This window comes from Manihot esculenta, chromosome 11 (genome assembly GCF_001659605.2).
Source record: "Manihot esculenta cultivar AM560-2 chromosome 11, M.esculenta_v8, whole genome shotgun sequence".
Classification (NCBI taxonomy): Eukaryota; Viridiplantae; Streptophyta; class Magnoliopsida; order Malpighiales; family Euphorbiaceae; genus Manihot; species Manihot esculenta.
The window spans coordinates 14,158,588-14,230,676 of NC_035171.2; the positions used below are offsets into that span (position 1 = coordinate 14,158,588).

Consider the following 72,089-nt stretch of genomic DNA (forward strand, 5'->3'; position numbering starts at 1 on the left):
GAATATGTTGCATTGCATAATATGTTGTTGATGTGGATGAATGTTGAATGATCCATTAGCCCTCATATGTTATGACATGATGATATGATATGGAAGTCCAGGTGTGGCCTGCACTATGCCCCTGGCACTATGTAAGAGAAAGACCGGATGTGGCCTGCACTACGCCCCCGGCATCATGGACTATGTATGCTATGTTATGTATAAGAGAAAGACCAGTTGTGGCCTGCACTACGCCCCTGGCATGATTGGATTATGTGGAGGGCTAAATGGTGACAAGTTCATCCTTGATATGATTAGTTGTGATGTGATGCATTTCATGTTATCATATGTTTTAAATGCTTTACTATTCTGGTCACTGGGCTCTAGTAGCTCACCCCTCTCCCAAATTCCCCAGGTTTGCAGGTGCGGGTTAGACAGAGAAGTCAAGAAGAGTAATGAAGTCTTATGTATGTAATAGTTAGAAAGTGGACATGACAGATTGTATAATGATGTATGGATATGTAATGTAATGATATTGAGGTTAGAAGTGTGCTTGACCATAGTTTAATGTAATCCCTTTTGAAACATGATCTTAATATTATTGATGTCCATGTTTAGCCAACTCAACTCTTGTTATGCCACCCATTGGGGGCTTTGATGAGATCCCACAGAGGGATTAATGTTTAAGTTATGTTTATGTATAGTGCATGCACAGGTTGAGTTTGGTGTATGTTGAAAAGGAAAAGTTTTAATTTTTATGTATGTTGTTGATCATGTATGGAATTAATCAGGTTCACAGGATGTATGTTAGGCTTGTTACGGGTCCCGGCGGCCTTAAGTCGACCCGGATCCTAGCGCCGGTAGCGGTCCGATTTTCGGGTCGTTACAAAAACGGCGTATTATTTGATAGGATTATTAAGACTTAATAGTGGGTATATAGTTAAGTCAAAATTTTTTAAAATTGACTGTAATCCTGAATCGACCAAAAGGGATTCTATACATATTTCTTGAATATTCTATTATCGTGTCTCAAGTCTATATATTAGACGTTAATAGTTTTTTTGGAAATTATTGTTATCCATATAGTTTGTTTATGTTACTATGGATAATTTGATTTTAAATATTTCTTTTTTTTCATGAATTGTTAATTATTCATTATTTTTATATCATATTTTAAATTTCTTAAATTATAAGTAATTTAAGACATGAATCTTAATATAATTAATTATGATTAATTTTTATAATAAATTAGAATTTTAGACGATGATTGAAAATGTTGACTTATTTGCTGACACTAACTAATTCTAGGGATATGATTTGATTTGATTAGAATCCTTAACTATCTATGTAATTATTCTTTAATTGTTTGCTTCCTGTTTAGATATAATTTTTTATGTATAAATAGTCATACAAACCAATTGTAAAGAGTGAAATATAAGAATACTCTAAATTTTTCCAAAATTTTTCATGGTATTAGAGCATTTTCCTGATTTTATAGTTCAAATTCAATTTTTCCTCTTTAGGGTTTTGAAACCCTAGATCTACCTTTTTTGGTACTAACCCATCTAGGAGCCTTTCCTCCTCTCACTGTCGGCACCAGGAGAATCGTCGGACTGTCGCCGGCCAATTGCCCAAATCCGACAGTAGAAAAAAACTCGTGCGTGAGGCTCACGCGCCTCCCTTTCTCGGCGCATGACCCATCGCCTGATGCTGCTTTGCCACTCCAATCACTCCGGCGACAATTCCGACCATCTTTCCGCCCTTCCTGTGTTGCTATCTGGTCTTTTGGTAAATCAATTAGGCTCTCTTGTGTGTACAACCTTGGATACCTCCTATTCTTTCACGAATCTTTACCATAGCAGAAGGTAAAAGGGTCTCAATGGCAGAAGATAATGCTTCCTCTCTTAATAATATTCCATGGATTATCGATTCTGGTGCGAATAGACACATTACAGGCTCTTCTAAAGGCTTTCTCAATTATTTTCCTTCTCTAACCAAAGATAGTGTCAGAATTGTTGATGGCTCTTTTACTCCCATATCCGGAATATGTTATGTTATTTGCACATCAAACATTAAATTCTCATCTATCCTCCGTGTTCTCCACTTTCCTGTCAACCTTTTATCTGTCAGTGCTATAACCAATGCCCTTAACTTTAAAATTGAATTCTTTCATGATCATTGTGTTATTCAGGATCTTCGCACAGGGAAGAGGATTGGTAACGGTAGGCTACATGATGGCTTATGTTGGAGGGTGATCCAGGTTCTTCGATATCTCAAGTCTGTTTTGGAGAAAATAATGATGTCAATCAGGAAATAATACAGTGGCACAGGCGGTTAGTGCATCCATCATTTTCTGTTTTAGAAAAACTTTATCCTAATTTATTTGTTAGGACTCAGTTTGGTTCTCTATTTTGTGTTGCTTGTGAGTATGCTAAACATACTATAACATCCTATCCCTTGAGTCATAATAAAAGTCAAATTCCTTTTGCGACTATTCATTCTGATGTTTGGGGGCCTACTCAAACTGCCTTCTTATCTGGTAATCGATGGTTTGTCACCTTTATTGATTGTTGCACTCAAATGACTTGAGTCTATTTGATTAAAGCTAAAAGTGATGTCTTTTCTTATTTTCAATCCTTTCATAAAAGAGTTTGTACTCAATTTGATACTAAAATGAAAATTTTGAGAACTGACAATGGAAGAAAATACATGGATAGTAGCTTTTCTGCTTATTTGGAGAGTAATAGGATAGTACACCATACTAGTTGTCCTTATACTAGTGTTCAAAATGGCATTGCTGAGAGAAAAAATATGCATCTATTGGAAGTAGCTCGATCTCTTATGTTCACTATGAATCTACCCAAAGCATATTGGGGAGATGCAATCCTTGTATCTGCTTATCTTATCAATAGAATGCCTCTCAAGACCTTTGACTTTATGAGTCTTTTGGCGATTCTACAAGGAAAAATTCATGCATTGTTCCACAAAAAGTATTTGGGTGTGTTTGCTTTGTCCATACTAGGATGGCAGGAAAATTGGATCCCAATATCCTTAAATATGTGTTTGTTGAGTATTCTCTGACACAAAAGGGATAAAAGTATTATCACCCTCCTTCTAGGAAATATTTAGTCAGTATGGATGTTACCTTTCGAGAAACTGAACTATACTTCAGTACCACCGACTCACCTTTTTAAGGGGAGAATAATGAGCAAGAAGAGGTGATTTCGAATTCTATGATTCTGAATGATATGGTTCAACTAGAGAGTTTGAGTTCTAGTAGATAGAGGGAGATGTCCAATCAGGAAGAGAAAATTGGTCATTTGGACAAGCCAAATTTGAGAAGGTATTAGAGGAGAGACAAGGCAAAAGAAGCCATTATGCAGTCTACTCAGAGTCAAGAATCTTCTTCTAGTGAGTTACCTAGTCAAAAATCTTCTTCTGGTGAGTTACCCACAACTCTTGAATGCTCCAATGACTTAGATAAACCTATTGCACAAAAAAAGGAGTCAGATCTTGTACTAAACACTCTATTTCTAACTTTATTTTTTATAAATCCTTATCTCCTTCCTGTAGAGCCTTTGTCTTGCCTATTTTCTCTGTGTATATTCTACAGGATTGAAAGAAAGCGCTTGCAGAGCCTAAATGGAAGGAAGCAATGATTGAAGAGATGAAAGCATTGGCTAAAAATGAGACCTGAGAGCTTATCACTCTCCCACATGGAAAGAAGCTTATTGGCTGTAAATGAGTGTTCACAATGAAACACAAAATTGATAGCACAATTGAATAGTTTAAGACTAGATTGGTTGCTAAAGGATTCACCCAAACCTATGGAGTAGATTACCAAGAGACATTTGCCCCAGTTGCAAAAATGAACTCAATCAGAGAGTTCTGTTATCTTGCATAGCCAATTTGGATTAGGACTTGCAACAATTTGATGTGAAGAATGCTTTCCTTCATAGAGATTTAGAGGAAGAAGTGTTCATGGAAATTCCTACTGGATTTGCTGATGAGAAGATACAAGGAAAGGTGTGCAGGTTAAAAAAGGCTTTGTATTGGCTAAAATAATCTCTCAAAGCTTGGTATGATAGGTTTAGCAAAACCATGATGTCTTTTAGTTACCAACAAAGCAATGCTGATTATACTCTATTTATCAAACATTACAAGGGTAGGATCACCCTTCTTATTGTGTATATTGATGATATAGTGGTAACAGGTGATGACAAAGAGGAAATGGCTCAACTAAAGAGGTTGTTGGCTTAAGAATTTAAAATCAAAGATCTAGAAAAACTGCAATATTTTCTAGGTATCGAGGTGGCTAGATCAAAAAAAGAAATTTTCATCTCCCAAAAAAAGTACATTCTGGATCTTTTGAAAGAAACTGGTATGATGGGGTGTAAACCAGCAGAATCTCCCATTGAAAGTAATCACAAGTTGGAAGCAGGAACTGGTGAGCCTGTGGATATTGGAAGATACCAGAGATTAGTAGGAAGGTTGATTTATCTCTCACACACTCGACCGGATATAGTCTATGTTGTTAGCTTAGTCAGCCAATTCATGTATGACCTTCGCGAGACTCATATGCAGGTTGTACTTTGCATCTTGAGATACCTAAAGTCTGCATCAGGGAAAGGGCTTCTTTACTTCAAACATGGCCACCTCCGAGTTGAAGCTTTTACAGATCCAGATTGGGTAGGATCTCTCAATGACAGGAGATCCACCCCTAGGGTATCGGACCGTTACCCCTAGCTACTGCACAGTTGTGGGAGGAAACCTTGTCACCTAGAGGAGCAAAAAACAAAGTGTTGTTGCTCGGTAAAGTGCAGAAGTAGAATACAGAGCAATGATCCAAGGTGTGTGTAAACCCTTATAGTTGCAGAAGTTATTGAGCGAGTTGAGGTTGCTCGAGAGAGACAAGATAACTTTGTATTGTGACAATAAAGCTGCTATAAGTATAGCACAAAATCTAGTCCAGCATGACTGGATGAAGCACATTGAAATTGATCGGCACTTCATTAAAGAAAAATTAACAGGTGGTGTCTTGAGCCTAGTTCATGTGACTTCTACTGGGCAACTTGCGGATGTGTTTACTAAAGGGCTCAACATGAAGATCTATCATAATCTGATTTGCAAGTTGGGTATGTGCGACATTTTTGCACCAATTTGGGGGGGAGTGTTGACTTATTTGCTAACCCTAACTGATTCTACGGATATGATTTGATTTGATTAGGATCTTTAATTATCCTCTATAATTATTATTTAATTATTTGCTTCCTGTTTAGATATAATTCTTTATATATAAATAGTCATGTAAATCAATTGTAAAGATTAAGAGTGAAATACAAGAATACTCTAAATTTTTCAAAAATTCTTCAGAAAACATAGTGAACTTTTGACTTTACAACCTAATGTAAAATAATTATTAATATAATTTTTTTATTATTATTAAGGTTTAGTGTATGCATAAATTAAGACATTAACTCATGTGCATAAATATCCCTAATTTAGACTAAGAACAATATGTACTTCCAAATCTTTTTAGTTTATCTTAATAGGTGAGAAGCTAAATCAATATAACCATGAAATCTATAGTAAGAAAATCCAGTATGTGCTCAAGGATGAAATCTATAGTAAGAAAATCCAGTATGTGCTCAAGGAACTATAAGCTCTAAAATCTCTTAACTTAGTTATGAAAATACTAGAATAGGGCAACACGACCCAACATAGGCTAGACTGTGAGGCATATGATATTTGGAAGAAGTAATTCAAATGCTCACATCATTTTAGTGAGCAATATGCATGATATTGTTATGCTTGAGTTTACAAAGATATGATTTAACAACAGACATATGGTCTGCACCTGAAAGCGAGGTTTAATAGAATCTTGCTTGTCAATCTTATAACTTACACTATATAATTAGACACTTATAAAAAGAGCTCTCATCAAGATATAAGAATATGTCTTAAGATCATTAGTATAGTGAATGAGCTAAAAGATGTTCATCATATTTTGATTAACAAATAAAATATTCAAGCGACTGCATGTTCTTTGCCCAAACACCTAAGATCACATGAAAAATGATATTTACCCACAATGTCTATATTAAGTATATAGAAGATGTTATGCACTTCTTAAAGGTAGAGCAAGAACGTCTGCATTTAAATCTATTGAGCACAAAAGTGTATATAACTAGCTCTAATTCCTAATGAAGAAAGGAAAACTAGTAAAAATATCCAGGTGGTAAATAGCATGAAATAGAAAAAGTTAAGCCCAACAAGAAACAATAATAAAGGAAAGGGCAAAGGTCCTTTCGGTTAAAAGATGGAAAATATTGCTAAGGCCAAATGTTTTAACTGTATAGAATAGGATCAAAATACTTTCGTGGAATTTTGATAACTTCTTCTATGACTATGAGCAAGATGGATATTCGTTAGGAAATAACTCCAAAGTGGAGGTGAAGGATTTAAGCACCTGCGAGCTTGCTATATGTAGTAAGCAAATTCTATTCCTACATAATATTAATTTGTTCCATAAATTCAATGGAATTTATTATTTGTGCTGGTGTTGATTAATCTTTTTTTTTTTTTTAATTTTTCATGAACTAGGTGTAAACTTGTTTTAAGTGCAAGTTCTAGTGGTTCTAGATATTTCATGAATACTCATATTGGCTGGCTCTAGATATTTTATGAATACTCATATTGGCTTAGAAGTTATATGTAACTTCAAATAGTATTTTTTTTCTCTACATTACATCTTTTGATACGTCTATGAATGATATAAATACGTGATATGCTATGCTTGGTCATATAGGTTAAAAGATATACAACGATTAGTTAAAGTGAGCCTATCAAGTAATATTAACAAAGTAGATATATCCACTTATAAATATTGCCTAATTTGAAAATATCTATGAACAAGAGTTGAATTTCTATTGTGTTTAATCTATTCTAGTAAATGCGATTATATGTATGTTGGGCTAAACATAGGGTGCATCTATTTCGTAATTAAAGACTACTCTCTGTAAGGTTATATCTATTTGATATCTCATTAAATTGAGGCTTTAAGTTGCTTCATTAAATTTTTGAATTTAGTTGAAAATCAATTAGCAAGAAAAAGTAAAGATTTTAAGAACCAACCAAGGTACAAAATTTCTATGAGAGCAATTTAGAAATTGTGTAACATAAAGGAGAAATAAAACCCTATTAGGTTAGATCAATAATAAGATGAGCTAATTTTGTCAATCATCTATTAGAGTAATATATTATTAGTAATCACTATTGAACTTAACCTAATACCCACATAATCAATAACTTCCACTCCATATGAGTTATGGACTAAACACGAATTTATTTATGGACTTTAAAACCATAAGGGTTAAAATTGCTCACAAACTTTCATATAAATTTGGAGGACCAAGGGGAATAATATGTTCTTTCCAAGATATCTTTGAGAAGTTAAAAAGATATATATTCTTTAGTGAACAAGAGAATGAAAGTTTAACTGAGTTTGAATCATAGAGGATCACTGATCAAGGCAAAATTAGTCCCATCTTTCATGTTGTTATTAATGTTAATTTATACATTTTCTACCTAATTTTATGGTCTTTATCTTATTTTGCAGAAAATGGTGTAAAAGGAGGATTTGGTAAACAATGGCCTTAAAACTGTCCAAAAGAGAATAGAAGAGACCAAGCCTGGTTTGTCCAAGTCAGTTTGCCCAAACTAAGCTGCAGCTGAAAAAGGAGAAGGATGAAGAACAACACAGACTTGCTATTTGACTAGGTGTTTGCCCAAGCAACCTGGGCAAACAGACCCCGCGGAATAGAAGTAGAGTGACAGAAAGCACCAAAACAGACTGTTTGACCGGCTGTTTGACCAAACAAGTCGGGCAAACAGACCTTGCAACAGCAAACAGCAGAAACGCGGGAAACTTAAAATTCAAACCTTCAAGAAGTTTATCCTTCCCCAAACACGCGAAGACAACTCAGCAACTCTTCAAGACAGCTCAGCACCCTATCCCGCCTGTCAAGGAAGTCAAATCTCAAGAAGATTCAATTGCCTTCAAAGAATCCAACTCCAAATAGGAAAAGAACTCCATCAAATCAAGGAAACTTAGGGCTACACATACAGATATAAATAGAGAGCCAAACCAGCAAAGAAAAGAACATCATCTTCGGAAACCATATCGCCGCCCAACCGTCCCTTCTTCTTCTTCTTCTTGCTTTATTTCTTTTATTTTTATGTTAGTTTCATCCATAAGTGGTTGAAACCCTTGTTTCTAGTTGAAGACTAGGTGAAACTTCAGTTATTAATGTATTGTGAGATCTGAACTTATTATGTTCTTCTTTTATTTATCAATATTTATGCAATTTCATGCTTAATTCTATTATTGCTTTGTTGTTTAGATCAGGGCCTATTGATTCTTGATTGCAGGGTAATAATTTGTTAGTTTGAGTAGTTTTAAGTCCGTAATTGCTTGAATTATTCAAACAGAAGTAACTCTTGGTGTAAAAACCAAGGAGATTGCATAATCTAGCAAGATCATCATACGTTTGGGTAGCTAGAATTAGGTCTCTCTATTTCTTAATGTAATTGACAGTTGAATGAATCTAAAACCCTAAGGATGTTCCTTAGCAACTTGTTGATTAGTGATTAATTAGAGAATATTTCCTAGTTAATCTATGCTTAAGGAGGGATATGGTGGTGAGAAGCGTCTTTCACCCCCATAACTAATTTATTGAGTCAAATAAAAGAATATAAGTGTCAGTGATCAATCCCAACAACTGAAGTGGATCCAATTCTTCAACTAAACTTTTATCATTTAACGGGTGTCGAATCTGTAAATTTAAAATTTACTTCCCTTTTCTTGATAGATAAGAACTTGTAAATAGGGTAAATGAGTATCGATCCCATAGAGACCTTAATCCTGTTTAATTTAAATGACCAATTTGAAATAGAATAGTAGTTTAATACAAAAAGTGAGAAGAAGAGAATTTTTTGATGAGAGGGGTTTTGCCTTGGGCAAGCCAATAAAAATAAACTTAAAAGAAAAAAAAATAATGTAATTGAAAATTGAGAAACAAATAATTAATTAAAACTTTCAGCTGAAGGTAATCAAATTGAGATATTTTGCAGTTGATCATTGGTTAGAAAAAAATATTTCATATTATTATCTATTGTTTGGTTATAGTGGTCAAACACGCGAATCCCACCAATTCTTCCTTATGAATAAATTAATCTGCTTCGCGCTTAAATTAATTTCTAGTTAACTAACAATCCCAACACGCGTGTAGATTTAATTAGTCAACTGCATTAAGAGAGAAGGACCCAAAATTGATCAATAAAAACACGTGTTTTATTTAAATCAAATCTATTAATTTCTTAATATAAACTAATATATTAATTGCTACTTATTATTAACCCAATTAAACAATTACGGATTTAATTAGATTAATTAGCAATATGTTGTCATCCCAAGAGATTCAATGGGCCCCTTGAATTCTCAAGAAAACAACAATGGAGGTGGTGTTCCTCGAATTCAGAAATTAATGAAAAATAGAAATAAGATGAAGAGAATTAAAGTGTATAACCTCACAACTTGAACAAACCTCAATTTAATTTAACCTTCAACTGAAAAATAAATGTTTAGCCACTCATGACCATAATAAAATTATAACAACTAAGCAAAAGAAGAAGAAAAAGAAAAGAAGATGGAGAAGAAGGTGAGGGGCAGCAAGAGGAGAAATGAGAGTGAGAGGTAGAATATGATTCTCCAGGTTGAATGCTAGGAGCCTTTATATAGGCACAAAAAGATAAAATTTAAAATAAAATATATTATCCCTATCTCGTCTCTATCCTAATCTTATCTCTATCCTAATATGATTTTCATCATCATCTGATTGAGTTTGATTTAATTTGACTCCACTTGAAACTGATCTTATCCTTGCTTAGGTGGCAAAATCTATCTTATTTCCCCATCACCTCGGGTTACAAGTTTGGTCAAGGTTGTAGCCTCCCGATATAAAAAAGTCTTTAATTCAGCCTTTTTTTCTTCCTTTTCTCAATTTCTGCTCACAAACCTGTCCAAAATTAAATTCAAATTAAAATTAAATATTTATATCAAAATTACAGTAAAATCAAGGAATTAAATGAGGAAAAAATTGTGAGTTTTGCAACTCATCATCATTATTGAATTCTCTTTACTTTATTATTTGTTTTACGTTATAGCTTTTAATTCTAGTTTAGCTCAACAATCTCAAAACCCCCCCTTTTATTTTATTTTCAGTTTATTTAGTTGGTCTTGATAAGAAAAATAGGTAAGTATAAATTCTCTGTGGATTCGATCCTTTTACCACTATCTACAGTTGTAAAATTGTGGATAACCAAAAAGGTTATTTTTGACCGGTTTCAACAACCGCACAGTCAATCACATTTTTAGAATATATTTTTTTCTTTAAAGTATAAAGAGATAGGATAAGTGTTACCTCTAAATTAAACTCGTGACCAGACTACTTCCGTTATAGAAATTTTTTGACATACATACATCCAAGTGGAAGCAATATGGATACATATAAATATGGTCATTAGTTTCATAATTGCATCTTGAAGTGAGTGTAGTCATCGAATCTGGTCCGAGTGGAGTAACATGTATATTAATGAGTTAATAGATCAATCTCAGCTATGATAAATGTGTCATCTAAGAATTGCCGATTGTCATTTTGAGATTGAGGGGGAAGTACTTATTGTTACTCCTGATGGAGATGTATTTCTTAAACTCTTAAATCTCCAGCTAAGAAAAAAATGGATTAAAATAATGGAATAGAAAATGGAGACAATAGAGAGTTAGTCAATGTAGATTTGCAATTAGGATATAAAGCGATTAAGAATTATTGGATTCTCAAATTGAAGCGTAAGACTGACAATAATATCAAGAGATACAAACTCATTTGATAGCTACGAGGGTGCACACAATAGGAATGAAAGAATTATAATGAAGAATTTTTTTTTTGAACCTATTGTGAGGTTTACCTTGATAAGGTTTTTTTTAACTGTATTAGCTGCTAACTTAGATCTTAAATTACATCAAATGGATATGAAGACTATTTTTTCTCAAACAGAAAATTAAAATTTACATGAAACAGTCCAAGTTTCGTTGTAAATTGACAAGAATACGAAGTATGTAGATTTTAAAAATCATTCTAAGGCCTTAAACAGTCTTCCGGACTATAGTATATTAGATTTCATAATACCGTCAGGTTTTATGATTTCACTGTAATCAATGAGGATCATGGAAATATATGTAAAAGATCCAAGAATAGATTAGTGGTCTTATCATTGTATGTAGATGACATACTAATAACTAGAAACGATAGTGAGTATATCATAACCACTAAAGTTTGATTATCATCTTTTGAGATGAAAGGGATGAAGAAGTTGCATATAATCTTAGAGTCAAGATTCTAAGGGATCATTAAGAAATCTATTGTCTCTTTCCAAGAGCAATATATCATGAAAGTTTTATAGTGATTGAATATGTAAGATTTCAATCCTGCAGATACTCATTTTTCCAAAGAAAAAGTTTTGAACCATAGATTATGTCCTAAAACTCCAAAAGAGAGAGCTCAAATAAAAATGTTCTATAGAAGTGTGAGGTCAGGAGCCTAATGTATGCTATAAAGTGTACTAGACTTGATATATTCTATGCTATGAGTATAGTAAATCAATCTAACCCTAGGCGAGCATACTAGATATCGTGAATTGGATATAGAGATATCTTAAATGTATATTAGATTATTCATGATGTTATCAAAGAAATAGTCTACAAGTGGAAGACTATAGGGATGCAAAAAGAAGAGATTTAGATGGTCTAAATCTATTTCAAGATATATCTTCTTAAGAAGTAAGACGTTATAGTTTACTATACTAGGGATATAGATACACATAAAATGAAAATTTTTTTTACGTATGAAATTACTTTAGGTCTTCTAATGAAAACTAGTATAAAAGATGTTTTGTACAGATTTGTGAAGTCATTGAGTTAGCGTAGATGATAAGATAATGAGTTAATATATTTAAATCATTATTGCAATTGTGCAATTCATATATACTATTTTATGTCATGAAAATAATTATGAGAAGCATGTCAGACAGATAACAAATGCCTCCTCACACAGCATTGATTTTATTATCTAGTGAAATAATAAAATATAAGACAATTATAAGTTTTATTTTATCTGTGGATACTATTGAGAGCTCAAAAACTTATAATACGAGATGTCATCTCAAAGAAATTGAGAATAATAATGGAAGATCATTGTATTAAAATACATTGATCTTATGTATATAAGTCACATTATTCGTCTTAACAGTTAGATGGAGTTCTATTTTAAAATGAGTAGCTTAGAGAACGCAAATTTAAACATTAAATATGCTCAAATTATTATCTTAAATAGAGACATATGCTCCATTATGAATGGAAGAGATATCGTAGCATATGATTCATACCATATGTGCTCGTGACCAATGATGGGATTAGAAGCGTTGATCTTTGCTTATTAATGTGTGAGACCCTAAAGATTATAAGTAATCTTACTAATACCTTTAGGAATCTGATCTGTTACTTAAGTCTTAATTTACTGTTTGCTATCTTAGGCCATTATCAGATGATCATAGATGATGCATCTGAATGATATATCTGACGAGATATTCTTAGAAAAGCAAATTGAATTAAGCTTAAGAGTATTGAGATGTGAAGAAAATCATATGGAAGTATGACATTAGTTTTGTGTTCATGACCGGTCAATTATGTTTATCCGTGGATAAAATGTAATTATGAACATAAAATAAAATAATTGAGATTATATGGATATTTAATGTAATAAATGATTTAGGGTATTGCATACTGCAACTACTCTGAATTTCGTTATTCAAACGGTCATATTTCCCTAAGAGACATATAATATTTGAGCTCTCAAAGTATGCACGGATCACACCGTCTATTTGTTAAGTATGAAAATCGCAATATATATATCATCATACCCTATCATGTGTGAGTGCAAGATGAAAAAAATTATACAATCAAGAAGATAGAGCCAAAAATATAATGTCTGAAATAAAATTTTATATCTTATTTATAATAGTCTAATTTTAATTTATTTTATATAAATTAAAATATATATATTTTTTAATTTCAAATTTTATTTTGGCAGTTACATGGCACTGCTATGAGAGAGTACTCCCATTCTCTCACCCGATGTTAACCAAAAAAAAAAAAATTCTCTCTTAGCTCTCGAGAAAAAGAACGATCTCTGCCTTTCTTTTGAAGAAAATTTATTTGCTCTCTTATTTTCAAAAACTACCAATTATCAAAAACAATTTGATGGGAGAATAAAAAGTTTTATTCTCAATTTATTTTTTTTTTATTGAGCTATTTCTTATAGAGCTACCTCCTGAACATGTCGGGTGACCTCTTGTATTCATGTGAAATAAAATAGCGTCGATCGTAGAATCTAAGGATATCGAGGTACTTGGATACTTGTGGAATATACTACAATTTCAAATAACCCTTATACTGTGAATTATATATATATTTCATATAAAATACGTTATTATACATGGACTATATGATATATAATTTCGTAGAATATACGTTATTATGCATGAACTATATGATATAAAGTGAACTATAGTTTGTTATTTACTTTATTTCGATCCTGGAAAATCAGTTTTAAAAAAATATATTAATTAATCTCTTCATAATGAAGGTATTTTGTAGTTTTGTCCAACACTTAACGGCATAACTAATTAATAAATTTTTTAAAATCTCAGATAAATTTTCATATGTTTTTTTAAAATTGTATAATCAATTAATGAGTTTTCCATTAGGACTAAATAATAATTTTTAAAAAAAATATAATTATACTAAATTTGAATAGAAAAAAAATCCCTATATAAATATAAAATCACTACAAATCTCTATTATTAAATTTAAAAAAAAAATTAACCAAAAAAAAGTATTTAAAGATGACGAACAAAAGCTCTCATATGCATATACAAGGTATATCCTTAAAAAAAATTTTATATATAATTTTAATATCTTATCTAAATCATATATTTATTATTTATTTTATCAATCATTTTAAAAGTAAAATACCAGGACAAGACGTGGATATTTTAATTTCAATATTATATGAAATTAAATATGAGAGTTTAAAAAATATAAGTACTATTGTGTAAATTTTACTAAAGTTTAGTAACAAAAATTAACTCTTTCCTTTCCAACTGTTGTACACTTTAATTCATACATAATTAGAGAAATTGTTGTTACATCGCAAGAGATATCAATGCTAATGTAATAGCTCCTTCAATAGAGGATGATGCTCGTGAAACCCTGTTTAGTTTGGATTTTGGAAGTTTTAAAGCTCCTGGTTGGCCCAATTAGATCTTCTGGTATATCCTCATATGGAATGAGGTGAAAGTTGATACTGGCACAGCAGCAAGTGATTGAGAAGCAAGCTGGTCTTCAGAAAGAGAAAACAAGCCGAGTCTCCCCGCTTGAAGTCGCGCCATTTGAGCAGGAATCTTCTGCTCCGTCAATGAGTTTGCTTTGCTTTAAGCAAGTTACCGTCGATATCCTTTCCGATTGATTCATTCCTAGAAGCTAGCAGATGTCTGCAAACTTGTTGCCCTGGCTCACAAATTCAGTCGTATGTGGCTTTTATTCCGCACTCTAGATGTATATATTCAATCAATTAAAATATGAATATGATAATATTATGGTAAATCTTAATTATAAAAATATATTGATAGCTTATCATTGGTTGGGTGTTTATATTTTAATACGAGTATTATTAAATAGATGAGAATTGTTGGTATATATATAGGCAAAGGTAGGATAATTTATTAATGGGGCAGAAAAACACAGCATAGGCCTAAGGCCTCAAAGAATAATAGACTTGTATATGGTTAACGTTTTTCCAAAGAATTCGTGCAAGTCAAGCAAGGGAATACAACACCGATCAAAGGACAAGAAAATAAAAGAAAGAAATGATGCCGTTTTGCAATTTATGAATACAATGGCCTAGAAAGTTCCAATAGTTAGAAGAAGGATATAGTTGTACAATCAAGACTATTAGTTTGTTAGCTTTCACGTGGTTCCAATTTCTATATATAAACACAAGTCCCTTTCAATAAAGACTATCTCAATTTTTTCTTTCATTTTCCCATAACGCAGATATGATTTTTCATAGTATCAGAGTATTTTCTTTATAATTTCTCTTTCTCCCATTAACTCGCAATCTTGTTTGCCTTCAAGATTTAGCTAATCACTTCTTTTCGAGTAAACAATCTTCATTGCAATTCCTTGATTCAAGCCTAGCTTCAATTTTTTATTGAAAATGGCGGATACAATCAATCCTGAACTCCCAACCCATTCTAGCGAAAATAGCCAGACTCTCTCTAATAGAAAAGAAGACAAGATGCTTTGATTGCTAAACTCAGATCATCCAAATCTGATGTTAGTTAATTCACCTCTAACAGGAAATAATTACCTGACATGGAGCAAATTAATGGTTATTGCCCTAAAAGCAAAAGATAAATTAGGATTCATTAATGGCAAATGCAAAATGCCAAATCCAGAAGATACCAGCTATGAAGAATGGCAAGGATGGATAATAAGGTAATTTTCTGGATTTTGAATGCATTAACAAAAGATCTAGCCGATTCTTTTCTTTATGCAACTACTACACGTGAACTCTGGGAGGAAATTAAAGAAAGATTTGGTGACAGTAATGGACATTTGATATATTAATTAATAAAAAAAATTAGCAATATAAGTCAGGGAAATAACTCTCTTATGATATATTACAATAGAATGAAAAAGTTATGGGATGAATATGCATGTCTAGAGCCAATACCAGCCTGTGAATGTGTGTCGAAACTGTTTGTTGAAATAGACGTTAAGCATAAATTGATTCAGTTTCTGAAGAAACTATAATGAAAGCTATGACCATGTGAGAAATCAAATTCTCATTATGGAAACCCTTCCTAGTATCAACAAAGCCAACTCCATGATCTTGAGGATTGAAAGCAAAATGAAGCACACAATAATGGAGATGACTTTGGGAATATTGCGATGTTAGTAAGAAGAATAGAAGGCAATAGAAGCAATAAACAGCACTACAAGAAAAAGGAAAATAGAGTCTATACTTACCGCAAGGCCACTAGACACTTGAAAGAAATGTGCTTCAAATTAAATAGATATCCGGCATTGTTACTTTAATGCTTGTTGTGATAGAGACTTAAGTGCATGGGTTGTAGATACAAGTGCCACAACTCACATGTGCAATAATCCCTCTCTATTCTCTACATACAACCAACTCTCTAACCTTAGTCATGTTACACTACCTGATGGTACAGTTACTCAAGTAACTCAATCATAGCCCGTAATCCTTAGTCCTAAAATAATTTTGCATAATGTTGTTGTTTTACCCTCTTTTAAACACAATCTCCTGTCTATTAGTAAGTTAAAATAGACACACAAATTATCAGTTCAATTCTCCTATGAAAAATGCATTTTTGAGGACCTAGTGACTAAAGATTTGTTGGCTACTAGGACGATGCATATGGGGCTATACAGAATAAATAAACAGTCTCTACATTCTACAAATAATCAAGTCAAGCCCACTGCTGCTCAAGTAACACTGTCAACCACATCAAATCAATATGAACTATGGCATAGAATACTCGGGCATGTATCAAATAAGAAGTTGCAATATCTGAATGTATTAAATGGGAAAGACTGTCAATCATATGTTTGTGATGTATGTCCCAAAGCAAAACAACAAAGACTATGTTTCTCTAAGAGCAAAATAAGTACTAAAGAAGCTTTTGAAATGATTCATGTAGACTTGTAGGGTCCATATTCAGTACACTCTATCTCTAATTCAAAGTATGTGTTGACTGTAGTGGATGATTTTAATAGGGAAACATGGACTTACTTACTTTGTGATAAACTGGGTGTGTTTGGCCACAATCAAAGAGTTTATTGCTTTAGTCAATACACAGTTTGGAAAAAAAAGTGAAAGTGATCAAATCTGACAATGGCACTGAATTTGTGAATCAGAATTGCACAAACTAGTTCAAGGAAAGGGAAATCATACATCAAAGGTCAAGTCCTTGCTCTCCACAGCAAAATGGAATAGTAGAAAGAAAGTATAAACACCTACTATAAGTAGCAAGGGCTTTAATGTTCCAATCCTGCCTAGCAAAAAAATTCTAAGGGGAATGTATTCTTATAGCTACACACATCATCAATAATTAACAAGCTCTGTCTTGGACTGGATGACACCCTTTGAGAAACTACATGGCTCTAAACCCAAGTATGAACAACTCAAGGCCTTCACTTGTGTTTTGCCACAAATGCATTACCACAAAAGTTAAAATTTGAAGGGCTTTCAAATGTGTATTTGTTAACAATTGCAGCAATGGAGAGCAAGGGAAGAAAATGAAAAATTGAGGAAGAAGACTTCTCTATTGATCTGGTATTCTCTTACTTGAGAAGTTACAAAAGGAAGCTTTTATAGAAAGCTTTTACAAGTCAAAAGTGTCCATCTTAGCATCTAACCTTTCTAACATTAAAAAACATAATCCCATCAAATCTGGGATTCTGATTTCAGAAACAGAGTCTCTGATACAGCAGGTTCAACAGAAACCAGAATGCAATAACCAAAGGATAAAACTTAACAAAAATACAAAATATTTCTAACTAGTTTCCAACTACAATCTCAACTAGACTAACACTCCTCCTTGAGATTGTTTTTGGAAACACCAAGCAAGGATTTCATGAACTCAAGTTTTGCTCTTGGTAATGCTTTTGTAAAAATATCAGCCTGCTGCAAATTTGAAGTGCAATGGACCAGCTTGATTTCTCCATTCTTCTCAGCTTCTCTCAAAGCATGAAACTTCACATTAATGTGCTTGGTCCTACCATGATGAACTGGATTTTCAGCTATGGAAATAGCTGATTTGTTGTCCACAAAAATAGTTGTAGGTTCCTCTTCAGGTTGTTGCAAATCAAATAAAATTTTTCTTAACCAAATGGCTTGATTGGCAGTAGATGCAGCTGCAACATACTCTGCTTCTGCTGTGGATTGAGCAACAATATCTTGTTTCCTTGAATTCCAAGTGAAGGCTCCAGACCCAAAGGAAAAAACATAACCAGAGGTGCTTTTATAATCATCCAAGCAACCAGCCCAATCACTATCTGAATAGCCAATCAAAGTAGCATCCTCAACATTGGTATAATAAATACCATAGTTTGCAGTACCTTTCAAATACCTGAGGACCCTTTTAGCAACACCAAAATGCTTCTGACTTGGAGATTGCATGAATCTAGATAAAAGACTAGCTGAAAACATCAAATCAGGCCTTGTAGCAGTCAAATACAACAAGCTGCCAATTAGACTTCTGAAAGTAGAACCTTCTACTTTTGGTTCCCCATCATCTTTATGAAGCTTCTCATTCAGTACCAATGGAGTTGCAACTGATTTGCAATTCTCCATATTGAATTTCTTCAACATATCAAGAGCATATTTGTGCTGAGAGATGAATATTCCACTTTTAGATTGGTCGACTTCAATGCCAAGAAAATACTTCATCAAACCAAGATCTGACATTTCAAATTCATGCATAACCCTTTCTTTGAATCTTTGAATTTCCTCTAAGTTGTCTCTTGTTACCAATAAATCATCAACATACAAAGAAACAATAAGCAAACTCTTGCCTTTGGTGTGCTTCACATATAAAGTGGGCTCATTAGGACTTCTTTGAAAGCCTTGATCAAGTAAATGAGAATCCATTCTGCTGTACCAAGCTATTGGAGCTTGTTTTAACCCATACAAGGCTTTATTAAGCTTGTAGACATGATCTTTACAACCAGCAATTTCAAATCCTTCAGGCTGTTCAACAAAGATTTCTTCCTCCAAGTTGCCATTGAGGAATGCAGACTTGATATCCAAGTGAAAAATCTTCCATTTGTTTTGAGCAGCAAGTGCAATTAGCAATCTCACAGTATCATGCCTTGCAACAGGAGCAAATGTGTCTCCATAGTCAATACCAGGGACTTGAGCATATCCCTTAACAACTAGCCTTGCTTTGTACTTGAACACACTTCCATCAGGATTTAATTTAACTCTGTATACCCATTTAACTCCAATGACCCTCCTATTTTGAGGTCTAGGGGTAAGAATCCAAGTTTCATTCTTGTTAATCATCCCAATCTCCTCCTGCATTGCAGCTATCCATGCATCATTGGTTGAGGCTTCAACATAGTTTGAAGGTTCTGAAATAGCCAGGTTACAACTCTCATAAATCTCAGCAAGAGATTTGGTTCTTAGTGGAGGTGAATCAAAATCAGAATCTGTATCGAAATTAGAATCTGATTCTGGAACTGCAGGAACGGTTCTAGTTTGCTGCTGATCTGAACAACAATACTCAACTTGATTTGTTTTCCAATTCCAATAAGCATCTTCATCAATCTTCACATCCCTACACACAACCACCTTCTTGGCTTCAACTTTGTACACTCTATAACCCTTCGATTGAGCTGCATAACCCAAAAAGATACCAATTTCTGCCTTATCATCAAGCTTGCCTCTCTTTACTGCAGGAACATGGATGTAACAAGCGGAACCAAACACTTTCACATGTTTTGCTGATGGTTTTGAACCAAACCAAGCCTCCACAGGTGTCATTCCTTGCACTGACCTTGTAGGAAGCCTGTTGAGAAGATATACAGCTGTATGTACAGCTTCTGCCCAGAAATTCTTTGGTAATTTCTTCTCAATCATCATGCATCTAGCCATCTCCATTACTGTTCTATTCTTCCTCTCTGAGACACCATTTTGTTCAGGGGAATAACTAACTGAAAATTGATGCTTGATTCCCAAATCTTCACAGAATTTGTTAAACTCACCAGAAGTATACTCAGTACCGTTATCTGATCTCAAAGTTTTTAATTTGCAGCTACTTTGCCTTTCAACAAGAGCTTTAAATTTTTTAAATACTGAAAAAACTTGAGATTTGTTGGTGAGAAAATAAACCCAAGTCATCCTAGTCAAATCATCAATAAAGAGGATGAAATACAAGTTGTTACTCATGGAAGCTGTCCTCATTGGCCCACAAACATCAGTATGAACCAATTCCAGCTTTTCCTTGGCTCTCCATGTTGCATTATAGGGAAAAGATTGTCTATGAGACTTGCCAAGTTGGCAATTTCCACATACACTACCATCAAGAAAAATTTCAGGCATATCTCTAACCATTTCTTTATTTTGCATGTATTTGAGAGAATTCAAGTTGTAGTGGCCAAATCTTTTATGCCACAAATCAGATTCAGCATTTCTAGCAATATATGAGGTGTGTTGTTGAACTGAATTCCAATTTAAAGGAAAGCTATTACCCACCATATTTACTTTAACAATTTCAGCACCATGAGAGTAAAAAATGGAGCACACATTGTCTTTGAATGACAAGGAATAACCCTTCTTCATCATTTGAGCAACACTAAGCAAGTTTTGATCTAAACTAGGAATGAAAAGAACATCAGGAACTAGTTTGATACCTTGCTTAGTCTGAATATATACTGAACCCTTGCCTTGAGACTCCACAATTTCTCCATTTCCAAGCTTTACTTTGACCCTCACTGATTTATCAATAGAAGAGAACAAGCTTTCATCTCTTGCCATGTGACAAGTGCAACCACTATCCACAAGCCAAGTGTGTCTGCAACCGGTATTTGAGGAGTGTGTAACAGCAAAAATATGATCATCACATTGAGCTTGATCATCATGGTAATTAAGTTGTTGTGCAGGTTGCTGGTTATGATTTTGGTTTTGCCTATATTGCTTGAGTCTGCAATTTTTATCAACATGACCCAGCTTCTTGCAATAACCACATTGTGGTGGCTTAACTCCACTCTTTTGCCAGCAATCTTTCTCAAGATGGTTGGTTTTGTTGCAAGTAGGACAAGGTGGGAAATTTGCTCTTCTACCTCCCTTCCTTCTATTTGCATGTTGCTTGCCCTTGTTAAAAGAATTACTTGCAGCTTTCTTTACTTCTTCAACTAGCTTGCCCTTTTGCTTCACAAGAAAAGCTTCCTCTGAGGACTCCTCCATTCTGAATGTCCTCCTTTGCTCAAGAGCTTGTAGAGCATTAACCAACTCTGAAAGAGAAATGGTGCTCAAGTTTTTAGAATCTTCCAAAGAAGAGATCTTTGGCTCAAATCTCTCGGGTAGGCTTACAAGAACTTTCTCCACAACTCTTTTATCACTAAGCTCCTCTCCTAAAAGTCTAATTTTGTTGACAACAGAGAGTAATCTATCAGAATACTCCTTGACAGATTCAGAATCCTTCATTTTAAGGACTTCAAACTCTCTTCTCAAATTTAGAATCTGCATGCTTCTAGTTTTGTCACTTCCTTGGAACTCTTCCTTCAGCTTATCCCAAGCTTCTTTTGCTAATTCACAAGCCATGATTCTTGTGAAAATAACATCAGAAACAGCAGAATGAAGACAAGAGAGTGCCTTGAACTTCTTTGCACACTCTTCACTATGTTGCTTCATTTGAGCAACCGTAGCATTGTCTCTCAAAGGAGGTGGGTCTCTACCCGTTTCCACAACTTCCCATAGATCATAGGCCTTCAAATAAGCCTTCATCTTCACTGACCAGATGGGATAGTTTTCTCCTGAGAAAACAGGTGGTGGAGGAGCTGAATAGCTACTTGAAGCCATATTTTCACTCACAAGAATTTGATTTTGACCGCAACCTGGATTCAGGTTTCTAATGTAAATAAGTAGGAAGGTTTCCTTGCTAGTTTTCTCTCTTTTACAGGTCACACAAAGACCATAAAAAGCTCTGATACCACTGTTAACAATTGCAGCAATGGAGAGCAAGGGAAGAAAATGAAAAATTGAGGAAGAAGACTTCTCTATTGATCTGGTATTCCCTTACTTGAGAAGTTACAAAAGGAAGCTTTTATAGAAAGTTTTTACAAGTCAAAAGTGTCCATCTTAGCATCTAACCTTTCTAACATTAAAAAACATAATCCCATCAAATCTGGAATTCTGATTTTAGAAACAGAGTCTCTGATACAGCAGGTTCAACAGAAACCAGAATGCAATAACCAAAGGATAAAACTTAACAAAAATACAAAATATTTCTAACTAGTTTCCAACTACAATCTCAACTAGACTAACAGTATTCCTTTGGTATGTTCTAGGTGTAAAAGCATACAAGTTGTACGATATGGATAACAACAAGATGTTGATATCTAGAGATACTATTTTTCATGAAAACATATTCCCTTACAGATCTATAAAAAATCTACCGGCCCCCCATTCAATCCTGCCCAAACTAGTTAATGAGATTCCTCCCCCCACGCCAATACCACCAATTGTCACCCCAACACAACCTGAAAATAATACATCTTCTCCTACTTTTGATAATTCTAGTTTGAATGACTAAGAACCACAAGCTTCTATTTTACCAGTACAACCTATAAGGAAGAGCACTAGGGTTTCTGTCAAGCTAAGATGGCTGGAAGACTTTGCAGCAACCATTGCTTGCCCCATCAACAATAATGCATCCACCAGTACTGTCACAGATCTACCAGGTACCCCTTCTTACCCTTGCTTTATCTCTAAACCCTAATTTGCACCTCACTATTTAGAGTTTGTAGCAAATATATATAAATGAATCTAAATCCTATTATCAAGCAAAAAAAAAGATAGTAGGTGGATACAGGCTATGGAAGAAGAACTAAAGGCATTAGAACTAAATAATACTTGGATCTTAACCCCTCTGCCAAAAGAGAAGAAAGCCATCGCTTCTGAATAGGTATACAGGATCAAGTACAAACTGAATGGGAATGTTAAACTTAGATTAGTAACCAAAGGATTCAACCAACTACCAGGAGTTGACTACACAGACAATTTCTCTCCAGTGACTAAAATTGGACATTGTGAGAGTGTTCCTAGCAATAGCTACTGCCAAGAATTGGCCTATTCACTAGCTAGCTATCAATAATGCATATCTGCATGATCACATAGGGGAAGACCTCCACATGACACCACCTGAGGGTTACAATAAAGCACAACCTAGGCAAGTTGAGAAGCTAATCAAAAGTTTATACAGACTCAAGAAGGTAGGAAGAATGTGGAATAAGTAACTTACCCAGAGTTTACAGAAGTACAGCTTCACCCAGTCTGTCTTTGACCACTGTCAATTCATCAAATCAGGCAAGAAGCAATTTTTAGCACTCCTGGTATACATAGATGATGTACTAACCACTGGTGAAAGTGAAGCAGATATAGAAAATGTTAAAGCTTACCTTGACAAATTGTTCACCATCAAAGACCTAGGGTTTGTACGGTACTTCCTAGGCCTGGAAGTTGCTCGTTTTTCATCGGGTTTGTTCCTCAATCAAAGAAAATTGGTGTTAGATATTTTACAAGATACTAGTTATATAGAAGTCAAACCCTCTGAGTTTCCCCTACCCCAAGATTTAAAACTTGACAACAGTACCAGAGAACCACTTAAGGACCCAGAAAGCTACAGGAGATTGATATGTCGATTACTTTACTTCGGAATCACAAGACCGGACATCACATACGCAACCCAGCAATTAAGCCAGTACATGCAAGAGCCTCACCAACCACATTGGGATGCCGCTTTCCATGTTCTGAGATAGTTAAAAGGTTGACCAGCTTATGGATTGTTTTTCCCAGCTCAATCAGACTTCAAGCTAAGTGCTTTTTCTAACGCCATTTGGGCTGCATGTCCTACCACAAGAAAATCACTCACCTGCTTCTGTATATTTCTCGAACCTTCACTCATCTCTTGGAAAACAAAAAAAAAAAACACAGTCAGTCAAGCTGAATATCGCAGCATGGCACTTACGGTTTGCGAGCTATAATGGATCACTTATCTGTTACAGGAGTTTTAGATTTTCCCATCACTATCGATTTCGTTGTTTTGTGACAATTGCGCCGCCCAACATATGGCCGCAAATTCTAGTCTTCACGAAAAAAACAAAGCATGTGGAGATTGATTGCCATGTTATCCGAGATTCGCTCACAAAGGGTTTATTTCAACTGTGCATGTTCCTTCCCATCATCAGCTCGTCGACCTTTTCACAAAACCCATCGGATCGACGTAGTTTTAGTTCCTATTATCCAAGATGGAATTGCCTCAAATTAGGGCATCTGCATCTTGATGGGGGTGCAAGTGAAGCAAGGGAATAAGACATCGTTCAAAGCACAAGAAAAGAAAGAAATGATGTTGTTTTGTATTTATGAATATAATGGCCTAGAAAGTTCCAATAGTTAGAAGAAGGATACAACTATACAATCAATTCTGTTAGTTTGTTAGCTTTCATATGATTCCGATATCTATATATAAACACAAGTTCCTTTCAATAAAGATCATCTCAATTTTTTCTTTCCTTTTCCCATAAAGTAAGCAGTTATGATTTTCCAATTCGCAAGTTTGGAATTCCAACCGTTGAATTCTACACTGATTTGAGACATGGGTTATATGTCTCTTGTAAGAGTTTTAGGCACTCTTTCCAAATTTAACACCAACCAAGTATAAGCACCGTGCAACGAAAAGCACCATCAAAACCAACAGTCGCCGACCATTTTCTTTGAGCAGTGGCAACTCACAATAGCTCACAACTACAATGCCTCTTCAAGAGTGTCATCATTAGAATTAGAGGCCAGAGAAAACACAAGACATCTTTAGACCAAACCAAAACTTAGAACAATTGATACATAATAGAAAAAGGGAATCACTAGCTCAATGGGGGGAGAGATAGACCAAGATCTTTTTCGGAGGTGGGAGGGTGAAACTCACTCTTCGAGTGAGAAAGACCCAAGGTCGTCCTCTCCTCAGAAGGGGTAAGAAATAATCAACTAATGCAGCAAAAACTGAAGGAAAGCCTCTAAATGAAGAAGAGAAAATAAGAGAATTCTATCTAAAAGATTAGAGAAAGAGAAAGAGAGAAGTTTGTGTTAGTTGACAGAGGGCTAGATTTCCATATTTTTTAGATCTTTAACACGGGCCATATAGCAAAACGTTGCTGAAGATAACAAGTAATGCTGAAATTATTTTGGGTCAAATTAGTAAAAAATGCTTACATTTTCCTTTTGGGGATTTTTAGATAGCTGAGAGAGGGAACAAACCCTCATACTTGGATAGTATAGTCGTTTAGTATATAAAGGGGAGATCAGGTGCTGTATAGTCTTTGAATATGAGATTCGTCTAAATTGCAATGTTTTTTATTTAATAACTGAGGATAGGAGATGCAATATGCAGAATATTTAATCAATTATTTCTCAAAGTCATGGTGAATATAGTTGTTCAGGCCATTACTATTGGTCCAGTGAATTGTAAAGAGATGGGTGTGGCAATTTGATGGGAACAGTGTTTTTTTTAGAAAAATTTATTATTTAATTTTTATAATATGAAAAAATTGACTTAATTCTTTAATTTTAAAAAATATATTAAAACATTTTTTATATTTTAAAATATCTATTAATATTTTTATTAATTTTAACTGTTAAATATTTTACTATTTAATCTCTATAATTTTAAAAAAACTTATTAGTTAATATCTCATATTTTAAAAAAATTTACTAATTAATTTATTCATATAAAAAATATTTTAAAATTTTTTATAATATTTAATAATTAAAAATAATAAAAAAAACTAACTAATATATTTTTTAAAATTAAAAAATCATCATATGAGTTTTTTAATAATTATTATATTAATTTTTCTTAAATTTATTTAAAAGCAATTCAACTATACATAATATATGCACAAAATTAAATACAATAATTAATTAATAGACTATTCGTACTAAAAATTTTGACTTTTATGATATTTGCAATTTAATCCATCTTTTAATTTGAACACAATAAATTAATTTATAAAAATTTCTTAAATTTTTATTTAAATTTCAAATTGGTACTTAAGAGAGTGCAGACCATGCCAGCTAAAACTTATTATTATTTTATTATTATTTTCATATGCCCACTTGTCACATGGTTGGGCCTCTCTTCTCTTCTCCCTCTATCAAACCGATCCTCTCCTTGTCATCGCTGCTATCTTACCCGTCGTCTCCACTGCCTCGTCGTCATCACCGCTCGAGAAGAAGCCCGCGCTGCCGCTGCCATTGTTGTGGCCGCAAGGAAGCCGGCCTCGTCATCGCTGGGAAAGAGCGGCCTCGTCGTCATCGCGAAGGAGCTGGCCTCGTCGTCGTCGCGAAGGAGCCGGCCTCATCGTCGCCCCAAATTGAAACTCAGTTGAAGAGAGCTGCTTGGAGAGGTAAACTGAATGTGCACGAACCTTCATTTGCATGTTGAAAAGAGCTAAATCTCTCTTCATACGCTACGATGTCAAACACAAGTTGTTTTGAATAGAGCAGATGCTTGGAGTACCTGTAATTGAAGCCAAAAAAAAAAATTTACATGTGAGTTCCACTTATATCCATCGTTCTAACAATTCAATTATGTATGGAAACTTACCAACTAAAGTTGATTTGGTCAAGTATTTATCTGAATGGGTAATTTTCGGCTTCTTTGGTAGTACGAGATTTTTATCTCAGATAAAGAGAATCACTTCATGGGAGTTCAATTCGCATTCAGAAACTGTAGTTGCTATAACGATTAGTAATCCAGATATTGAACCAGCAGCCGCAAAAAGTGGAAGTAATATAGGACTCATGTGCTTTGATTTTTAGTTTGGGTTTCTTGTTATTTCATCACTAGAGAAAGAAAAGGAAAGAATAATAAAAAAAAAAGATCTTGTCTTTGAGACTGGATGATAATTTCAAAAATGGGATTGGATCCAAAAAATTTGTTCTTACAATGAACTGATTGTAGCCACCAATAATTTTTCAGATAATGAGAAGCTTAGTGAAGGAGGTTTTGATGTTGTCTACAGAGGTTTCTTGAAGGATCTCATTGCTATGTTGTTGTTAACGGAGTGTTAAGGGAGCCTAAACAAGGGATCAAAGAGTATAAGCAGCCAACCATTAGTTTAAAGAGAACATAAAGGGGAAAGTTGGAACCCTTGAAGGAGACGGTAGATTAGAACATTTTCCCCAATAAAAAAAAAAAAAAATTATAGGGTTAGAGTTTGGGAAAAGTATTAAAAGTTAACTATGATTAACTTTTTCTTTTTTTTTTTTTAATTTGTATGATGTCATGTGACTATGCAAAATAATAATAAATTAATTGACGTGGCACGCCACGTAAATGGAAACTCACTCTTTCAATTCTCATTAATTTGAAATCAGGATAAAATTTTAATAAATTTTTTAAAATTAATTTATTGTGTCAAAATTAAAAAGTGAAGATTAAATTATAAAATAATATAAACCTAAATTTTTTAGCGTTAATAGCCCTTAATTAATTATTAAACTCATTTTTATAATAGACTAACCTTATAATGAACACTAGAAACGTGTTGTTTTAATTCTGGTTCAAAGGCTGCAAAGAACTAGAACTGAACAGAATTTCAATATAGTTCCATTGGGCTCTTAGCTATTTTAATTTTGATTCGAATCATTCTTAGTCTTTTAGTTGTCATACGATTCTAATACAAGTTTTGATCCTTAAAATAACTTTGTACAAATGTTTTCACAAAAACATCATACTTGAATCACAGTTTTAAGTTTTAAAATTTAATATTAATTTATAATATGTTTATATCATACACGTTGATCTTATTTCTTAATTAGTTAAACATAAAGTAGCAGTATAAGCATATCATATAGTATACCTTCTACGTATTTCTGAATTATGTAATGTTTAATTATAATATGCACATAAAGAAACACTACTAAGGATGCATATACTTTAAAAGTGAGAATGAAATCCATGTACATGAGAGAGAGAGCCTTAGCTCCTTAGCACTCAAATAGTTCATAAATGATACGGCAAAGCCAAGACAGGCTTCGTGCCAGTAAGAATCACTGCAATGGAGTTTGGTCGAGTATATTTTCAATTTCTGATAACACCGACAGAATGAAGTAACATTTACATAAAATCAAAATTAAATTGAAGTACCACCGATAGAAAACCATTTTGGTGTATCTATATACATATATATAAACTACATGAATAATAATGTAACCAATTGTATCATAGATGGACAAAGCATTGATAGCACTTGCTACAAAATAGAAAATCTTATGTCATCTAAATGAGCAACGAATCTAAAATTTAAATGCAAAAATGATACTTGAAGAAAAACATAAATTTGGGGATGAAACTGTCAACTGTCATTTCAAAAAAAATGGCAATGCCAAGCCCATCTGTTCACCAATTGATTAGTATGTTCAAGGTTTTTGCCTAGAACCAAGAAAATGAAGCTAAGCAGAGAGCCATAGAAACAAGGAACTAATATTTGCTTAGATTCAAGGGGAAATGCTTCTTATGGAAGCGTATATTGTTTCTATACACATTGAAACAGATCACAGCATTCTGCTCCATTTTTACAGCCGAGGTTTGGAATGTACCCATTCCTTTTGGTAAAACTTTAATCACAATCTTATTTTACAGCCTCAAAGGAAGAGGACCAAAACAATATCATATACCTTTTAGACAATTACATACATCAAACTAATGAAAGAATTGCATCCGCTGTTGCATTCAATATTGCCAACAGGAGAACGTCGACAAGCCCTGAAATAAAAGGGAAAAGGAAAGCAAAAGAATATTTGTTAGTTAATCTATCTATAATAATATGGTCTAATTTGCAATAAAAATGTCATCCGCAATGAAGCCAGCAATGGTCCTCTGTCCCGGTGAATAGAATGAAAGAGGTGCAAAACTATATGCTTCTCAATTTTTTTTTTTTTTGGGGGGTGGGGGGTTCATTTTTTAAATTTTTTTCTCAAAAATGTCCTTGCCATGTCCAGTAAGTAAACAAAAGCAACGAGGAACTTATATGAATCCAGTCGGTTGACTTATCAGAACAGTAGATGTAGACAAACAGAAAACTATGATCAGGACCTCATTTTGATGAGCTGCAATGTCATGAAGCAAACGCAAAAAGCCTATCTGAAATCTTTGTGCGACAAATTGGACACTCGGAACAAGCTAGTGAACAAGATTTACACACTGCAAAAATAAAGCAATAGTAGTTAGAATAATAGATGATGGACATGTAGACAATTCATATATAAGAAACTTTAATGACTTACAACAAAAATGCCTGCAGGGAAGAAGAATGGCAGCTGTTGCTTGTTCAAAACATACTTTACACATATGTGAATTGGCATCTCCATTGCCTAGGTATTTCAACTCCTTTTCCTTCATCTCCTGCATTCGTGCCTGAAAGCAGAAATCAATTGTAGCCATTCCAAGTAATTCCTCCACACAACTAATCACATCAGGTCACATAAATGTATGATGCAATAAACAACCCTCAGTTAATACAACCCACAAATCTATTTCTAGTTCAGGTATTAGCAGTGCCAAATAAAAGGCAGAGAAGGATTGTCCAAATATTTAGAACACAAAATTAATCGTAAATTTATAAAAGATTGGTTTTTTTTTTTGGAAGCATAAAAGATTTATTATTTAGTAAATATTCTAAGCGGCAAACAATAAGTATATCACATCAAGTGATAGATTGGATCTTCCTTGCAACTAACTAAATGAACATGTTGCACAACCCAAAGGATTAACAAAGATGAACAAAAATTCAGCCTACACAATAATGCTACGAGAAAGAAAGTGCAAGTTAATTTATTTCTAAATTAAGGGCCAAGATAGGCAGAAAACTATACTGGCATGTATTACTAAAACAATTAAATACCATTTAATGGAAAATGCAGATTTGCATTTTCATTTGTTTCCCTTAAATTAGTAGAAAACATGACTTAAAACAATTCCTGTTTCTCAAACAGATCTTGAACTGCAATTTAAAAAAAAAATGAAGAAATGAAAATTAAGACGGCATATAAACATCCACATCATTTAGCATTACCTTCAACCGAACAACAAGGGGCTCCTCCTTGGGATTTTCATCAGGTGGTTTTGATGCATCTGAGACTTGTCTCTCCTTAAGGACAATATTTTGATCAACCTCATTAGTTTTTGGTTCACTTGCATTTCCATCACTGTGCCTCTCATCAGTACTCACATCAGGGGAAGATCCCCCCTCTTTCTTCAACTTAGCAACAAGGACCCACATGTTTGCTAAATCATTTTCCAGTGCCTCCTCCCTTCTCTTTGCCTCTTCAGCCCTTTTCCTGTATTCTTCTTCTATGAACTCCTTTTCTGCTAAGGCTGTCTCAAGAGCCGCCTCCCGCTGTTTCCTTGCTTGCAACTCCATCTTTAAATCTTCTGGACCAAAGCTCCAAGAGTCAAAGTCATCAGAGTGCATACTTGAAATTTCATTTCCTCTGCCATGTAACCGTCCCCTCCTTCCTGATCTCATGCCATCACTATACTTACGGTTAACACCATTAATATTTTGCATGCTAGTGCCTCTAGAGTGCATGGACTCTCGAGCAGCCAACAATTCCTTTTCTAATTTTGCATTCTGCAACGAGAGCTTGGTCACTTCACCAGCCAAGTTCTTCAGCTCAACTGCAGCAGCAGAGGCCAGTTCCTTTGCATAAGAAGCTTCTTCAGCCAGTTTTTGATTTTGCACCCGTAACCCACTATTCTCCTCAGAAAGCTGAACCTGTTCTATCTTGAGCTTTTCATTCTCAATTTCCTGCTCATATAACCAAATCTCTGTCAGTTGTTGAATCCCACATCGATTTGGTACTTTAGAACAAGATAATGTGTCCGATTTGGACACTCCTCCCTTGAACTAGCTTTTGAACTAACTTTTGGGTGAGTTAGACTTTGACCCAAATTTAATATGATATCAGTGTCTCCCCATCCAATGTTGGGCCTCCCTCAAATATTTAACGCTCCAGTTTATTCCTAGCCTAAGTGTGTGCTTATGTTTTCAACTTACTATTATTCTAATATATGTTGTCTATGTTTCAATGGCAGAATTTAGCATAAAAGCATTTAAGATTACCCAAAAGGATATATATACACACCATGCACAATACAATACTAAGCCTAGTCAACCTAGAAAAAGTTACAATATAAGCAATAACCTGTGACTGAACTTTTCTTTTCAATTCATCAACATATTCCCCAGGCACACCATGGTCAGCAGTAAGTGGTGTTTTATCATAAGAGAGTGAAGCCAACTGCTGCTCCAGGATCTTTATTTTTTCTTGCAATTCTTTGTTCTCAGAACACTGCCAAAAAGCAAGAATGAGGAATTAATAATTCACAGCAATCACAAAGTAACAAACCAGTGAAAGCAAGAAAAACTAAAAAGAAAGGCAGGATTGCCCCAAACTCATCAAGGTATTGAGCTTCAGCAAAACTAGACCGAGGAAAAAGAAGCCAAGTATAGAGAATGGTATTTTAACCTTAGTCTGCAGTTGTTCCTGAAGGACACGGTTGTCTGCTGACCTTAGCTGCATCAATTGGCAAAATCATTCAATTTAAATGATGCGCAAGCTAAAATGTGTTTTCAACCACAAAAGAAGCATGAGTTCAGTGAACATCAAAGTGGCATAGACCAACGTATCCATGATTTTGGGGCAAAGATCCAAGGAAATGATTACATGGGATGGCCAAGAGTTATGGATCAAAACCATGCAATACAAGAACCGTAGAAGTAGCTCTATCTTTTTCTCTCAACAAATGGCAGAGGAGATTCTAAAGATGAAAGATGTAAAGAAAGATAATTAAGCAGCTGCTTTACCTCCCAAGAAAGAGTATTAGCACCTAAAAAAAAAACATGTTAGTTAAAGCAACCATATTACTCTTTTCCCAGAGTTCCTAAATGCCAGCTCACATTCTAAATAATTATCATGGTACAACAATTTTAGAGCATAAACTAGTTGGACCAATTCAAGTACAACTATTAAACTAGTTGGACCAATTCACGTACAACTATTAATTCAATGTGCACCACACCAATCAATATCATGCTGCAAAGTACTCACCTCCAGCTCAAAAGACTTCTCATTACATTGGGTCATCAATCTCGTGACTGTCTGTTGTAACAGAAACACAATTAAATGATTTCAGCAATAATTTTTGAATAAGCAGATAATTAAATAAAATTAAAAACACTATAGAAAATCCAAATGAGCGAGAAAGAAAGTAATATTACCTGCTGCATATCAACCAGTGATGCATTGGAAATTGAAGCCTCACCACTCTCGATGATGCGCTGCTCTAAAACTCTCATTTGTCTCCTCTTCTCCTGAATCTCACGTTCCATGTTCTGGATCTGTAATTAAGAAAGGTATTCACTCATCATCATCAGAGCCTTGGGCTAGAGTTATACACTCTTGTGAATACAAAAAATATATAGCATTGTAGGAGAGGAACATTTACTTGCATTGACTCTGTAAACAGACGCAAGCAGTTGAGTATTCTGAAAAATGAGATGTACCTCATAGATTTTTTTTTTAAAGTATACAAGTTCTTTTTCTCAAATTAGGAGTAACATGAAAAAGTGGAATCAAAATGAACCACAAAGCCTGCTGCAATACATAAACTTCAACCAGAATATTTGACATTAAAAAAATAAGAATGCCATATGAACTGAAGTTGATAAAATTCATAATCTGCTTGTAGTCACAATAAGCCGGTATTCACATACACACGCGCGCGCACAACACAATCAAATAATAAAGTTGATACTCAAGAAAGAAGAGGTATACTTGAGTTTTTGAGCTATCAGGATCATTCACAGACTGCTCCACCAGACGCTTAAGGGTACTAGTACTGAATGCAATCTCTCCTGCAAGCATCTTTACCTGCTCAACAAGAAGGTCTATCTGATCTTGTGTCATTTGACCCTGCAACACAGTGTAAAAGTCACCTATATATTGTTTACTAGCATCAAATGAACATTGTCAGGAAGATCTGAATTTACATCATAAGTCATAAAATAGATCAACAAACTCTATTTGAAAGACACATCCATCAAATGAATGGTGTATGCTCAAGATTTTACTAGCAAAGGACTTGATTTTCCAGGTTTGAAAATTCAAGCTCACAAAATGGAATTGGTATTTTCATTTGTGAAAGGAGGTTTTTAATGAATACCCCAAGGAGAATTCATAATTAAACTAATAAGAAAGAAAACAAGGAGAAAATAGACCAAGGAAACTGAAGATGATATGAAAGTTTAACAAAATATTAACTAAATTCAGCAAGTATGGAGTCCAGTACTTAGATCAAAAAAGAAGAAAAGAAGAAAAAATGAAAGTAATGAAACTAAGGCCATCATGAGACCAAGTTAAACTTCATTTAATAAATGGGGAACCAAACTTCATTTGAATGTTTTCTTTGTCAAACTTGTTTCAAGCCATTTTTCTTTTCTAGACTTGATCAGCACTTGTTGATGCATCTCCCAAAATATTAGCATGAAGCCATCACTGTGAAAACTGCAACAGAATATTCTTTGTTGAGATTATTTCTGTAAATAGCCTAGATTTGTACTGATAATTAGGGATATGACTGTGTAATATGATTGGAATATGATTAGGTTGTAATTAGGGAATTAATTTATTTTCTTTCCTAGTATGTACTCTTGTAAGTAGTATATATACCCCAATTGGCTTGAGGGGAATAATCAAGTATTTTCTCTCAAATCTTCTACTCTCTTTTTCTTCTTATCATCAAAGTTTCATGGTATAAGAGCCAAAAAACTTGATTCACCTTTGAGTGGCAAATCTGTCACCTTACTTTGGTGACTTTCTAGAAATTAGTTAGTCTCATCACCCAGCCCATTTTCCACGCCGGCTTCCGATCTACTTTCTAGTGAAGCACCGCCTGCAGATCCGGCCACACGTGCCGCTCCAACCAACCCGTCTCTAGCCACGCACCGGCGCGTGCACCCTTTTCCGGCGACCGTTTCACTCCGGCGATTCTTCCTCCAGCCTCGTCCAGCGCTGGCAACTCCAACCCAACAGGTTCGGTTACCTATTCAACCTGCCTTCACACTCCATCCAGCCACACACAGACGCATGTACCATCTTCCGGCGACCTTTTCACGCCGCGACTCTTCCTCCAGCATCGTTCGGCGACAGCGACTCTAGCCCAGTAGGTCTGATCACTTACCCAACCCGTCTAACGTCGGATTTACTGTTCACAGGCGCAGATCCTTCTTTTTTGGCAAATTCAGATTCAGTCACCATGGCCCAATCAAATATTGCTTATTCTGATAATTCTTTTACTTATCTAACCAAGTCTTTACCCATTGGTTCATGAATCCTCGACTCTAGTGCTTCTGATCATATCTATGGTAATCCCTCTCTTTTCTCTACTCTTGTTTCACCTTCCACACCATCTAGAGTCACATTAGCTCTCTTTTCTCTACTCTTGTTTCACCTTCCACACCATCTAGAGTCACATTAGCTGTTCACAAACTCAAGTTAAAGGGATCGTTCTATCCCCTTGACTAATATTTTATTTACCCCTGACTGTCCATACAACCTAATCTCTATTAGCAAATTGACTAAAGATCTTCACTGTTCAGTCATCTTTACTACTGAATCTGTGGTTGTGCAGGACGGGAGTACTGGAAAGATGATTGGAGCAGGATATGAGTCACAAGGCTTGTACTATTTTTCCACTTCTAACTCTTCACTTGCTTTTGTGTCTTCCACCTCCGTTGAACTCATTCATAGTCGTTGGGGACATCTAAGTCTGAACAAATTACAAAAACTAGTTCCTAGCCTCTCTTCCTTGCCTTCTTTAGAATGTGAGTCTTATCAACTCGGGAAGCAAACTCGAACTTCTTTTCCCAAGCGAATCAATAATAGGGTCAGTTCTATGTTTGACATCGTTCATTCAGATATTTAGGATCCAAGTCGGGATAGTACAACTTTGGGATTTCATTATTTTGTTACCTTATGACTATTCTCGTTGCACTTGGCTTTTTCTGATAAAAAATCGTTCTGATTTGTTCCCTATTTTTCAAAAGTTTTATGGTGAAATCCATAATCAATTTGGTGTTCGCATTAAGATATTGCAAAGTGATAATGCAAGAGAATATTTGTCTTCCTCATTCACTCATTTTTTGTTTACTCAGGGTATTACTCACCAAACTTCTTGCTCTTATACCCCACAACAAAATGGAGTTGCCGAGCAGAAAAATCGGCATTTAATTGAAACAGCCCGTACTTTACTCCTACATCACAATGTTCCGTTGCGTTTTGGGGGGGAAGCTGTCCTCATCGCCTATTACTTAATTAACCGAATGTCTTCCTCTGTTTTGCAGCATCAAAATCCTCATTTTGTCCTATTTCCTAACCAGAATTCTACCCAGTTGTCTCTGCGTGTTTTCGGATGTATATGCTTTGTTCATGATCATACTCCTAGCAAAGACAAACTCCAATCCAAATCAGTTAAATGTGTCTTTCTCGGCTATTCACAGCTTCAAAAAGGTTGTAAATGCTATGATCCTACTACTAACAGATATTTTGTGTCTGAAGATGTCACCTATTTTGAAATCTCTCCTTACTTTTCTTCAGTCCAACACAAAACTTTTATCCCTAGCGCTTTGCCTGTACCTCCGACCCCTATTTCTTCTTTGCCGCAAGTGTGTCCATCTCCTACTCCTATGCCACCTCTTCAGATCTATACATGTCGGTCTCACCCATCTGCTAATATCAATGACATTTCTCTCCCTAATGCAGGTACTTCTAATAACTCACCTCCCGTTCCGTCATCACCTACTTCGGTCATGCCTTCAACAACAGTAGCTACTCCTCGTGAACTGGTTGAGGAAATGACTGCTCTGCATAACAATGGAACTTGGGAACTGGTATACTTACCACCTGGTAAGTCTACTGTTGGTTGTCGATGGGTTTACACAGTTAAGGTGGGACCTGATGGCAAAATTGATCGCCTTAAAACTCGCCTTGTAGCTAAAGGTTACACACAAATTTTTGGGCTTGATTACAGTGATACTTTTTCTCTTGTAGCCAAAATAGCTTCTGTTCGCCTCCTTATCTCATTGGCTACAATTAATCACTGGACCCTGCATCAACTGAACATTAAAAGTACCTTTCTTCATGGAGAGCTCGCTGAAGAAGTTTATATGGAGTAACCTCTAGGGTTTGTTGCTCAAGGAGAGTCAAGCTTAGTATGTCGTCTTCGACGCTTTTTGTATGGGCTAAAACAGTCTCCAAGAGCATGGTTTGGACGATTTAGCACTGTAGTTCAACAGTTTGGAATGTCACAAAGTAATTATGATCTTTCCGTATTTTTTCGATATAATGGTGTAATAGATGCATGTACTTGGTGGTCTATATTGATGATATTATCATTACAGGAAATGATCATGATGGAATCTCTCAACTTAAGCAATATTTGTTCAGTTATTTTCAAACTAAAGATCCGGAAAAATTGAAATATTTCTTGGGAATTGAAGTGGCACAGTCTAAAACAAGTATTGCAATTTCTCAAAGGAAATATGCTTTGGATATATTGGAAGAAACAGGCATGTTAGACCGTAGACATGTGGACACTCCCATGGATCCAAATGTTAAGCTTGTTCCTGAACAAGAGGAGCCACTTAAAGATCTACTAGATACAGAAGATTAGTCGGCAAGCTCAACTATCTTACTATCACACGATCAGATATTTCTTTTGTTGTAAGTATGGTTAGTCAATTTCTTCAAACTCCATACAGTAGTCACTGGGATGCAGTCGTTCGCATTCTTAGATATATCAAAGGAGCTCCAGGACAAGGTCTACTCTATTAGGACAACGGTCATTCACAAATTTTTAGCTATTCTGATGCAGATTGGACAAGTTCCCCTTCAAATAGACGATCTACTTCAGGATTTTGTATTATGATTGGAGGGAATCTCATATCCTGGAAAAGTAAAAAACAGAGTGTGGTTGTAAAATCAAGTGCAGAAGCAGAATATCAAGCTATGGCTTTAGCAACATGCAAACTCATCTGGTTGAAACAACTCCTTCAGGGAAAGTTGATATGTGATAATCAAACTGCCCTCTATATTGCATCAAATCCAATTTTTCATGAGAGGAAGAAGCATATAGAGATAGATTGCCATTTTATTAGGCAAAAGATTGAGTTCAGATGCATTTCTACTAGCTTTGTCAACTCAAATGATCAGCTAGCTGATATTTTCACAAAATCACTTCAAGGACCACAAATCGAGTATATTTGTAACAAGTTTGGAGCATATGATATGTACGCTCCAGCTTGAGGGGGGGAGTGTTGAGATTATTTCTGTAAATAGCCTAGATTTGTACTGATAATTAGGGATATGATTGTGTGGTATGATTGGAATATGATTAGGCTATAATTAGGAGATTAATTTATTTTCTTACCTAGTATGTATTATTATAAGTAGTATATATACCCCAATTGGCTTGAGGGGAATAATCAAGTATTTTCTCTCAAATCTTCTGCTCTCTTTTTCTTCTTTTCATCAAAGTTTCATTCTTTATAATTAAATGCTATAAAAATAAGTGATAAGATAACTGAGAGAACATACTGCCGGTAGTTTTGAAACACTTATAAGTTCACCCGCTTGACTTGATTCAGTAATTGAACTGCTGCAAACAGGTGAGAGTTCTTCACTCCACTTGCTGGAAGATCTCCTGTGTTTACATTCACGAGATGAATCTGACCGAATCACAGAAGCAGAGGATGAAGAGTCCTTCATATTCTCATTTTCTAGTAGTAAAGCACCATCCCTCAAAACATCCAGATTCTGGCCCAAAAAAAGAAAACAAAGAGTAAAATATCATATAGTTATCTCCAAAATAAAACAATAATCTAAAACATATATCAAGTGAGAGGAAAACTGTTTTATCATAGAAGGCAAAATTTTCAAGGAAAAAAAAAGTCATAACTAGTAGTAAAACAAATTAATGGAAAATTACAAGGAGAAAATGGCAAAAAAAAAATCTGCAGGCATGTCATTGAGTTTCTTTAAGCAACCAAACATTTACGATACTCAAATATATCATGAAAACAACAAAACTAAATGCAATTTACACTTTTCGTATTCATTAACAGCGAAGGCAAGCACCAACAAAATCATGGACATGTAATCAGAACAAAACCACACTAGTGAGTTTAAAGCAGCAACATCATTCACATTTATATCCAGATCTCTTCATATGCATCGAGTTGCAAATATTCACATGCTTTTATTAGAATAAGTGAAAAATAACTCACATCATCCTCTCCAACAGAGTGACTACGCTGATGACTAGGACCATCACTCATTAATCCAGGAATTGAATCCTTTGTAGAAACAAGTATAAGCTTGGTTAGCCTTTGGATTCGACTCATGAGAGCAGCTTTAGCTTCCTCTTCTTCCTCCAATCTTGATTGCATCTTCACTTGACCTTCTTCCAGCTATCCAAAGAATAAAGAGGACAAAGTGTGAAAAAAAAAAAAAAAAAAAAGAAGAAGAACCTTATATAGAAATTAGAAAAGAAAAAGGGAAATTTAGCATTTAGTCCCTTGGTTTAGTAAAACTATCTACTTAGTTCCTCTATTTTCAAACACAATAAATAGTCAGTCTTTCAAAATTATTAAATACTTAATCCTTCCATCTATTAAAACTATATGCATGAAATTACTAAAAATTGCTGTTATTTCTGATTAAAATCTATTAAAAACATAATTTATTTAGCCCCTGTAATTAAAAGGAGAAGCTAAATAATTTACGGTCTGAAAAGACAAAGTCTATTTAGCACTTTTTTTAAAATAGAGGCTCTAAATAATTAGTTGCACTAACCCACAAGAACTAAATAATAATTCTTTTCAAAGAAAAACAAGATAAAGAATATTCATAGATGAGACATCAAAAGGAAAAGAATCGAAAAACCTGTTGCCTTAAGCTCAAAATCTCCTCATGATTAACAGCAACAATCATCCCCTTCTTCAATTGATCAAGTTCCAACTTGAGAGTTGAGATTTCTCTTTGATACTTCTTAATCAGAGATTTCTCATCAATAATCTGGGTGCAATTGCCAAAACCAATATTAATATTAGCTTAGGCATTAACTGATATATATTGACATTAACATATCACATTTCTTCAAGATTATAGCATACCTTATTACGAGAGGCATAGATTTCAACTCTCTTTGCCCTACTAGCAAACTTCAATGTATTATGTGTTTCCTCCATATTACTAGATGCAGGAGTGACTGTACAAATAAGCTGCAAGAATTTATACAAAAGTCTATCTTAATTCATGAGAACATGATAAATGCAAATGCAATCCAAGTAGAAGGGGTGCAAGCATTGCTCTCTTAACTCATATTTGTTGTAAACATTAAATACATTATATATTTTCTTTAGCAAAAAAAATGCTGCATTAGTGATTGTGCATTGATAACACAAAGTTTGTTGCATCTCTAACTTACAGAAACATGTCCATGCCCACTCAACGAAGATTGCAGAAGACGAGTAAGTTTCGAATCTCGATAAGGAACATGGGATGCCTTCCCTTCACTCAACTTTCCAATCACCTTCATAACAAAATCAAACAGCCAATCAAAATTTCAAATTGATACTTAGAAAGAGATGTTAGAAAGAGATGCTTATATGCATGCTGATGCTAGTAAGTCCAAATTCCCTTGCTGAAGAAAAAGACTATTTGCTCCTCAAGTCTTAATAGTTAGTACTGTTGATGATCTATATTTTGGTAATTTCTCATCATAAATATGCACCATGTATTATGCAGTGTAATTTATTACCAATTTAATAAACTTTTTGAATCTCAATAATATCCCCAAGTATCCCCCAACTCATCAAGAAGGAAAGAGAAAAGACAAACTTAAGTCACCTACAATTTTTGTTATTGTCTCCTTTGTTCATAATCTTTGCAAGATATACAACAGATGGAAGCAGACAATCATCAAAAGAAAAGACAGGCAAATGAATACATATACAAAACATACAGTTCCAAGAGTTAGAAGGCTTTTGTTTATGTAAGACCCCTCCTTTCTCCTTAGTCCAGTTGTTTCCGTTTTTGAACTCTCAGATCCAGCTAGATCAATCAAATTCTAAAAAGGAGAGAAATAAACCAACAAGATGAGATGTGTATTAAAGAAAATTCTTTTTTTCTTTCAAAAAATATCAATTAAATGTAGCATACAAGTTGAGAGAAGATCACTCCATCATACTCATCACCATGGTCACTACTTTCAATCATCTGCAAATGCAAAAGCAAGGTTGTGAAGGATATTCAAAAACAATAAAGTATAATAGGTGATAGTAAGTGCAACATCCACGATAACTAGAATAGGAAGCTTTTTAGATTTAAACAACCAGAAGAAAACCGGGGGGACGAAGCAACATAGCTTTGTAACTCAAGTAGTTAGGATTTAGTTTAGTTTTATTTTTGTAATTTCCCCATCCAATCCTCTACTACCAAAAAGAATAATGCAAAGGAGGGAGATTCCAAGTATGATAAACTCCTAAAACATAAATCATTGTAGTAACTCGGGCAAAGAATAGCATGGCAAAATGGAGGCCAACTTTTACACACTTTATTTGGGGTACTCAACTACAAAATTTAGAACTTTATGAATCTTATCTGATTGCTCAACTTTGGATCTTACAAAATTGGTGTTTTAAGATTGAATATTGGGTACCAGGGCTTCTTAATGTAAAGTGCATAATCTTTGACAAACAATAATAATACTTATATATTCTAAAAGTGAAGATGCAAATAAAACTCTTGCAGCCATAAGTTTATTCAAAGCAAAACTATATTGTCCTAAATCATAATGTTAATGACTAATCACATCACTAGATGCCAATCACTCGTGCAATATACTAATCACATTGAAACAAGGCATTGTTTCACATTTCAATTATTTGTTCAACAAATATTCTAGTGGCATGTTGATTCTAAATGCTACGTACACATGTCCAAATTTACCAGTGTAAATATGGTGTGACTTCTGCTACTCAACAGATTAAAGTTATTCGAACCAACATGACGATGCTCTGCCAAAATCAGATATTAATTAGAATATCATCAAAAACAAAGCTGCACAAATCAATCATACACCTATAAGAAAGGACAAAATACGTTTTTGTATTAGTTACCTTCTCCAGCAGCAATGAAAGAAAGTGCATGCCCAGGAGACAAAACCACTTCTTCCTTAATACCCTCAACATAAGTTCCCTGAAAAACATAGTGCAAGCATTGATAGAACAAAAAAATATTAGGTCCAGCTATATAGCAATCTTTTAAGGCTTAAATTCACATTTAAAAAAATTCTTCAATTTTCACAAGATATGCATCCTTGTGTGCACGCATGTGTATGTGTAGAGGAAGAGCATGCTAAAGCATTTGCTAACCACTGAATGCATCCATTTGCATACAAAGAATACTATTTCATATGAGAACCACTTTGTGACTATATGTCCATGTCAACATATATATTATATACACACATAGAAATTATTGAAGCCCAAAAACCATGAAAATGGATCAAAAAAAAAAAAGTAATGAGATACGGAGCAAAATCAAAAGCATATTCAATATAATTAAGCAAACCTGTGCATCTTCTCTAACACGCAGATTTTGGCTGGTAGGATCAAGCAAGTCATTGATCACCTGATATTAGAAACATGCATTTAACCATAAATCAGATAGTTGTCACTAAGAGGAGTATGCAGTTGCTCTTATATTATAAAGCAAGGACGAGTTGAAATTGTGGGAGACTTCGATCGTGTAAATTACAGAATTTTGAATTTCATATAACTTCCTAATCAAAATAAATTAGTTGCTCTAATGATGCTGCATAGGAAAAGAAAATTAATAAGTCCTAGAGCCATTGGAATTGATAATCGGTATGGAATCACTAACCTCGTTATAAATTTCAAGATAAGAAACACGTAATAAGAACTCTCTTCCTGGAGTCTGAAGCAAAATATGCAGTATATCAATCACACTTGGTCAACAAGAAGGTTGTTAGAAAGATGAAAAGTAAAACAATAAATTAATTAGTTATTATCATGGAAATCCATGCTAATTCAATAGGTGAAAAATCGAGACCCTTCCCCCATCAGACAAACACACACACAGATACGTGAAAGTTGAATGCAAATCAAAGTATAATTAGCTCACATAATTGGAGATGAAAATTTAAACATTTCTTATTATTACAAAAAAAAAAAAGAAAAAGCAATTTGTCAGTAATATAGTGTTATACTTGGTTTTAAATAACGGTTGTTACATTATTTAAAAGAATTTTGGTTTGGCATTACCATTAATACTATTATTTAAAAGACTATCAAAACAGCAGCTGTCAAGGCTGTTATGACCATTATATAAACGCAACAATCATCATTGACTATTAGGTGAAAGACGTAATGGCCTTAATTTCTTTTGGCAGTTATTTCTTTGGGTTTTTTTATCGCATTCTCATGAAGCTAAGGGCAGAATCCCTTTTTTTCTTTTTTTCTTTTTTTGCCAATCTCTTAACCTTTTATAAATTTCCTAGAATCAAGTAAAATTCTTTACTTTATAAATTTTTAAGCTTAAAATCATAAATCATTATATAGACAAGGTGATTTTGAAGTGGAGAGTCAGAAGATATGGTTTGTTATTTTTTCCCCTCAATTTTTAGCTATTTTTTGAATCATTTTTACTTAAATACATGAATAATGAGAAATAATAAAAAAGCAAGTTTTAATTGTTGATAACATTTGTTACTAATAGATTTAGGTTTTCACAAGATAAAATTTTCAGAAAAAAAGAAAAAAAAAAAGCATGAAATCAACTGTTAATTTTGAAGTAGTAATTATGTTTAAAATCCTAATTTTATATTAAAACTAATGCTATCTGAAAATGATGGATATAATGCTCTTATTTGATATATTTATTCTTATTATTTGATTGTCTTTAATAATACCTTTAAATATCTAATAATATTTCATAAACTTCACAAATATTTTAAAAAAGTTTGTGCAATTATATATCACCATTACTATTACGTTACCGCTATTATAGACCTATTTCCCTTGCACACTACATGAGGCCTTAACCACAGTTCAAAACCAAGCTTTCAACGATTTGGAGGAAACATAATGCAGAGAACCAGCATAAATAAATTAAAAACCCATATAAAATATCTAGACTCCATAGAAATGAAGAAAAAAAGTCCAAGACACTTGAAAGGAGACAAACAAATGAAGCAAGAAAAAGCCAGACGCATATGACCATGTTGTCATTCTATGGCACCATATAATAGTTCAAAGATAGTAGTTAAAACAACACTTACATCTTGGATAATGCTGAAAACATCCTTTATTGCTAATGGTATGATACCAGGAGAACTTTGATCTCCCTGCACATATTATTTTCAGAAAGAAATCATATAGGGGAGGGCTGAAATTAGTGCATTTCATGAATTATGATATTTAGGAACTAAAACAAGAAAAGCAAACTAGGTTAAAAATCAATATGATCACTTATTCATATGTCAAATGGTAAACGAGATCAGTAACATTATTTGGCACGAGTGAACTGCTATGTCATCAAAATTGAGTCAGTTAAGAGGATGTGAATCGTAACAAGATTCACTGAACAACAGAGCATCATATACATTCATGCTACTAAAGATAGAGGAGAATACAGAAGAAGGCATCAAGGCAATAATCAAGCAACTAGACTTCATGCAAAAATGAAGTTTAACATGTCCAAAATCTTTAGTTTCTTCACTGAGGCTCAGCAGCAAAACTCATCACCTATAATCATCAAGCACGGGCTACATTATTGAGCTAATCATGCAATGTTTGCTCCATTGATAGTTCCGTATACGTTACCATGAATTCCCAAGTATAATAAGAGAAAAATGAGATGGATTATTAACAGTGGACACCTTTTCTGAACAAAACAAAATTATCATCAAACATGTCTGCCTATTGCCTGAAAAAGACAACTGTCAATTTATCACATCACTGTGTAGCTTAATTATTCTCTACTAGTAGACTGCTTTGTTACAAAGCTTCACACCTGAAATTCTAATTGATTTTGAACAGTAGCTGAATGTTCAAAGTAAAACTCCAAGCCAAAAATACGCATAAAACAAATATTGTATCTAGAACTCAACTTACATGCATAGTGTGTGTCTTTCCACTACTAGTGACACCATAAGCAAAGACGGTTCCTGCATTTGTCAATTTATGAGCTCGATTTTTAGAAAGTAAAAGTTCAATTAAAAATGCAACTCAATTACAATTTTCGATACAATAAATCCAATTACTCTGCTGATTCAATTTAATTAATCATAATTTCTATCCATACCGTTGACACCTTCCATTGCAGCCTTGACTACTGGTTTGGCAGCAACGTCATATACCTCTTGAGAAGTCGCGTGCTGTCCAAATACTCTATCTGCCAATACGAATACATTAGCATTTTTCACTTTTGTTCCTCGTCAATTGAGGAAAGACAACATCCGATTTACTCATTTTATCAATTGGAAAAGAATAATCACCAAATGCATAAGCCGTAGCTGGGTTATACACGTTCCTAACGATCTTATCTCCATCCGGATACCAAGCGATCTCATCCCCTCTCTGGAACTCTCTCTCGCTGTAAACAAATGCATTCCAATCACATTACTTCAGAAGACAAACCAGACGATTCAGAATTCTAAACGCAACAGATCTGATTCACGACTTTCAGATCTAACAACTTACCTCAACGGTCTAAACCGAATCGTCACCGAAATACTATCCCCATTCTTCGGCCCATCGACTGGCTCAGGAATCAGTTCCTCAGACCCAAACCCGACGGGAGTGCGACCACCGTAACCGCGCGGACCGTAATACATTGAATCAGAACGCGACCGACTGGGCGTCATGGATCGCCCGCCACCGGAGTTGAAAAAAGGAGACGAAGCAGAAGACGAGCAGGAACGAGGCACTAACCTGTTGCCGATGTAAGAAGAAGTAGAAGAAGTAGAAGAGTAGGGAGTGGAAGTTTTCCGATAAGAGAATGGGGAGCTGCTCCTAGCACGGGAGGATGAGGCCATTCCCGTGAAGCAGAGTCGAGTTGACTCGGTGAGTCAATAAGCGACTCAACTGCGTATAGAAGAAGCAAACAAAGGAGAGGAGCAGCACGACACGAGGGAGAAGAAGAGAAGAATGAGTCGGTGAAGTCACATGGCGTCTGAGACAAAAGCTAATAACATTGGTTTTTTTATTTCCTTTGATACTTTAAGCTACTGAGCCACAGCCTTCAGAGAGAGAAAGAGAGATGGAAAGCCAGAGATTGTTTCTTCTTCTTTAAGACAAAGAGTTGCAGAGAACTAAAGGGAGAGAATTGGAGATTTGATTTCTAATAGACCAGAAAGAGAGAGAGAGAGGAGTGTGAACGATAGGTTCTGCTTTTCTTTTTTTTTTTTTTTTTTTTTTTTAAGAGGTGGTTTTCTTTTAATAATTTTTTGGGAGGTAGTTAATGAAAAATAGAATAAAGGTGGGAGAAGCGACGTGGAAGGTGGGGGTATGAGAGTTTAAAGCAAGTAAAATGGAGCCGCGAGGCATGGAGATTTTGAAATTAAGGCAATAAAAATGAGCGGGAATAACAGTGGGTGAAGGATTACGACAAATGGAAAATGGATTAAACAATTAATTAATTAATTAATTACGTTTCTTCTCAATTCTCTACCTAGAGATAGGTAGGCCCATGCATTTTTTAAAAAAAATGAGAGTAGGCCCATGTGGTTTTTAATTTACCAAAACAACCCTCTTATGTAATGTTGTGTTATTATTATTATTCACATGAAAATCTAAAATTTTAAATTTAATTATAATTACAATTCAAAAAATGAATAATTATTTTAAAATAATTAAAAAATTAATTAAAATTATGGAATGGATAAAATTTTTATTTAAACTATATTACGTAATATTAGCCGCTTCGCTAATCATTAATTATCTTAATATATAATTGTTCTTGCAACGGATTATAAAAAAATAAATAAATAAAAGAAGCAGTTTTGTAATTCACTTATTAACACTCAACCTCTAAATAATAAAGATTTATTTGGTGTAATTGATAGTTATTGTAACAGTGATTCAACAAAAGTAATTTTTTATATTACACTATTTAATCTCTTTATATTATTATTTTGACTAGGTTATATTTCATAATATTATATGTTTTTATTAATTATTAGTTATTTTAATAATAAATAATTATTTTAATTGTAATTAATTAAACATTATAAAAAATAATTTTTCATAATTTACTTATTTAATTATTAAATATTAATTAGTTAAAAACTAAATTCTACATTCAAAATCGTTGAACAACAAAATTTAAATCAAAATATTAAACACTATCTTACAAAGAAAAAGAAAAAAAAAGCCTAACTTAAAAGTTGTTGCTAAAACACTAACAATTAACTTAAGAATTGTTACCAAAACTAGCTAAGTAGCTAAGTAGCAGCTGATTTATGATCGATATTTAATAAAACTTTATTTATTAATTAATGATAATTTTTAAAATAACTAATAATAATACATATTTTTATCATTTTTATGTATAATTATTAATTTATTATATTTATTTATTTATTTATTGTTAAAATAAATAAATAAAATTTAACCATATATATTACAAATAATATTAATTTCTCAATTTTTTGAAGTGCAGTAATTTAAAATGCATATCAACTAGAGGAGGATTGTTTAATAGTTTTACCAAACATATTTGCAGCAGTGGTTATATATAAAATCTCAATCGCTATCCTAAACCTATTATCAAAAACAATACGAAAGGAAAACAACACCAAATAGGATAGCCTACAAGTAACCCTTGATCCATCTCGCCGAAGGCAAGGAACAAAGACCCTTCAGATGTTGTATGCATACCAACTGGAAAATTTTGCCAACACGTACAATACATTGTCTCCCCATAAATGTGGACCAAATCAACCATCCAATCCCAAAGTCAAATTATGTTGAATCCACTTTCAATTTCTTTATTTCTTCATTTCACATAAATAATTTTATAAGAAAAAAATTTAAATAAATTATTAAAAAATTATACATTATTTCATGTATGATGAATTTTTTTAAATTAAAATAAAATAATTTTTTTTTATTTTAAATAAAAAATTTTAAAAAAATCAATTGAATTGAATTATTATAAAAATTTTTATTCTAAATATAAGATTAAAAAAAAACTTTCAATCTTAACCATAGCCACAACACGAGCACCGTAGTAATGAACATAAACCTTTTGGAGCCCTTGATCCTAAGCCATCTGTAACACTTAGAGCTTAGCCCTTGACAACTATAAGGAGAGCGACTCTGCTATAGAAGCTTTAGCTGGAGCAAGCGAGTTTCCAAATACATATATATATATATATATATATATATATATATATATATATATATATATATATATTAAGAAACTGATTATTATTGAAGTTGCGAGTTAAAAACTAAAGAATCTGATTTCAATATCAGAGAGGCAGCAGCCCAATATATAGAGCCTGCAAAACAAGTAGCCACAGTCTCAGTCTCATCAACTTGGGATAGACCAGATATCCATTAAGATCTTGACTTCAGATTCAAGACTTCTCCTATGTAGTTGCGAACATCAAATTGAAAACTACATTGACCGATCCTTTGCATTGATGCTTAAATCTATTCTAATTCTATCAGACATTGAAGGTAAACGAGATAGTATATCTTAGTTTAAATCAAAAAATTAAATTCAACCGGCTGATTTCAGTTTAGCAGTTGGATTAGTCAAAACGTTCAATTTAGTTCGATTAATATTTTTTATATTATTTAATTTTTAATATGGTTTAACGTGTTAAATAATTAACTAATCGATTTTACTGTATATTATTCTTATCCAATTCCACTGATATTTCAAGTCCAAACCTATTAAATTTATAAATTTTAATTTTGATATAATTAAATAGAATCGAATCAATTTTTATCAATTTGATTCGATTCAGTTATATTTTATTAATCGATTTAGTTTGATTTTTAATATTTTTAAAATTTAATTTTTATTTTTTTAATTCGATTCAGTTTTGAGTTATTTATAATCTTAAAACACCGATTCGTGCAGCTAAACTGGACTTGAGAGGTAAATGATTGTATTGTTATTCATGAAAGGCAAGCTTATTCGTGTTTTGGATAAATTGATAAAATATTTTTGTTTGTGAATTAAAAATAAATAATTTAATAATTAAATATTTGATTTATATTTTTAATAGTAATAAATTGTATTTTATAATAGTAATTATAAATATTTTATAACATATATGTTATTTTATTAAAAAAATAATATATATAAAAATAAAAATAATATATTTTTTATAAAATTTTTATAATTATTATTTTAAAATAATATTCATTTAAATTGTATATTTAATAGTTAGAATGCTTTTATTTTAAAATTAAATATATCAGTTAATTATAATTAGTATGATGTAATATTATTTTAATTTATAAAATTTATTTATATTTAAAAAATAATAAAATATTATATGTGATATATTATTTAAATTATTATATTTTAATTTTTTAAAATTAATTAAAAACACATATTAAACTAATTCATATAAAATTTAAATATTTAAATTGAAACATAAAATGATCGTGAATATTAAATTTTTTCAATCAATTAATTTTTTTTTCCGAACGGAAAATTGGACGGTGAGTAGTGAGCACAAGAAGATCAATACGTTTCTCTTCCCATGTGATGGGCGTCCTTCGCCTGTCCCCTATAGTGCTTTCCACATAAAACTGAGGATGTGACACGTAACAAGTCAATTTGCTAACGTGGTGGGCCATTTTCCTCTATCAATTTTTGGTTCACATATCGAGAAATTTTATGATTAGTATATTATTCTACATAGAAATTTTAGGGCTTGATTTAGCTATTAGGTCATTGCTACTTGTGATAAATGGACTTGGAAAATAACCTTTTTTAGAAAGCGTAAAAATATTTTATTCGATTTATATTATTAAATTTATTTTTAAAATCCAAGTCATTTTTGTTTCCTTTAAATGAAATTTTGATAAATTATATTTATTTAATTATGTATAATATTTTTTTAAAATAATATCCATTAAAATGAAAATGATTTAAAGCCCTATAGTGCTTTCCTCAAAATGTATTGTTTTAATAAATTAAGTGAAGTGTACTATTTTATGAACAAAATACACCGTTTCAATATACTCAAATACCTCCCTTCAAGATGGAGACGGGAACAATTCCAGAAGTCCCCTCTTGCATAGAAGTCGATTGAACTAAGATGCTCCTAAGTGTTTAGTAAACATGTCTATAATTTGAAGGTAAGAAGGGATATGAATCAGTTGAATGAAATATGATAATAAATATTGTGTTCTTGGTAGCTAGTGCACTCGTAGAATATTGGATTAGCCACAATAGTTTAAGTGACTCTGTTGTCGTAATGAAGATAAAAAGTTAACAGAGGCTTAATATTGAATTCATGCAAGGTATTATTAATCCATTGAAAGTTGCAAATAGTGGAAGCCATACTTCTGTATTCGGCCTCATTACTAGATCTACTAACATATATTTTTTTCTTGTTTTCCAAAATATGAGAGATAATTTGAGAAATAATATAATAACCAATAAGAGATCTTCTTGTGGTGGTGCAAAAAACTCAGTCAATATCGCAAAAAGCTTTGAACTTGAAGTCTTGCATGGTAAGAAAGAACAACCCTTTTTCTATACAACCTTTGAAGTATTTGACCATTATATTGCGGCTTGCCAGTGTGGTAGTGTAAGATGTGTGTATGCGCTAATTTAACCGATGTGTAGCATAAGTAATATCTGGTCTTATTAAATTTAGGTAGAGAAGTCTTCCAATCAACCTTCTATATCTGTCTAGTTCAAGGAGAATTTCATCATTATCAACATTAAGCTTAATTCTAGTGGGGAAAAGAAAATTTGTGGCTTTAGCTTTTGTAAGACCAGTTTTGTTTAAGATGTCTAGTATGTACTTATGTTGGTTTAGAAATTATCCTTCTTTAACTTTGACAATTTCAACTCTAAGAAAATATTTTCCATAAACTAAATCTTTGATGCTAAATTGATTATTGAGAAATTATCTGACATGCACATTGTCATCTTCATTCTCCCCCGTAATAAGAATATCATTCACATATACAATGAGTGCTAGAAACCCATTAGAAGAGCCTTTGTGAATAAGCAGATAGATTGAGTGAAACCATAAGATTGTAGTGTAGAAATAAGTTGTTTATTCCACTGCTTCCCTGCTTGCTTTAAGCTATAAAGACTTTTAACTAATTTACACACTTCTCCTAGTTTTGCTTTAGTATAACCTGGTGGTACACTTATGTAAATGTCTTCTTCTAAATACCCATGATGGTAGGCAAAGCAATAGAGAAAAAAAATTTTCATTTTCCCTAATTTAGCTAGAAGAAAAAATGTTATGAAAGTTAATACCATGTATTTGATCAAAACGTTTAGCCATTAGTCTTACTTTAAACCTATCTATATTATCATCTGACTAGTATTTTATTCTATATATTCTTTCAAAGGCAATATGCTTCTTTTCTTTGGAAGCTTCATTAAATACCAAGTGTGACTGTTTGCCAAAGCCTCCAATTCCTCTTACATTCTTCTAAATCAATTGTTGTTCTCTTTGGCATGTAGATAAGATTTAGATTCTTTGGTTATAGATACATTAGCTATAATATTATTATATGTACTACTTAAAACTGAATTAGATTGGATTGTAGTAATAAGAGGTAGTGTTCTTGGTCATTTACCTCAACATAGCTACTAGATATTGTTGCCACAACATTTGACAACCATTTTGGTTTAGAAGTGATTTTGATACTTTACCTGATGAAATTTGGTTCAGCTGCCTTTTCTAAGGTTAGGATGAGTGGCTATGGTGGTGAGTCTTGTGTAGGAGAGGAACTTCGAGATGAGGTAATTGATAATTGAATGTGAGTTTTCTATTGATTATGCTGAGATGAATTAATATTTATTTATGTGTAATTGGAAAGGGTAAAGATGGTTCAACATGCTTGTTATTATGCAAGTGTTAGTAGGGAAAAACTTATTCATGGAAGATGACATCTCTAGAGACAAAAACCTTTTTTCTATATATAAAAAACTTTATATGTTTTAGATCCAAGTGTGCACCCAATGATAATACATTTGTGACTCTTCTTTGTGGGGCTTTAATGTGTGACGCATAAGTAACTAAAAACTTTCATATGTGAATGATATAGCTTTTTCAATTTAAAACAATACTTAGTATAATGTTAATAAGGTGTGTGGCTGCTAAAATTGACTTATTCAAAAAAATATTTAGCATATGTGATTGAAACATGAGAGCTCCATATACTTGCAAGAGATGCTTGTTTTTTTTTTAACAACACCATTTTGTTGTGGTGTGTATGGACATGTTTTTTTTATGCAAGATGGCTTTCTTTTTAAAAAATTGGGTGCACGTTCATTTGTAAATTTTGTCCCATTGTCAGACCTTATGATTTTGACAGTTTTTTGAAATTGATTTTGTATTATTATTATGAAATTATCTTATTATTGAAAACTTATAGATTTATCTCTTAACAAAAAATTTCAAGTTACTTTAGAGAATTCATCAACCGCAATAAGGATATATTTGGTGTGAGAAATTAAGTGTAAGGTGTATGGTTTCCATAAATCAATGTAAAATAATTAAAAGATAGAGGTAGAAGAGATTTTACTTTTAGAAAATATAAGTCTTTGTTGCTTAACCAAAAAGTATATCTCACAAAAATATTGATCACTATTTATTACATGTATTTTAACGATATGACAAAGTTTGGTATATGAGGCGTGACCCATCTTGGTATGCTAAAGAGTACTTTTATTATATACTACATGCTTTTTTAATAGAGATAACTTTCAGATATGTAGACAGTTTTTGTTAATCTTAGAATTTAACTTGTATAAACCATCTTGTAAAGCTCCAATAGCTAATGTTTCACTGATTTCAAAGTCCTACAAAATGCAATAGGTATTAGATAATAGAACTATGATATCTGAGTCTTGAGTTTATTTATTTACTGAAAGTAAATTGTATTTGAAGCTAAGCGTAAAAAGCACATTATGAAGGATAAGATTAGACTTAACAGAAATGAAACCAACATACATAACATTCTGGCATTTGTTATTAGGAAATTTGATAAAACAACTAGGATTCAATTAGTGGGTTTAATAAGTAAAGAAAAATTATAGCACATATGGGTTGTAGTTCCTCTATCTATAACCCAAGTTCCTTCATCATTAATCTTATAATTATTAGAGTAGTGAACTGTTTCAAAACCTACAAAATCGTTAAAGGCAACCCAACCAACTTCATTCACACTTGAGACACCATGTTGCTTCTTTATATACTTTAGAATTTCATGTTGCATTTGTAAAATGTTTGACAATTTATCATTCCTAAGTTTCATGAGATCAAGAGGAGTCTCATTTGAATGTGACATAGTAGCAACAACAACCTTCTCATTATTCTTTTTCTCCTTAAACTATTCAGGATATCTATGCAACTTAAAGCATATGTCTCTAGAGTGTCCTATTGATTTGCAATGTATACACACCTTACCATCATTCTTCTCATCATATTTTTTCTTAAAAGCATTATTGTTGGACCTTGCATTTGTCTTCTGCTCATTTACTACAAGAATTGCATTAAAATAATCAGTACTCATACTATTTACTTTCTTTAATTTTTCAACCCTTAGTATTATGGAATATGCTTTGTTGACACTAGGACAAGGGTCTATTAATATTTTTTAATTCCTAAAATGATCATAAATATCATTCAATCCCATCATAAATTGGATAAGCCTATCCTCATTATCTATTTCAGTTGGATTTTTTGAAGCACCATAATTATAAAGTGGCAAATGTAAGGGTAAGTATTCGGTCGGTTCGTTTCAAAACCACACCGAACTGAATAAGTCGAAAACCAAAATTTTAATATTTGTAAAAATCAAACTAAATCGATTTTTATTAGAAATCAATTTGAATCAAACCAGCCTGATTCAATTTGGTCGATTCAATTTGGTCGATTGAGCTTTTTAATAGAATTTTTATTTTTTACATCTTGTTTAAATATTTTGAAATTAAATTAAAGTATTCCATCTTTAGTTATTGTCTAATCTCTTTATATTATAAAAAATATATATTATTTCTTACTAATCAGTTTAGTTTGATTTTATCAATTTTTTTTATCAAAACCGAACTGAATCGAAATAATTAAAATTTTTAAAAATAAAAACTGAACCGAATCAAACTAAAAAGAATAAAAAATCAAACTGAATTTCTAAATTAATTTGACTCAGTTGGTTTTTTTCGGTTTGAACCGAATAGTGTTCACCCCTAGATAAAGGTTCAAGACAAGCTAGTTCATTCCATAACTTTTTCAACTTAGTGAAATACAATATAATAAATAGATTTGATTGAGTAAAGGCTCTCATCTCCCTTTTTAATTGATAGATCAATGGACCATTTTTTTCACCAAACCTCTCCTTAAACTCTTCCTACAACTCCTTTGCAAAGGTTGCATAAAGGCCTCAGCCAGCTCCTTGGAGATGGAATCTAATATTTAAGAGGTAACCATATTGTCCACCCTTTGCCATTTCTCTTATTTGGTTGGATCATTCTTAGGTATTTCACATTTGCTATTAAAAAACTCAGCTTGTCTTTTGTTTTTAGGGCAATGACCTTGGATTTACTCTATGTTAAGTAGTTACTACCATCCAAAGGCACATTGACAAGGATCATTCCAAGATGATATGAATTCTGGAGGTTGAAGGCATCATCTCCAATCTTATTTTCAGCAGTGGTTTTGACATCAGAAATAGTTGAATTATTATTGCTTGTTACATCAATCATTTATCTAGGTTTTGGGTAAGAAAAGGGTTAAGGATAAAAAACACAAGGAGCGCTTTGATACCATGTAAAATAATAGTGAAATGAATTGTAACACTAGCAGCAGAATAGAGAGAAGAATTTCTCGTGTGTTATTCATTTGTGTGGTCATGTATATATACAGTTACAATGAACACTCTAGAAAGAATTACAATGAAAAGAAAAATCTAAAAAACGTCACAATAGAAAATACAGCTCATCATTCTAGCTAGGAGAGGTGTGAATTATGTGATTTCTCCTTATAACCTTCTATAAGATAAACTTGAAAGGTTGTAAAATGGTACCGTAGCCTCAATAGCCCCCAAATGTATAGTTTTAATAACTAAAGTGAAATGCACTTTTTTGTGAACAAAACATATTGTTTCAATATACTCAACAAGCTTTATGAGCTATAGTGTCAAAAAATATTTTGTATTTTACAATCTTTTTTTAATAAAATTGTCTTAGTATTTGTTTGGATAAATTATTTCTTCTATCAAATGATTTGATTTTTATTATATTTATAGAGCAAGAAAAATTTCCTCTCTCCGCTAATTTGTGGGTTTTACCTTCTCCATCATCATGGAATGTAAAATGTGTTTCATCAGGAAATGTAAAATGTGTTGCTGTTATTATTATTCTTTTATTGGCAAACTTGTGCAAAAAATAAAAAAAGCTTTTGTAGAGGTCTACTCTTCTACCCATGTAGCAGTCATCTTATGTGTTAAATGAGTTTTTTTACAATGGTAGTTATCTTCAAAGTCTAACAACAGATCCACATTTATTTGATAGCTCATCCTTAAGGATAAAAGCTTCTAGTGACCTTTGCCCCATTCCCCTTCGAATTTGCATGTTAGCTCTTTGGAATTATTTGACTCTTTCAAAGTCATGCTTTTGGGCAGTAAGCTGATTTTGGTGTATTTTGATAGACGTATCGTTAAGGAAGCTTAGTGTTTATGTGGAGCTTATCTTTTGCCTTATCGTTGTTCTCCTTCTCCTTCTCAGCGAGAATGCCTTTTTACAGTAGCGGGTGTTAAGGTTGTGCGTTCGAAACCTTAATTTGTTTAGTTTTGTTCTTCTGAGGCACCTTGCCCATTAATTGTAATTCTTATTTATTTTCTTTATTTTTTAGACTTGGATCTTTCTTGAGCTCTTAAATTAGAATATACATTTTTTATATGAATGAAACCATGATCTTTTGAAAAAAAAAAGTAACTTATAAGAAACTATGATTTCTCAGCCAATAAAATCCTTTCATAAGACATTAGCTTCCACAAACCTTGGAAAAAAGTTTGAATAAGCATTTCATACACTTGGTGTATACATTCAACTAATCTAAAATTGTTATATTGTAATACCCGGCTAGACTCCGGTATCGGAATTCCTACCGTCCGGTGGAATCTCGGATGTCGGAAGTCTCTAGTAGGGTAAAATCATGTTTTTATAAAATATTTTAATGTGTTTTATGTTTTAATGTGTTTTATGTTTTAAGCATGAAAGAAAATGAGTTTTTGCATGAAAATAGCATTGGAGGAAAACTCAGGTTCGGCCGCCGAACCTCAAGTTCGGCCGCCGAACATGCATGCGTTGCGGGTGTGCTTTAGGCCCCCGAAAGCATAAGTGAGGGAAGTCCAGGTTCGGCCGCCGAACTCCAAGTTCGGCCGCCGAACATGGCATGCATGCGGAGGCACATTCGGCCCCCGAACGTGGTCTGGCCAGCCACTATAAAAGGGTCCCTTAGCCGAAAACGGGCGAGCTTTTCCCCATTTTCGGCCAAGGTGAGCTCTCCGCCGTCCCTCACCCATCTTTGACGTCTTTCCTCTAAATCTTTCAAGACTTTCATCTGTTTTAACCTTGTTTTGAAGATTTGAGCTTTTGAGCAAAGTTTTGGAGCTTGGAGGTTCAAGAACCCAATCTCTCCCAACTTCGAGTTTAGGTCGTCTCTCTCTCGATCTTCAAGAGGTAAGAGCCGATCTTAAGCTCATTGCATGTTTTAAGTAAGCTTTAAGTAGATCTATGGGTTAGAATGCATGTTTAGGTTATGGTTATGTTTTTGGGTATATATGTATGTTCATGAACAATGTGGATGCTTGATGTGTTGTAGATGGGGTTTGTGATGGTTTGAAGCCCCTAGGAACTTGTATGCTTGTGTTTGTGTGTTGTAGAATAGGTTTGATGCATGTTTGGAAGGTTTGGAGGCGAAATGTGCAAAGGGAGCCAAGTTTCTGCCCTTTGGCAGAAACCAGGTTCGGCAGCCGAAGGACTTTCGGCCGCTAAACATGGCTGGGGAGGCAGCCTTTCGGCTGCCGAAGCTTGCCCCCGAAAGGAGACTTTCGTCTCTGTCTGGCAGTTTCGGCCGCCGAAAGTGCCGCTGAACATACATGAGTTTCGTCTCTGTCTGGGAGTTTCGGCCGCCGAAGGTGCCGCCGAACCTGCCTGACTTTCGGCTCTGGAGGGACTTTCGGCCGCTGAACCTGCCGCCGAAAGTGCCCTGTCCAGGCCTCCTTTGCATATTTTTGTATGGTTGTTTCAGGATGTTTTAAGGGGTTTTTGGGGAGTAGTTTATAGTTATGTTCTAGTATGTTTGGTCCCTCATTTGAGTCCACCTGTGTAGGTTCGGACCCGAGGAATCGAGGACCCCAGCAGTGAGTTCAGCTGCTTCGGTGTTGTCAGAGTCAGCCAGAGGTGAGTGAAACTAAACTTAATCCTTTAAATTGAGAAATTAAATGTTTTATCATGTTTCATGCATCATGATTATGCAACAGGATGATTGCATTAGATTTCACGAATATGCTGCATTGCATCGATTGTTGTTGATGTGGGTGAATGTTGGATGACCCAATTAGTCCATGACAGGAAGACCAGGACCCCATTCTACGGCCTGGCACAGAGTAAGGAAAGACCAGGACCCCATTCTACGGCCTGGCACTGTAACGACCCGAAAATCGGACCGCTACCGGCGCTAGGATCCAGATCGGCTTAAGGCCGCCGGGACCCGTAGCAAGCCTGACATGTAACCTGTAAACCTGTTTAATCCCATACATGATCAACAATCATACATAAAAATTAAAACTTTCCTTTTCATCATACACCATACTCAACCTGTGCATGCACTAAACATAGCATACTTAAACATTAATCCCTCAGTGGGATCTCATCATTTGCCCTAATGGGCGATACATCATAAGTTGAGTTGGAAAAACATAAACATCAATAGACATCAAGATCATGTATATAACAAAAGGGATTACAATAGACTATGGTCAAGCACACTTCTAAACCTTAATACCATCATTACATAACATGGCTAAGCATAACATTAAATCATTACATAATTTGTCATGTCCACTTTCTACCTATTACAAAACAGGGACTTCTTTACTCTTGCTGACCTCCTGGTCTACCCTGTACCTGCAAGCCTGGGGGTTAAGGGAGGGGGGTGAGCTACAAGAGCCCAGTGAGCAGAATAGTAAAACATTTAAAACATATGATAACATGAAATGCATCACATCACAGCTAATCACAACAAGGATGAACTTGTCACCATTAGTCCCCTACATGGACCAACTGTGCCAGGGGCGTAGAATGGGCCTCACTGGTCTTTCTCTTACATAACATAACATAACATGGTCCAACTGTGCCAGGGGCGTAGAATGGGCCTCACTGGTCTTCCTCTTACATAGTGCCAGGGGCGTAGAATGGGCCTCACTGGTCTTCCGTACCGTATCATCATCATCATAGCATAGGGGGACTAATGGATCATTCAACATCCATCCACATCATCAAACATAATATGCAATGCAACATATTCGTGAGTCTAATGCAACACCCTATTATCTCATGGCATTCATGATGCGTGAATCATGCTAAACTGATTTATTTATTTAAAAGCATAAGAGTTATTCCACTCACCTCTGGATAGCTCTGACCAGACACTGGGGCAACAGACTCACTGCTGGGGTCCTCGGTTCCTCGGGTCCGAACCTACACAGGTGGACTCAAATGAGGGACCAAACATACTAGAACATATCTCTAAAAACATCCCCCAAAAACCCCCTAAAACATCACAAAACATCCATGCAAAACATGCAAAGGAAGGCTGGACAGGGCAGGTTCGGCGGCACCTTCGGCGGCCGAAAGTCCCTCCAGAGCCGAAAGTCAGGCACTTTCGGCGGCACCTTCGGCGGCCGAAAGTCCCAGACAGAGACGAAAGTCTCTTTTCGGGGGCAAGCTTCGGCAGCCGAATGCTGCCTCCACAAGGGGGTTCGGCGGCCGAAAGTTCCTTCGGCTGTCGAACCTGGTTTCTCCCAAATGGGCATAAACTTGGCTCAAATGAACCTCTTGCCTCCCAAAACCTCAAATCATGCATAAACTTGTTCTAAAACATGCATACATATCATACATCACACCTAGGGGTCTCAAACTATCAAATACCCCAACTACAACACTCAACAACAACACAATCCAACCTACATTACTCAAAACATAACATTAACTCAAAAACCTAACTATGAGCTAAACATGCATTCTACCCCATAGATCTTGCATAAAACTTACTTTAAACATAAAATGAGCTTAAGATCGGCTCTTACCTCTTGAAGATCGAGAGAGAGACGTCCTAAACTCGAAGGTGGGAGATTTTGAGTTCTTGAACCTCAAAGCTCCAAAACTTGCTAAAACTCGAAAATCTTCAAGACAAGATGAAAACTAGTGAAAAACTTGAAATATTTGAAGGAAAGAACTCAAGGATGGTGAGGAATGGCGGAAGGACTCACCTTGGCCGAAAATGGGGAAAAGTTCACCCGTTTTCGGCTAAGGGACCCTTTTATAGTGGCTGGCCAGGCCACGTTCGGGGGCCGAATGTGCCTCCGCATGCATGCCATGTTCGGCGGCCGAACCTGGACTTTCCTCACTTATGCCTTCGGGGGCCTAAGACTCACCCGAAACACATGCATGTTCGGCGGCCGAACTTGAGGTTCGGCGGCCGAACCTGAGCTTTCCTCCAAGGGTGTTTTTATTCAAAAACTCATTTCCTTTTCATTTCAAATCATCAAAAACATTAAAACATCTCATGAAAACATGGTTTTACCCTTCTAGAGGTCTCCGACATCCGAGATTCCACCGGACGGTAGGAATTCCGATACCGGAGTCTAGCCGGGTATTACAGGCACGGTTATGGGACTCGAAGACCAGGAGCCCAGAGGAGGCCCTGGGGCAATGGTAAGTAATGTATGTATGACAGGAAGACCAGGACCCCATGCTACAGCCTGGCACAGAGTTAGCTTGGACTAATTGGTGACAAGTTCACCCAACCCTTATGTGAATTGTCTGTGTTATGACGCATTTCATTGGAGCATAGTGTTAATATGTTTTATAGTTCTACTCACTGGGCTTTTAGCTCACCCCTCTCCCTTTACCCCCAGGCTTGCAGGTACAGTATAGTGCGGGAGTCCGGATAGAGTAAAGAAGTCATGCTTATGTAATAGCTAGCAATGGACATGATCAAATCGTAATGTAAAAGTACATTATAGTTATGTAATGATGTTTATGGATGTTAGAGGTGTGCTTGACCATAGATTGTTGTTATCCCTTTTAATACATGATCTTAGAGATCTTTATGATGTTTTTGTAAACCAACTCAGCATATGTTATGTCACCCATTGGGGGCACTGATGAGATCCCACTGAGGGATCAATGTTATGATTATGTTATAGTGCATGCACAGGTTGAGTTGGCGTATGAATGGAAAGAAAAGTTTTAATTTTTTTTGTATGTTGTTGATCATGTATGGGATTAAGCAGGTTCACAGGATGCATGTTAGGCTTGCTACGGGTCCCGGCGGCCTTAAGTCGACCCGGATCCTAGCGCCGGTAGCGGTCCGATTTTCGGGTCGTTACAGAATGGTATCAGAGCCCTAGGTTCATATGGTCGGACCTAGAGTGTCGGGCTCATAGATGTTATAGAAGGTCAAGCACAATAGGAAAGATCATGTCCACTAGGATAGGATGTGGAGTCCTGTCTTGTATGATGATGTGAAATGCCATGATAATATGCATGTGCATTAATGATATGCTATGATATGATACGTATATGATGCGGGTTCATGTGTGCCCACATGAACCATATGATTCTAATGTTTGCTTGTGATGTGTACTGTTTTTCAGAAAACAGGATGAGAGGAACTCGTCGATCTGCACGATTGACTGGAGTACCACCTGAGGATGAGGGCATGAGCGCCCGTCCTCCAGCATTGCCTAGGGCAATGTCTAGTAGGTCTAACCGAGATAGAGCAGCAAGAGACCCTAGAAGGTCTTTGGATCTGGGTAGAAGCAGATCAGTCAGAGGAACAGTTCAGGGAGGAGCGTCAGAGGACATGGGGGATGATATGGATGTAGAGTAGAGGAGGGATGGCAGTCTGGGAGTTAGCATGTCAGAAGAGGGAAAGACCAGAACCCCATTCTACGGCCTGATACGGTTATGGGACTCGAAGACCAGGAGCCCAGAGGAGGCCCTGGGGCAATGGTAAGTAATGTATGTATGACAGGAAGACCAGGACCCCATGCTACAGCCTGGCACAGAGTTAGCTTGGACTAATTGGTGACAAGTTCACCCAACCCTTATGTGAATTGTCTGTGTTATGACGCATTTCATTGGAGCATAGTGTTAATATGTTTTATAGTTCTACTCACTGGGCTTTTAGCTCACCCCTCTCCCTTTACCCCCAGGCTTGCAGGTACAGTATAGTGCGGGAGTCCGGATAGAGTAAAGAAGTCATGCTTATGTAATAGCTAGCAATGGACATGATCAAATCGTAATGTAAAAGTACAGTATAGTTATGTAATGATGTTTATGGATGTTAGAGGTGTGCTTGACCATAGATTGTTGTTATCCCTTTTAATACATGATCTTAGAGATCTTTATGATGTTTTTGTAAACCAACTCAGCATATGTTATGTCACCCATTAGGGGCACTGATGAGATCTCACTGAGGGATCAATGTTATGATTATGTTATAGTGCATGCACAGGTTGAGTTGGCGTATGAATGGAAAGAAAAGTTTTAATTTTTTTTGTATGTTGTTGATCATGTATGGGATTAAGCAGGTTCACAGGATGCATGTTAGGCTTGCTACGGGTCCCGGCGGCCTTAAGTCGACCCGGATCCTAGCGCCGGTAGCGGTCCTATTTTCGGGTCTTTACATATATATTTTAAAATCATGATAGATCCTACTTATAAATGCAACTTTCTAATAATTAGGGGTGTTCATGGATTGATTTAATCCATGAAATTGAATCAATTCAACTCAATCCAAACCAACAAACTTATTAAATAGTTATATTAAATTGGTTCGGATATTTTATCCAATTTATATATTTTTACATTAGTTAACCAACAAATAACCATTTTGTATGCAATTATACATCCTAATTCTAACTTTCCTTCCTTTCTTTAGTTTTTGTGTTTGGATTGAATATAATGCTAATTAAATTTTTTTTCTATTATTATTATTATGAATGTAATATCTTAATTTAATTATTTTTATTTTTTAAAGAATTAAAATCAATCATATTTTTGCATCTATAATATGTTATTTTATTTTTCTGCCATTATTTTAGGTATAATAATTTTATAATTTTTATAAAATTAAAATTAGTCGTATTTCTAAAAAAAATTAAAATAATATAATAAATTATTATTGTTTAATTTATACAACATTAAAATTAGTCATATTTCTAAAAAAATAAATTAAATTAATATGTAGAAGTTATTTTAATTTTTTAATTCGTGTAAAATTTAAAAGTAAACACGTTTCTTAAAAAAGAGTTAAAATAATGTATAAAATATATTTTATTTTTATTTTATTTTTTAATGTCTACAAAATTAAAATTAGTCACTGAAAAATTAAAATAACATTTAGAAATTATTTTAATTTTTTATTTTAATTTTTTTAATTTATAAAAAAATTAAAATTAAAGTTTTTTTTTGAAAGCGAATTAAAATTAAAGTTATAATTTTTATTTTGAAGTTAACCTTTTCTAATTTACAAGATTTAAAAGTGTATAATTTATAAAATGAATTAGATGTTTTTTTCTTCTTTATTATTTGAAATACAATATTTAAATTTAATTATTTTATTTTCATATAATTATTTTTATTTAATTTTTATGATATTTTGTAATTTATATTTTTAGTTGTGTTTTTATTATATTAGTAAATTTATACTTGAGATTTGAATAATTTTAAATTATATTTCATAATCATTAAAATTTATTTTAATGGTTAATAGGGTATGGAGCTATTAGATGGTTCAAATGGTTAACTAATGAATAATACATATGGATTGGATTGAATTTGATACAAAACCAAATAATTATTTGTTATGATAAATGAAAATGGTTTGTGATGTTAGACAACAATCGCTCAAAGTAAGTCATGAACTGTCATTATAAAACAAGGTCACGTAGCAAGTGTCTGATAAGTCGATACAAAGTCCCACCTATGATCGAGAAGATTCGAACACCGTATTATCCAATTTTTCATAGAGATCTGCCCTCTCCTAAATAGGTAGAGTCTTCACATAAGATTACCATTAACATGCACAACCCAATAGATTTTCATTACGTCTGTAATCACGAGATCCTCGATCGATTAGCCGGCAAGATCTCTTATCAATTAGCCGGCCACATTATTACCAGATTTTCAGAAAATGCTATAATTAACTCCATTTTCTTACAATATAAAAGTTAAAAGATCATAGAAATATATGTATACAATTCTTACACAACTACTCTTGAGTTCAAAGTATTACAAATACTCCTGTCTTTCTCTTCAACTTACCGACTTGAGCATCGGAGTGGTTGCCATAGGCGCTATCCACCTCACTTTCTCTTTCTTGTAGGTTGACCAATTATTGCACAGCTTTATTTCCAGCAACATCATTTGGTTTCGTTGCTGGAAAATTCATTGAATTCTCTCTGTTTATTTAGATTAAAACCAGTCTCTTATTCCTTTTCTCTTAAAAAGAAGTCTCTTTTTTTTTTTTATCTCAAAATAGTCGATAATTCACGAGTTGCTGTCAATGAGGGCGCTATCATTTCTTCCACTTAGGGCAGTGGACAAAACACATCCCTACGGTAAATGAAGCAGATCTTCATGATCTGAACAATGAGCAAATGCTCTAATACATTAAATGGTTGTAAGCCACTTTCGAGCAATACAAAACTCGGGAGGAGACAGCATTCATGGCTCTCAGAGAAAGAGAGGAAGCCTCCGTTGATATCCCAAAGCCTCAGACATAGGCAATTTAGATGCGGCTCAAAGGAAAGGCCAAGTTTGAAGAAGAAGAGTCACCAGACAATGCTCCAAAGGATGTCGACTAGAAGCTGATACGAATTATTCAAAGGTGCCAGAAAGAGCAGGAAGAAGACTATGGCATGGACGGTGTCTCACCTCTATCAGAAGAGATCTTAGCATAAGCTTTCCCAACCAAGTTCAAGTTGCCAAGCTTGGATAAATATGATGGAATAGCAGATCTCAAAAGTCACTTGGTGTAACGCCCCAGAAATCCGGACCGCTACTGGCGCTAGGATCCAGATCGGCATAAGGCCGCCGGGACCCGTAGCAAGCCTAACATATACCTGTAAACCTGCTTAATCCCATACATGATCAACTCTAATATATCCCCCAAAAACCCCCTAAAACATCCTGAAATCATCACATGAAATATGCATGGAGTGGCTGAACAGGGCACTTTCGGCGGCACCTTCGGCGGCCGAAGTCCTGGACAGAGACGAAACTCGGGTAGGTTCGGCGGCACCTTCGGCGGCCGAAAGTGCCAGACAGAGACGAAAGTCTCTTTTCGGGGGCAACTTCGGCAGCCGAAAGGCCTGCCTCCCCAGCCATGTTCGGCGGCCGAAAGTACCTTCGGCTGCCGAACCTGGTTTCTGCCAAAGGGCAGAAACTTGGCTCCCTTTGCACATTTCGCCTCCAAATCTATAAATCATGCATATTTTTCAACCAAAGCATGGATACAAGTTCCTAGGGGCCTCAAACATGCATATACCCCATCTACAACACTTCATTCATACACAATCAAGCTACATTGTTCATCAAAGCATCAAAACCATAAACTCATCAACAAACCTAAACATGCATCTCTACCCCATAGATCTTGCATAAAACTTGTTTAAAACATAATGTAAGCTAGAGATCGACTCTTACCTCTTGAAGATCGAGAGTGGAGGCGATCTAACTTGGAGTTGGGAGAGATTGAGCTCCTTGGGTCTCCAAGTTCAAAACTTGCTCAAAACTCGTTTCAAAAGCTTAAAAACTTCAAAGCAAGATGAAGACTTGTTAAAACCATGAAAGATCTAAAGGAAACACTCAAGATCGAGGGAGGAGCGGCGGAGACTCACCTTGGCCGACAATGGGAGAGAAAAAGCTCGCCCGTGCGGACCAAGGGGACCCTTTTATAGTGGCTGGCCAGGCCACGTTCGGGGGCCGAATGTGCCTCCGCATCCATGCAATGTTCGGCGGCCGAACATAAGGTTCGGCGGCCGAACCTGCACTTCCCTCACTTAGACTTTCGAGGGCCTAACGTGCCTCCCAAAGTCCATGCATGTTCGGCGGCCAAAAGTGAGTTTCGGCGGCCGAACCTGGGTTTTTCCTTAAAGAATTTTCATGCTAAAACTTATTTAAAATCATACTTAAAAACATTAAAAACATGAAAACATTTTATAAAAACATGATTTTACCCTTCTAGAGGTTTCCGACACCCAAATTCCATCGGACGGTGGGAATTCCGATACCGGAGTCAAGTCGGGTATTACATTCTCCCCCCCTTAAGAACATTCGTCCCCGAATGTTCCTCAACTAGTACATGCATAGCAAAACAACATAACATACATATAAAACACATAGAGACTAACCTTAAAAGAGATGGGGATATTGCTGGAGCATGGACTCCCGTGTCTCCCAGGTACATTCTTCCATATTGTGGTGGTTCCAAAGGACTTTCACCATCGGGATTTCCTTGTTCCTTAGCTTTTTGATCTGAGTGTCAAGAATCCGCACTGGTTGTTCAACATAAGTGAGATCCTCTTGGATCTCCACATCAGGCTCACTAAGAACCTTGCCCGGATCTGACACGAACTTCCTCAACATGGAAACATGGAAAACCGGATGGATTCTCTCCATAGAAGCAGGCAAGTCCAGCTTGTACGATACGTTCCCAACTTTTTGCAAGACCTCAAAGGGTCCGATGTACCGCGGAGCTAGCTTACCCTTCTTTCCGAACCGAACCACCCCTTTCATTGGGGACACCTTGAGCAATACTAGATCCCCGTCCTGAAACTCTACCTGTCTCCTGCGGATGTCTGCATAACTCTTCTGCCTGCTTGTAGCAGTCTTGATTCTTTCTCTGATCATGGGTACCACTCTGCTGGTGATCTCTACAAGCTCAGGCCCTGCTAAGGACCTCTCTCCAACCTCTTCCCAGCAAACAGGTGACCTGCACTTCCTCCCATACAAAGCTTCATATGGAGCCATCCCAATGCTAGCATGATAGCTGTTATTGTAGGCGAACTCTACCAAGGGTAGATGTTGCCTCCAAGAACCGCCAAAATCTAGCACACACATCCTGAGCATATCCTCTATTGTCTGGATGGTCCTCTCTGATTGTCCATCAGTCTGGGGATGGAAGGCAGTACTGAAATCCAACCTGGTACCCATAGCATTCTGCAGACTCCGCCAAAACCTGGAGGTGAACTGGGGCCCTCTATCGGACACTATAGAAACTGGGACCCCATGCAGCCTGACAACTTCATCCACATAAACCTGCGCTAACTTATCCACAGAGTAGTTGCTCCTAACAGGGATGAAGTGAGCAGATTTGGTGAGTCTGTCCACAATCACCCATATGGAGTCTAGTCTGTTGGATGTTGCCGGTAACCCCACTACAAAATCCATAGCGATATTCTCCCATTTCCACTCTGGAATCGGCAGTGGGTTAAGCATTCCAGCCGGCTTCTGATGTTCCAGCTTCACCCTCTGACATATTTCGCAGGCTGACACGAACTGTGCCACTTCCCTCTTCATAGCTGGCCACCAATACACTCCCTTCAGATCCTGGTACATCTTGGTGGCTCCAGGGTGAACACTGTACCTTGCATTATGAGCCTCTCTCATAATGTCTCCTTTTAGCCCGATGTCATCTGGTACACATAGTCTATTCCCATAGCGGAGGATCCCCTTACTATCGAACCTGAACTCACTGTTTTTGCCTGACTGAACAGTCCTGGCAATCTTTACTAACTCTGGGTCCTCATGCTGTTTCTGAGCCACCTGCTCCAGAAACACGGGTGTTACTTTCATCTGCGCAATTAAAGCACCTGTACCAGACAACTCCATCAGTAGACCCTCATTGATGAGTTTATAAAATTCCTTCACCACCGGTCTCCTCTCTGCCGTGATGTGGGATAGACTGCCAAGTGATTTCCGGCTTAAGGCATCAGCTACTACATTAGCCTTACCCGGATGGTACTGGATCTTGCAATCATAGTCACTCAACAGTTCTACCCATCTCCTCTGCCTCAAGTTCAGCTCTCTCTGGTTCAAGATGTGCTGCAGGCTCTTATGATCTGTGAAGATCTCACATTTTACCCCATAGAGGTAATGCCTCCACATCTTGAGGGCAAAGATAACTGCTGCCATTTCCAGGTCGTGTGTGGGGTAATTCAACTCATGCCTCTTCAGCTGTCTAGAAGCATAAGCGATCACCTTACCATTCTGCATCAACACATAACCCAGGCCTACTCTGGATGCATCACAGAACACTGTGAAATCCTCATTGCTGTTTGGCAGAGCTAACACTGGTGCTGAAGTCAACCTCTTCTTGAGCTCCTCAAAGCTTTCTTCACACTGATCGGTCCACTCGAATCTCTGATTCTTTCTGGTTAATCTGGTTAAAGGAGCTGCAATCTTAGAGAAGTCCGGAACGAACCTCCTGTAGTAGCCAGCCAAACCCAAGAAGCTTCTGATCTCTGTCACTGAGGTGGGTCTTGGCCAGTTAGTCACAGCTTCAACCTTCTTGGGGTCCACTTCTATCCCATTCTCTGACACTATATGCCCCAAGAATGATATGCTCCTTAACCAGAACTCACACTTGGAGAACTTGGCATACAAGCCATGTTCCCTCAAGGTCTGTAATACAATCCTCAGATGCTGGGCATGATCCTCTGCATTCCTGGAATACACTAGGATATCATCTATAAAGACAATAACGAAGTGATCCAGGTATGGTCTGAATACTCTGTTCATGAGGTCCATGAATGCTGCAGGGGCGTTAGTTAACCCAAACGGCATTACAAGGAACTCATAGTGCCCATATCTGGTCCTGAAAGCTGTCTTTGGTACGTCTTCTTCCCTTATCCTCAGCTGATGGTACCCTGATCTCAGATCTATCTTGGAGAAACAACCCGCTCCTGCTAGCTGGTCGAATAGATCATCGATCCTTGGCAATGGGTACTTGTTCTTGGTAGTGACCTTGTTCAACTGCCTGTAGTCGATACAAAGTCTGAGGGATCCATCCTTCTTTCTCACAAAAAGCACTGGAGCACCCCAAGGTGAGGTACTCGGTCGGATGAAGCCCTTATCTACCAGATCTTGCAACTGTTCTTTCAGTTCCTTCAATTCCGCTGGTGCCATCCTGTAGGGAGGGATAGAGATCGGTCTAGTTCCAGGCATCAGTTCAATCTCGAACTCTATCTCCCTAGCAGGTGGTAGTCCTGGAAGCTCTTCTGGAAAGACATCCAGAAATTCTCTGACAACTGGCACTGAGGCTGGCTCCCTGACCTGACTATCTAGCTCTCTCACGTGAGCTACATACCCCTGACATCCCTTCCTAAGCAGCCTATGAGCCTGTAGGGCCGATATCAGACCTCTAGGCGTACCCCTCTTGTCTCCTCTGAAGACAACCTCTGACCCGTTCTGATCTCTGAACCTGACTACCTTGTCCCTGCAGTCCAAGGTAGCACCATGGGTAGATAGCCAATCCATCCCTAGAATGACGTCAAAGTCTGTCAAGTCTAGAACCACAAGGTCGGCGGAGAGGCATCTTCCCTCAACAAACACTGGACAGTACCGGCAGACTGACTCTGCCACCGTCGGATCACACTTGGGTCCACTGACCCATAGGGGACACTCTAACCCAGAGACCATCAACCCTAACCTCTCAACTGCCCTCGGAGAAATAAAGGAATGAGATGCACCCGGGTCCATTAATGCATACACATCAGAACACCCAATGATGAGATTACCTGACACCACGGCGTTGGATGTGTTCGCCTCCTGCTGAGTCATTGTGAAGATCCTGGCTGGAGCTGATGGACCTTCACCTCGGGAACCAGAAGAAGAGGCTGCCCCTCTCCCTCTACCTCTGCCACTGCCCTGTGTTGTGGCTGGAGCTGCTGGTTGTGCCACACTACCCGAAGCTGTCTGTTGGGGCTGGCCCATGAAAGGTGCTCTAGGACAATCCCGAGCTATGTGTCCCTCCTGGCCACATCTGAAACATGCATTGGTCCCCCATCGACACGCTCCCTTGTGTGGCCTCCCACACCTTTGGCATTCTGCACCATCTGAGCCTGAACTCGAGCCACCGCCAAATCCTAGACCGGATTTCAGCTTGTTCCAGAACTTGTTCTTCTTGGGCTTCTTAGTGCTACTCCATCTCTTACTACCTGAACTCTGAGTAGAGAGTCCTGGCCCTCCTCTGCCTGGGGTCTTAACCCCTGAAGACTGGGTCACTGACTGCTTCACTGACCCCTCAACTATGGCACTGGCCTCCATTCTTCGAGCCATATCTACCACTGTGTGAAAACTCTCCCTCTCAGCTGATTGAATCAATGAGGAGTACCTGGACTGTAATTTCATGACATATCTCCTGGCCTTCTTCACATCTGTATCTAGAGCTTGCCCTGAGAAGGGTAATAGCTCCAGAAATCTGTCTGTGTACTCCTCTATGCTCATGTCTTCTGTCTGTCTCAGTTGTTCAAACTCAATCATCTTCAACTCTCTGGAACTATCTGGAAATGCCCATCCAGCAAACTCATTGGCAAATTCCTCCCATGTCATACTGTCTAGTCTCGGGTCCACATAGCACTTGAACCATTCCTTTGCCTTTTTGCACTTCAGGGTGAACCCTGCCATCTCAATGGCTCTTCTATCATCTGCCCCTAGCTCATCAGTGATCGTCTTCACTGCTCTCAGGTATTCAAAGGGATCATCCCCTGACTTATATTTAGGAGCATCCAGCTTAAGGTAAGCTGTCATTTTCACCTTACTCCCACTGGCTGAGCTAGGTCTAGGAGGTTGAGGAACTGGGGCTACTGGTTCTGTAGGAGGTGGAGGTGGGGATGCAGCATTCCCCGAGGTGGGGTTTGCTGGGTGAGGATGGAAGGATGAGGGTGGATAGGCTGGGTACTGTGGGTACGGTGGATAGAAAGGTGGATAAGGCATGTGGGTAGGGTAGGGATTAAAGCTGGAGTAATCCGACGTACTTCCCATCGGATACCCGGGACTCTGTGCATAGGGTGGGTAATAGGGTGGAAAACCATACCCCGAGGCCTGAGTGCCTCCTTGTGACTCCCCTGTCCCTTCTTCTGACATGCCAACATCCAGATTCCCATCCCTTCTCTGATCTTCTTCCATAACCTCCCTCACATCTGAAGAACTTCCTCCTCTTTCTGTCCCCCTTCTGCTAGTATCAAAAGACCTTCTAGGGTCCCTTGATACTCTTTCTCTGTTTGTTCTGCATGACATTGCCCTAGGCAATGTGGGAGGACGGGCGCTTGTGCCCTCATCCTCTGGTGGGACTCCTGTCAATCGTGCAGATCGACGAGTTCCTCTCATTCTGTTTCTGAAAAACAGCACATAACTCACAAGCATTAGCATCATATGGTTCATGTGGAGTCACATGAACCTACATCACATACATGGCAAACATAGCATATCATTTATGCGCATGCATATAGTCATGGCATATCACATCATCATAGCAAGACAGGACCCTACATCCTATCCTAGTGGACATGACCTTTCCTATTGTGCTTGACCCTCTAATACGTCTATGAGCCCGACACGCTAGGTCCGACCATGTGAACCTAGGGCTCTGATACCACTCTGTAACGCCCCAGAAATCCGGACCGCTACTGGCGCTAGGATCCAGATCGGCATAAGGCCGCCGGGACCCGTAGCAAGCCTAACATATACCTGTAAACCTGCTTAATCCCATACATGATCAACATCATACATAAAAATTAAAACTTTTCTTTTTATACATGCAGTCAATCACCAACTCAACCTGTGCATACTCTGAACGTATACATAAATAAAGTCCCTCTGTGGGATCTCATCAAAGCCTCAAAGGCTATACATCATGTGTTGAGTTAGTTTTGCATAAACATCATATCATAAGATCATGTACATAAAAAAAAAGGGGATTAGCAATACACTATGGTCAAGCACAATTCTAACCTCAATAATCTCATTACATAACATACTGAAAATTCTTACATTTCATCATAATACAACTGTCATGTCCACAATCTAACTATTACATACATATGACTTTTCTCTTCTTTTCTTCTCTATCAATCCCGTGCCTGCAAACCTGGGGGTTAGGGGAGAGGGGTGAGCTAGATGCCCAGTGAGTAGAACTATATAAAAAAAAAATATTTAAAACATGCTATAATGGAATGCATCATTGCACAAACATTTCACATCATGGACGGACCGACCCAAAAATCCCTCAGCTCCATGCCCGGCCCTATTATGGGCACCACAGGACTTCGTATTGCCCGGCCCTATTATGGGCACCACAGGACTTCGTAAATCGGAGCTATTGCCCGGCCCTATTATGGGCACCACAGGACTTCGTACACAGGACTAGTGAGTCGTGCAATGTCCCTCCTCATCAACCACAATATAATAATGCAATGTAGCATATTCGTGATTCTAATGCAAACATCCTATATTATAGTCATGATGCATGAAACATGATAAAATATTCACTATCTTAATTTAAAAGATTAAGTATAGTTCCACTCACCTCTGGCTGACTCTGTCAAACTCTCAGCAGCTGGCTCACTGCTGGGGTCCTTGGTTCCTCGGGTCCGAACCTACACAGGTGGACTCCAATGAGGGACCAACATATATAAACATAACTCTAATATATCCCCCAAAAACCCCCTAAAACATCCTGAAATCATCACATGAAATATGCATGGAGTGGCTGAACAGGGCACTTTCGGCGGCACCTTCGGCGGCCGAAGTCCTGGACAGAGACGAAACTCGGGTAGGTTCGGCGGCACCTTCGGCGGCCGAAAGTGCCAGACAGAGACGAAAGTCTCTTTTCGGGGGCAACTTCGGCAGCCGAAAGGCCTGCCTCCCCAGCCATGTTCGGCGGCCGAAAGTACCTTCGGCTGCCGAACCTGGTTTCTGCCAAAGGGCAGAAACTTGGCTCCCTTTGCACATTTCGCCTCCAAATCTATAAATCATGCATATTTTTCAACCAAAGCATGGATACAAGTTCCTAGGGGCCTCAAACATGCATATACCCCATCTACAACACTTCATTCATACACAATCAAGCTACATTGTTCATCAAAGCATCAAAACCATAAACTCATCAACAAACCTAAACATGCATCTCTACCCCATAGATCTTGCATAAAACTTGTTTAAAACATAATGTAAGCTAGAGATCGACTCTTACCTCTTGAAGATCGAGAGTGGAGGCGATCTAACTTGGAGTTGGGAGAGATTGAGCTCCTTGAGTCTCCAAGTTCAAAACTTGCTCAAAACTCGTTTCAAAAGCTTAAAAACTTCAAAGCAAGATGAAGACTTGTTAAAACCATGAAAGATCTAAAGGAAACACTCAAGATCGAGGGAGGAGCGGCGAGACTCACCTTGGCCGACAATGGGAGAGAAAAAGCTCGCCCGTGCGGACCAAGGGGACCCTTTTATAGTGGCTGGCCAGGCCACGTTCGG

General features: G+C 35.7%; 1 protein-coding gene and 1 long non-coding RNA gene across 4 annotated transcripts; both read right to left on the bottom strand.

Moving 5' to 3' along the window:
• Positions 1-14,253: 14,253 nt before the first annotated feature.
• On the bottom strand, positions 14,254-25,272 carry LOC122725068. 2 transcript variants are annotated; one of them, XR_006352452.1, is made up of 4 exons: positions 23,684-25,272; positions 23,363-23,449; positions 23,206-23,250; positions 14,254-14,704 (listed from the first exon to the last, which is right to left on the bottom strand). It is a non-coding gene; the product is annotated as an uncharacterized LOC122725068 (long non-coding RNA). The 2 variants fall into 2 exon arrangements; XR_006352451.1 differs by having other exon boundaries at positions 23,363-25,269.
• Positions 25,273-28,429: 3,157 nt separating this feature from the next.
• Positions 28,430-45,538, bottom strand: LOC110626407 (kinesin-like protein KIN-7D, mitochondrial). 2 transcript variants are annotated; one of them, XM_021772273.2, is made up of 25 exons: positions 44,807-45,538; positions 44,602-44,699; positions 44,409-44,498; positions 44,219-44,271; positions 43,384-43,449; positions 41,967-42,020; positions 41,655-41,714; positions 41,201-41,279; positions 41,031-41,098; positions 40,242-40,298; positions 40,045-40,149; positions 39,508-39,612; positions 39,194-39,301; positions 38,964-39,095; positions 38,306-38,488; positions 37,617-37,835; positions 32,799-32,936; positions 32,243-32,362; positions 32,073-32,123; positions 31,491-31,538; positions 31,167-31,313; positions 30,035-30,769; positions 29,247-29,364; positions 29,056-29,163; positions 28,430-28,725 (listed from the first exon to the last, which is right to left on the bottom strand). In XM_021772273.2, exons 1-24 carry the CDS (start codon positions 45,139-45,141, stop codon positions 29,078-29,080), a joined length of 3,255 nt encoding a protein of 1,084 aa, XP_021627965.1. In that variant the 5' UTR covers positions 45,142-45,538; the 3' UTR covers positions 28,430-28,725; positions 29,056-29,077. The 2 variants fall into 2 exon arrangements, with proteins under 2 accessions (XP_021627965.1, XP_021627964.1); XM_021772272.2 differs by having other exon boundaries at positions 29,247-29,376; positions 44,807-45,537.
• Between the last annotated feature and the right edge of the window lie 26,551 nt (positions 45,539-72,089).

Excerpts from the sequence above, each read along its gene's own strand:
- LOC110626407 (XM_021772272.2), bottom strand. The coding sequence starts at position 45,141 with ATGGCCTCATCCTCCCGTGCTAGGAGCAGCTCCCCATTCTCTTATCGG. Across the intron at positions 32,124-32,242 it reads CACTGGTTGATATGCAGCAG|ACAGTCACGAGATTGATGAC; the intron begins GTAATATTACTT and ends CTGTTACAACAG. Across the intron at positions 29,164-29,246 it reads TCCCTGCAGGCATTTTTGTT|TGTGTAAATCTTGTTCACTA; the intron begins GTAAGTCATTAA and ends TTATTTTTGCAG.